The following is a 72,089-nucleotide window of genomic DNA, read 5'->3' on the forward strand; positions in this document are numbered from 1 at the left end:
ACTTGATTGACATTTGACATAGACATTTTGATATTGATATACACATTTCATGGCTACATTTTGACATAAACATTTTGACATGGTTTTCACAAAGACATTTGACAAGTGGTTTAGACATGGGCAATTTACATTGGTGGTTTGTTTGGGTAAGTGATTTAAGTAACGAGGCGTGTGTAATGTGGTACAAGCATGGTGGATACGCCGCTGGTACTTCCTATATACAAGTGCTTGTAATATATTACATGTCGTAGCGTTATTTAATTCATTCAATTTGGACTTATACATTTTATACAAATAACATATTTTTCACAAGGCATTGTTTTACAAAACAGTTTGTTTTATACAAACTCATTTTACTTGGTTATTCATTTAACCTTACATTATTCTTTTAAACATACATATCTATCATCGCTTTTCAAATGATTTATAAAACAAAACATTTTACAAGGATCATGACTGGCTTTTGTTAAAACAACTTTTTCTAAACTTATAAGTCATGAATCCTAAATCAATAAAACCTATGTACTCGCCGGCATTTTTATGCTGACGTACCTATTTTCACATGTGTTTCAGGAGATGATGCATAGGATTGATCAAGATACACATGGGCGAACTTGGGCCTTAGTGATAATAAAATATGCAAGACTAGTTAATTTTGTTATACTTCTTTGTTTGTTAAAACATTGTAACTCTTTTAATTAATAAAACAAAATTTAAAATTTCCGTGCGTTATGAACCGATGATTCTGTTACAACACTCCCCGATGATTCCGCCACGATTTGTTGTTTTACGTGGTCGGGGTGTGACAGAAAAGTTGGTATCAGAGCTCATGGTTATAGGGAATTAGGTTATTAGTAATGCTTTGACCTAGTCTATAACCTTCCTAGGACCCTAACGCGAGTTTACTTGCATTTAGTCATAAAACAATACCGTCACCTATCCTTAGGCGACAACCACAACAAGATCATAAATTTCAAAACCGCTTTGAAAACTAATCGTCTGTTCTATGATGATTGATTACTAGGATTTGAACCCTCTAAGTTTCCGAAATCTCGTCAAAGTTTGGGGTCTTATAATGTGAACATGTGCAAACTGGAAGGGTGAATGCCTGTACTCTGAGTTTTCTGTCTAAGGCTAGAGTGTTCGTACAAATCCGCAGTATCGGACCAGTCACTCTTACCTGGGAACTCTTGGGGTGAGTGTTCACTTATAGGCAAGCATATCTTCAGCGATACATTATTATGACCCGCTTGCTTTGATTTGTCACCGTCTCATTTGTTTGCCTTCGGTAACAAACAAATGATCGCAATTTTTATGCATTGCCTTTCTGTTTTGCTTATCCGATAACATTTCATTTGTTGCTTCCTATGTCTTTCATTTTCTTCTAGAATGTCTCTTTACCTCAGCAACGGTCAAATGTCCGAGCCAGCAGCCAAACTTGCCCAGCAAATAGGCGAAGTAATTCTGAAGTCTGTGGACTTAGGTATTGCCATGTCTCGCCTAAAAAATGGAGCCACTCAAGAGTCACTGAGGAAAGTAGAAGACAAACCTTCGAAAAGGACAAAGAAGCGTAAAGCTTCAAAGAATTCTCCAGTCATTGCACCAAGTCAGACCGGACCTAGCCAGGTGGTAGTACCACCAGCTAAGAAGCAATACAAGGGAACGACACCACTATGCGACAAATGTAACGGGCATCACCAAGCTCACCTGCAGTGTCGTGTGTGTGTATCATGTGGGCGAATTAGTCACCTGGCAAGTACTTGTCGAATCAACCTAAGCCAAGGAGGTCCAAGTCAACCACAAGCCAACCCTATCCGAGCTCGTTTTCCACGTGGATCGTACTACAACTGTGGCGAAACGAGCCATTTCAGGAACAAAAGCCCAAAGATTGTCAATGCAAATCCAACCCTTGGATGAGCATTTGGCCGAGCAAAGGATGTTGCTGTCTTATGCCTTGTTTCTTTTGTTTTCTTATATTGTGAAACAATCTGATTTGTTCATAAATAAAAAAATCGTTGTTCGCAATTCTGATATACAAATGTAGTTACATGTGTGTATGGCATTTCCCTATGATACCTACATCAAGGAGCTATGCTCTTTGCAAACTACTCTTGTGATTCTCCCTTTCAAGTGATCGCTCATGATTTCCTTGAAATTTTAAGTACTCGTTTCATTCTAGGAGATAAAGTACAAGAAATAAAGCGAAATTTTGAGTAATCGTGCTTTTTGCGCATATGTGGCTTTGAATCCTTGGTTAGATAACTAAGGGTATTTTCAAATCTCATACCCATTACGTTCTGATTTTTCAACATGCATAGCATAAGTTTTCAAAACAACCCTCATGATTTCAAAAACATTTTATATAGTTCAAATGCATGATTTCAAAAACATTGTCTATATTTTCAAAAACAACCTCCATGATTTCAAAAACATTGTCTATGCTTTCAAAAACAACCTTCATGATTTCAAAATGTTATTAATACAGTATAATTACTTATATCAGGTGCATGACTTCAAAAGCATCATACATGTTTTCAAAAACCTTATACCTAATTTCAAAACTCATCTCGCATGATTTTAAAACATTTTTATACCTACCTAATACACCTACTTTATGATTTCAAAAGTATTATATAAGGTTTCCAAAAACATTTAACACATTTTAGAACCCCATGCATAGTTTCCAAAATATTTTCTTCATACATTGACTTAACCTTCAAAATCCGCTTCATATGTCGCCTTGGCATATCTAGCATCTCAACTTCATAAGCATTTTTTTACTTCATATGTTAACTTAAGCACATCCAGTGCAAGGTTTCAAAACATCTTCAACTTCTAAAATCCATGTGGGATCTTTTTATCTTCACAAAAAGACCCTTGTGGATGATTATCGTTCAAATCAGAGTCCTTAATTGGATTCCTTGTGTACCTTAATTCGAACATTTCGGCTCCTTATAATCGAAATCGAATTTTCTCTTTAAGATCTTTCTATCTTCATAAGTTAGATTCTTGATAATGTTTAAAGTGCCAAATGAAATCCACGGAATGGATTCCTAGTGTGCTTTAAATACATGTGCTCAATTCACAACAAATTAACAAAATGATAACAAATTTAAAATCAAGTTAAACAATTATGTGATTATGTGTTTATGCATTTTGTGTTTTCTTTTATGCATTTTGTGTTTTTGAATACTCTGGATATCCATTATCCAAATCCTCGTAGAACCTTTCATATCTTCATATGAGGGATTCGTAGTAGGATATTCAAAAGGTACTACCTTAAATCCTTAATTGGGCTACTACGTGATAGTTAAGACCCATGGATTTTATAGTGTCATTCCATCATTCAAAGAGACCCCTTTTAGTGGTCTAGGTCAAAAGATTGATTCAAAATCTGGTTATGAATGACATGTGATAAGCTAAAAAGACTCCTTGGTTGTCTATTTAAATCATCTATTGATTTAATTAAAAGGACCCTATGGTGGTCTAAGCACAATCATCACCGACTCGTTCTTTAATTCCTTCCCCTACACATTATAAGATGCACTACGTGACTATGCAAGGAATTACGTAATTATGGATGCATACATAATTACGAAGTTCAGTGCACAGAAACCATGGTAAGATTTATTATGTGTAAGAACCAATAGTGGCAACCGTAACAAAATGTGAACAATGTAATAGAGGTACGGTGGACGCACCAATAACACATTATATACTTATATATAAGTGTCCCTCTCACATTTCAAGCATGATGTTATTTAAAGTTACTAGAAGTTCAGAACTCTAACCAGTATTGTTTGATCTTTTCAACTTCATATTTCAAGCTCTCACAAGTTTCCTCTAAGATAAATTTCGGGACGAAATTTCCTGAAGTAGGGGAGACTGTGACATCTGTGTCACTTCAACCATCAAACAAATACCAAACCAATGAAATATTGTGTTTCATCCTTGGGATTTGTATAAACATGTGTATCAATTGCACATATCAACTCTTGTTCAATTTCGGGCTTCAAATCGCTTTCTGGAAGGTTATACGCGCACTAATGCGTAAATATAACCAGTTTAATGCAACAAACACTCCGGAGAAGTTACATAGGCTTAACATACCTTAAATAACCTTTACATAACTTAGAAATAAGTTTTGGAAGGTTTGGTGTGCCGAAATCAAGTTTATTCGCTTACAGGGACTAAATTCGACAAGCTGCGAAAGTATGTCAATTTATACTGTAACGGACATTATGGAACTTGACCATAAGTTAAACATACCCTAAATATCCTTTACATAGCTTAGAAATAGGCTTTGAGGTGTTCGGTGTGCTAAAATAAACTTTCTGGTCATTCAGGTACTAAAAGCGTCAAAAAGTGCATAAGTTTGCATTTTCGCGCATAACTTACGTTCTGAATACTTCCGGACATCAAAAAATTTATGTAAGCATTAAAATATTTTATTTAAATGTTTGGCATGAGAAAAATCCATTCGTCACGCAATTTGGATCGTTTTTCGTGCTTATGCGCATTCCGTCGTAATTAAGCAAACATCGCGATCATACGACCAAACGAACCGACATCCGGCATATTTTTGAGCATGTTTCATGTCCACAACATTTAAGCATCATTTTAGGGCCTTAAAGTTGGCTTGACGGGCCTTAAACATGTCAAAATGAGCTTTAAAACACAACAGGGACTGAAACTTTCAATTCTGAAACATATTGCTGGTCTGGGACACTCAGGCGGGGCGCGTATGGTTCCATGTGTGTCTTACGCGGGCCGCGAGGCCCTCCCAGATGTGCAAAAATCAGTTTTTCCAGCTGTTAACAGCTGTTATACTCTTGTAACCCACTTGCAAATGGTTTTGGGGCATTTCTATGGGCTCTAATGGTTTAGTAAAACTATGGGCACAAGTGTCAGGTTGCGATCAAAGCTCGGATATCGACAAACGATCTTAACGGCTCTTCGAAAACTATAAATACCCCATCCCATTCACTTGCAAAACCCACTTGATTTTTGAGATTTCTCTAAGTTGGGGTGTTTCATCACCTCATGCCAGAGAATACTTGGAAAATCAATCTTGCGGGGATCCTTCGTAAGTACTCCTTCGTTCTTTTTATGCGTTTTAGCGTTAAAGTCAAACTGCGTTTGACTTTCAGCGTTGACCAGTTTATGGTCAACGCGAAGTTCGTTTGAACTTCATAACGTGAGCGTAATCACGATGGTTATAGTCCCTAGTAACTATACCTACTGATTACCACGTTATCTAGGCTCAGTGACGAGTCGTAGTTTCGGCCAAAATGCGTTTTCTCGCGTATTTTGTATCCAAACTACTCTAGAGTATCAAAACCGTTTGTTTTGATACCAAAACTGTTTTCTAACTTTACTAAACATGTTCTAGCATGTTTAGCTCGTCGCTTTTAGATTTGTGTTTGTTTAGGGTCGTAAAGGTAAGCGATCTAATCAATCGCTTATGCTTTCAAACCCGACCCATTTGGTCGATCATTAGGATCTAACTAAACCCATTAGGTGACCATAGTTGTATAGGGAATAACCTTCCGAGGTTATACCTTATAGTCACGTCGTTTAAATAGTTGTATGATAAGTAATTCTTATGCCTTAGGAAAATTTACCAAAATGCCCTTTTACGCATAAATTCATTTTAAGCATATGTAACTTAATCTTTGACATCTAAACCAATTTAGCAACAATATTAGACATGTTAAGGCATATAATACTTGTCATAAGACTAGTTAAGTGGACGGAACGCGTTTTACGCGAACGACGCTTTAAAGTAGCATAAGCTACCTAAACGGGTCGTAATGGGTCGTAAGCACTTAGATTAGGTTTCATTTTAGTATGTAGGCTTTGTTAAACCATATTACATAAGTTCCCACACTTATTTGGTTTACGAACCCTCGTACTACCCGATCCTCCGATAGGTCCGTTTATTTATGTAGTTATCTATATAGGGTGCTTGGTTGGTTGTTGTTCAAGACTTCTAAGCACCCTTAAGTGAGTACATAGACCCGTGATCCCTCTAGCTTTGCTTGGTTGTTGTTCAAGACTTCTAAGCACCCTTAAGTGAGTACATAGACCCCTCTTTTACTGTTTTTCAAACATTTTGGTGTGAAACACATGTGCCTACTTGTTAATTTCATGCTTTTCATCTTTTCGCATCATATACTTGCTATGTTCATTAGTACACTATTAGTACATGATTTCATTATGTTTTTGCTATGTATGTCCATTGTGTGCATACTTATTACATCATTTTACATGTCATTTTATACTATGTATGTTCATTTAGAGCATACTTAGTACAATGTTTTACATTACCTTTTCATGCTATGTATATTCATCATGCTTAGTACATTTTTCATTTCATCACATGCTTACATTTTGGGTATGACATTTGGTTTGTTTAAGTGGGACAATATTGTTAGTGCACAGAATGTCTGTTGACTTCGTCTACATCAAGTCTTAGGTCAATATAGGTCAACATAGGGTTTAGAATGTCAAAATTAGGTTTTATGTTGTTAGGTTCGCTTTTGTGAACATGTTAGATGTAGGTCCGCTCATAGGGTTTTAACAGGTTCGCTTATATGGTAATCAGGTAGGTCCGCTTAAGTGTCAAAGTGATAGGTTCGCTTATACGTCATGTCCCTTAGAGCGAACCTACTCACACTATAAATACCTGATGTTTGTGATTCATATGTAACGTTGGAGCGGACCTAGACTATTGCTTGTGGAACGAAACTCTGTCAAATTGTAATCAGAAAGCAATAAGAAAGAAGAAATTAGAAAGGACAAGCTGTTGTAACTTCATTTACGTTGATTCCGGCTTCGTACGTGAAGATGAACTGCCTTGACTGACTTTTCAGGGTCAAAACAACGGTCCAGGCTGACTTTTCGGGTAAAAAAAAAACGGTCCAACAAGTGGTATTAGAGCTCAGGACGAGGAGTTCATACTACTACAGCTTGATTCTACCAAATTCTCTGATTTCTACTCTCTTTCTTTCATCTTTTTCGATTTGAAGTGGTTCCTACGGTTGAAATTGTCTGATTTTTGAGTATTACGTGCGGAACATAAAATTAACAAACCCTAGAAAGTTTTAGGTTAAAACTCGGCTTAAAAATGGTTAAAATTGGGTAAATTGTGAGATCCGCTTTTACAGACATCGACAGGTTCGCTCGAAAATCATAGGTTCGCTCATCAGGTCCGCTCGAACGGATATTACCTGATTCGCTCTTTTGATCACCAGATCCGCTTATATTGACATTTGTGAGGTTCGCTCGAACGTACATACTCCGGTTCGCTCGAACGAACAAAGTAGGTTCGCTCGAACAAACCTTGTAGATTCGCTCATCCGAACATAATTCAGTTCGCTTATTTGAACAAGTGTAGGTTCGCTCGAACTGATACTTACCAGGTCCGCCTATTTGGACATAACCTGGTCCGCTTATTTGTCACAATTGCTGATAGTTTTGTTTTCGCTCGAGTGTTCATTGTGATTGTTATTTTGAGTGATCTTGTTTGATTATTCAAAACTTGGCAAAAATGTTTGATGAACAAGAAAACAAGAATCTTGAAAATTTGAATAACTGGACTAAGGAAGCTTGGTATGAGATGAAATAGGGTAAGGATGTTTATGTAAAAAGATACGAAAATTTCTTGTGTATGAAGAATGAATCGATGGAGATGTTGAAAGAAAGGTTTTATGAGTTAATCATCAAATTAGAAAAACATAAGGTTTGGCATTCAAATGATGAAAGAATTTTAAAATTTGTTGATACTTTACCTTTGTAGTGGGATAAATTCGTGAATGGACTGAAACGGGATTCTAGTTTATCACGCTATGATTGAAGAAGTTTCATCAATACAATAACAAATCATAGGCTTCATGAAAATTCAAATAAAAGGAAATTATTGTATGAAATAAAAGAAGAATCAGGAAAGATAGATTTGAATGTAATCATTGAAATGAGAAAACGAATCGATGTGTGTCTTGCAACAAAAAATAATATGAGATACGAGATTAAGAAGGGTTGTTATATTGATGAAAGTTCGAATCCTCTTGATTTTGTTAAAATTTTTTGTGCAGGTACATACAAAATGGAAACAAAGAAAGAAGCTGAAGGTGAAAAGATGAAAGGAAAATGCTCGGAATGCGAAAAATCTGAAGAAGCTAGTGTGAAACTCTTGAAGGAGGTGGAGAGTTTGACATTGGAAAACGATACTCTGAAGATCGAGAAGAAAACTGATGATGAACAGATTTTGAGTTTGTGCCTGAACTGCGAAAAATTGAGATCTGATAATGACAAACTTTTAAATATTGTTGAAAGTTTATCATCAGAAAACAAAATTTTGAAAGAAAATGAAAAAGATTTTGAAAGTAAAAGAAAATCTTCAGAAGATGAAGATTTCTGGATTAAACTGGAAAACAAAAATCTAAAAGAGAATGAAACAAGATTTCAAGAACAGTTAAAAGTCTTGGAAAATAAAAAATCTGTTCTTGAAAATCTTAAAATTGAAAATGAAAGATCAATCAAGTCTCATCTTGAAAGAATATCTCAGCTTGAAAATGAAGCTGAGAATTCAAGAATCAAGATTGATGAACTTGAAAAGAAGTTGAAAGGTTTTGTGACTTCATCAGATAGTTTGAATTTTCCCTGTCCAAAACCGATCAATTCTGTTCCAATAAGTGACAAGGTCACAAATTTTGACAAGGTCAAAATTGAAGATTGTGATGACAAATCTGATGATGAAAAAGAAAAAGAAGAAAAAAGAAAAACATTTTTGAAATTAAATGAAATGTTTAAAAATACTGTTTTACATTCTACTGAGAAAGGTGAACGCTCAACGCAAAAACCTGTAAAGAAGAATGTGGAACAGAAACAAAAAGATAATAAAAGCTCATCAGATTGGTCATCCAATCAAAATCAAAAATCACAAAAATTTAAAAATAAAAACTTACAAAATGTTGGTAATAAGTGGTGCAGGTTTGACCACAGTGCTTCAAAGCCAAATCCAATTTTTCGAAGGAGTGATGACTACCACAAAGCCAGACAATGCTATGATCTGAGCGTTTGGTGTGAAGGTGGTACATGGTATGATAACAGGGTGTGTTACAACTGTGGTTATCAAGGACACATCGCTGTTAACTGCCAAAGATGGAATTATGAGATGAGAAGATGCTTTAACTGTCAAATCAGAGGCCACATTACCAGAGATTACCCAAGGAGATCGATGGGAAGATCGAGGGTTGAATCTCAAAGAACGGCAAAGAAACCAGTCAACGTTGTTGGTGCAGTCATCTGTCGTCTTCGTCTTAATATCAAGTCTTGGGTTCGTTGCGGTTTGGAACAAAGATTGTGTCATCATCTTTGATGATGACATCATCCTTGTGACATCATCCATTGCATCATCATCATATGAATCAATATGTTCACGTGAAAGTCAAGATTCACATGAAGACAAAAGAAGGAGGGTCCAATTATAAGCCACCATTTGATGATCCAATCATTTTTAAGACAACCGTTTGAAACATGTAAATTGATATTGACCGTTTGAGTTCTTGGCCGTTTGAGGCATTCCGTTTGAAATCAGTTAACCGTTTGAACATGTTCAAACGGATAGGTCGTGTACTATAAATAGATCTCAAACGGATTCATTTGTAACGATAGGGTTAGTTGATACCAAAGTGCTGCCGATATTTCCTCTCGCTGTAAACATTGTCAATTGAATATAAAAGAGGATTAAAGTGATTTTCTAGCTGTTTTCAAGTGCGTTTCTTAGTTTCCGCCTCTGAAACGTACGAGAGCTCTTCCGAACGACTCATTCAGGTCGAAACCGATCCTACAAGTGGTATCAGAGCTCAGGACGAGGAGTTCTTGCCATATTCAGCTTGAAAATCTGATTTTCTACACCTTCTTTCTTAAAATTGATAGTTTTCACGGTTAAAATTGGCTCAAATTTTTACACAGTGTTCGGATTTGACATTTGACAAACCCTTGGAAGTTTCAGCTTAAAACTCAACGTAAAACTGGTCAAAATGGTCTGAAAATTGATGTCCGTTTGAACGAGCACAGTGACTGACCATTTGAATTTGATGTTTATCGTTTGAAAATGTGTCCTATCGTTTGAAAATGTGACATCCGTTTGAAACATCGTTTGAAATTTGATCCTGACTGCTTGAAAAGTTCACCGTTTGAAATCTGATCCTGACCGCTTGAAAAGTTCACCGCTTGAAATCTGATCCGTTTAAAACATCGTTTGAAAAGTTCACCGCTTGAAAATTACATCGAATTGTGTGATACTTTAATAGAAGTGTATCAGTTGCTTTTGTTATTTGAAGTGTGTGAACCGTTTTGAAAAGTTGGTCATAGTGTGTCATGTGATCACGTGAATCGTTTTTTGTCAACATACAAAGTAATTGATTGTTTTGCATTGTTCAAGATTACATGTGATTGCATGTGACTGTTGATTTTTCTTGAAAAGTTTTATGCCATCAATTTTGAGGTCAAATGAGAATTAAGAGGTGTCAAAGTTGTCGGCCACTAGGATTTAAAGGGAAATCATGTGTATTCGGTTGATAAAAAAATCAGTGGAATTTTTAATTGTTGTCGATTGCATGTTTCATGTGTATTGATCAGTTTTTGCGGCCCAATCATCAACTAGAGTTTCACGGCCAAATGAGTTAAAATTGTCGGCAGTCCACCACATATTTTTGCGGCCCAATCATTTGTCAGTTCGTTGGATTAAACGGCCCTATCAAAGTATTTATAAAGGGATAATCTTGTCGGCCACATTGGTTTGAAAGATAATCAAAAGTGATTGGTAAATTGTTGTGGCCCAATCAACATTCAGGTGTATATGTGAGTTGTGTCAGCAACATTTAACCCAATCATTAAATGAATAAATGCGGCCCAAGAGTGATATTGATACCGAGGTCTATTAAGTTGTCGGTTGTACTTAGTCAAGCCCACGTCATATTCAATTGATTGTTGATCATAAGTTGGCATGTGATAGAGATTTGTAGTGTGTGTTAAAGTTGATACATCAGTTTGTCAAAGGTCCAGATCACACTGTTTGGAATTCAAAATTTTCAAAGGTCTATCACGTTGTCCGAAAGTCCATCAGTTCGCACGTACTGAGTCTGATTGTTTGAATTTGATCCGGGTCATTGCATTTCGTACAGTTTGACAACTTAAATCTTAGTTTGCATCAAGTTCAGTTCTCACAGTCTGCCAATTTCAATCTTCAGTTCGCACGGAATAGTCATCAGTTCGAGTGATTCAGTTCGCATAGAGTATCAGTTTGATTCAGTTGCTTTGATAAGTGTTTTAAACTGATTGTGTTTTGTTTGTTTGTTTCAGGTGTATTCGTTTGAAAGAAAGGTTACTATTCCGCTTGAATTACAAGAATCATGGATACGAATTTCTTTAATATGACTAAAGAAACATTTGATAGAATAAAAGTATTAAAGAAAGAATTTGATTCGTTTTCAGGTTATCCAGGAGAAAACACAAAGAGTATCATTGAGAGGTATAGCCATCTTGTTCGCTCAATGTCTGAGAAGGATATTCAGAAAAGTCCAAATGAATGGGTTGAAAGATTAGCCAATTCCATACCTCAACAGGAATGGGGTACATATCTTTTGGACTTAAAAAGGACTGGAGAATATTCTAGGTTGACAATTTGTCAATTCATTAAGAAACTTGAAGAACAGATGGAGAGAAATGCTACGAAGAAGGAAAGTCAAAATGATGTCCAAAGAGCCAAGGAAGAAAAAGCTTCAAAAGTTGGAGAATCTGTGAAGAATGCATCAGTGTGTTTCAAATGTGACAACTTTAAGACTGATAATGACAAACTCGTAAAAGATGCAGAAAGTTTGGCATTGGAGATCAAGAAGTTGAAAGACGAGAAGCAGAATGATGATAAGCAGATTCTTATATTAAAGGAAACGTGTGAGAAGATGAAAATTGAAAATGACAAACTGTTGAATGGTTTGAACAGTTTGAAATCTGAAAACAAAAGTGTGAAAGAAAAGGCAAAAGTTTTTGAAGAAAAGATTAAAAGTTTTGAAATTGAAAAATCAAGAATTGTAAAAGATTTTCAAAATCAAATGAAAATTCTTGAAGATGGGAGAGATGTGTTTAGCAAAAACAACATTGAAAAACAAAAAATGATAAATTCCCATCTTCAGAAAATTATAAAATTGGAAAATGAAGGTGAATGTGCTCGAAAGAAAATCAAAGAGTTAGAAAAAGAGTTTGAAAGCAAAAAGAAATCTTCAGAAGATGAGGATTTCTGGATTAAGCTGGAAAACAAGAATCTGAAAGCAAATGAAATGAAATTTCAAGAACAGATAAAAGTTTTGAAAAATGAAAAGCCTGTTCTTGAAAACATGAAGAATGAAAATGAAAAATCAATCAAGTCTCATCTTATAAGAATATCTCAGCTTGAAAATGAAGCTGAGAATTCAAGAAACAAGATTGATGAACTTGAGAAGAAATTGAAAGGTTTTGTGACTTCCTCAAACAGTTTGAATTTTCCTGTCCAAAACCAATCAATTCAGTTCCAATAAGTGACGATGTCACAAACTTTGACAATGTCAAAGTTGAAGATTGTGATGAGAAATCTGATGATGAAAATGAAAAAGTTGAAAAACAAAAATTGTTTTTGAAATTAAAAGAAAAATTTCAGAAAACTGTTCTACAATCAACTGAAAAAGGTGAATGCTCTAAGCAAAAACCTTTGAAGAAGAAAGTGGAACAGAAACAAAAAGATAAAAATTTGAAAAATGTACAAAAAGAAAATAAAAGCTCATCAGATCGATCATCCAATCGCATTCAAAAAGCACAAAAATTGAAAAATGAAAATTCAAAAATTGTTGGTAATAAGTGGTGCAGGTCGGACCACAATGCTCAAAAGCCAAATCCAGCAAATAGGAGAAAGGAATATCACCAAGCTAAACAATGCTTTGATCTGAGCATTTGGACTGAAAATGGTGATTGGTACGATAACAGAGTGTGTTACAGATGCGGCTATCAAGGACACATTGCTGTTAACTGCCAGAATTGGAGCTATGAGACCAGGAGATGCTTTAACTGCAACATCAAAGGTCATATTGTCAAAGATTGCCCAAGGAGATCAAATGAAAGATCGAGGGTTGTATCTCAGATAGTGGCAAGAATTCCAGTCAAGGTCAAGCCCAAAGAACTGAAAGTTCAAGAACCAAAGGTTCAAAAACCAAAAGTTCAAGAACAGAAAGTTCAAGAGATGAAAGTGAAGCTTTCTCAAGGGCAAAAAGACAGACTGAGGAAGAAAAGGAAGAAAGCTCGAGAGTATTTGGAGAAGATTTTGTCCTCGGGTTCATCTGTTGGTAAAAATAAGAGTTCTGATGAATCGACTCCCTCGAATGCTAAGTCAAGCCAGGAGAATTCATCGGATACAAATCTGAGGACGAAAGAAGAAAAGAAGAAGAAGAAAATGGTTGGCGATGAATCTGACAGGTCAAAGTCAGACAAACCACCTTCTAGCGATGAATCTGACAGGTCAAAGTCAGACAAGCCATGTGCAGACAATGATTCTGGTTCGTCAAAGCCAGAGGAGCCATTGGTTGAGGTAAAAAAGGAGAATTCTGGTTTAACAATGGATGATGCAAATTTTCCACCATTGTTGAATAAGAATTCGAAATCACCCAAGGACCGTCAGGCTTGGGTGAATCTGTTTAAATAGAAAAACCTGACTCGCCGGAGATCCCAAGTTTATATCATGGATCAGGAATCGGCATCATTCTTGTGTTTGAAAAGTTTGTTTAAAAGATTTTGAATAGTGTTTGAATTTTACAGGTTGAAGGACAACGCCGGAGCTTCCAGGTTGGTAATTGAGAAGCAGGAATCGGCATCTTTCTGACTAATTTTACAAGTGGTGAAGAGGTTTCTGTAGATGTTTCATTCCTATAGTAAAACCTACAAGTGGTGTTATTTGGTTTACTTACAAGTGGTAGTTGTTAGTTATACTTTGAAGAGATTATGTTTACAAGTGATGCAGAGATTTCGGAACTGCAAATGGTAAATCAGGGACATTAAGTTGTACTTGATTTACTATTCATATGAGATTGATAAACAAGATGATGAACCATATCCCCATGCTTCATAAGTGGTAAACTTAAAAATGGTAAACACAAACTCATTTTCCGGAAAAATCATTTTGATTAAAACAAACTTAAGTGTTTTAAAATCTAAATGAGAAAATGGTTTGTTGAAAGGGGGAGTTCAGATTGTTTATGCCTAGTGAATGGAAATTTGATGTGATTCGATATCAGTTGTCAAGTTTCTGTACAGTTTGTGTTGATTTCTATGTTTTCAAGTGGGTCAATAGCTAGTAGTTTTCAAATTTCCTTTGAAATGTGTTTGCATTTTGGGGGGAGTAGAAAATTTCAGAAAATCCAAAAACATTAGAAAAATTTGAAAAAGACAAAAACATGATAAAATTTAAAAAATGAGTTTCGTTGTGAAAAGAGGAAATGATAGTACATCAGTGGACTGTCACAACATGCTAAAGATTTGAAACGTTAATAGGTGATAAACAGTCTTACTGTAGATATGTCAGTAGGTTTTTACACATTTAGTAAACTGTGACGAGATACAAACTAAATTTCAAACTTGCTTATTCTGTGGGTTAACACAAACTTTGATATATAGGTAACCCCTGAAATCTTGTTTGAAAGGTCCCTTATTCTGAGATACTAGGTCTTTATACTCAGTGATATCTGGGGTATTATCCCGGGACTTCTGTTGTATGGAAGTACTGACCTAGTCCCCGGATAATGCTTTCCGCAAAAAGCTTGAAACATAGCTTCACCCTCAGCATGCTGATGAAACAATAAAATTGATAGTCGCTGCTGTTGAAATTAAAAGATCCTCTAAAGGGGACACACCAAAAGTCGAAGCCGTCATCTCTCTGCGTATACGGAAGTATCGACCTGAGCTCTCACGGCCCTCGCATATAACCCCTATACAGATATCAGCTGTGGTATACTCACCTGTAAGACTGAATATTGGGATCTGGATACGGGAGTATATTCAAGTAGTGGGACACACAGATAAGTTTAAGTTCTTAAAACATTAATATCGTATCTCGCATCAGTTGAACTTTGTGTGAAAATTTCAGTGGACCGATATACTGACAATCTAGGTAAATTGTTTAGAACTAAAAATGAAATCAACTTAACGGTGTTAGTGACATGTCTCATAAACTGATAAGATCCTCTTATACGAACTCACAAAAATCTGTTTGTAAATATTTCATTGTCTGCATTTCATTTCTTTACATTGAAAAATCCAAAAAGATTTTGTGTGTGTTTTAGCATAAATTTTGAAAAATTCAAAAAGATTTTCTACAAACTGATGTTGGAAAGCTGATTATCAAAATTCCGAGTGCTAAACATGATGACATTGTTGTGAGGGGGAGTGCTTCTAATTGTCAAGATATAGTTTTTTAAATCAACAAGTGGTTCATCATATGTGAATGATCTGAAAGAGAGTTAGTGTTGGTGCATGCAAATTGTTAAATTTAGAAAATTTACTTCTGGGTTAAGAATGTGTAGGTGTAACCAAGTTTTGAATTCAGTGGACATAGCTAAAGCCAGGCATCAGGTTTGAACATGTGAAGGCCAGACAACGATCCTGAAGATGTTGCTGAAGAACAAAGAAATACCAGCAAATCGAGAGGGGGAGTCTGAAGACAGAGAGAGAGAGAAGCTCAGAGGATTGATAAAGACTGAAGTCGTTGAAGACTCGACACTTAAGACTCGTCAACATCTGAGGGGGAGTCTGTCACGACCCCCGACCCCATCCTGGCCGAAATCGGTGCCGTGAGCAGTCCAGTGGTACCGGTGATTATTTTGAAAAACATTGCAGCGGAAATTTCATCAGGACCGTGAGTTAGGAAAAATATCAGAGTTTAGAAACACCGGATTTTATTTAAAAAGATAGAATAAATTCCATGTTTTACAAAGGTAGCTTTTAATAAAAATAATATTTCTTAATTTGAAAATAAGCCACTTCTTGAAGTCCTTTCAGTGTCGGATCCAATCCTTACTCCAATCTATTGTAATTACCTGAAACGCGTTTTAAAAAGGTTTTGTCAGCGGGAAATACTGAGTGAATTATTCATTTTACTGAAAACGACACATTTGTTATAATTCACAGTATTAAGAGTTTTTACATATGTTTATTATCAACCAACATTCAAGAATAGGTATTTGTCACATACCAGCTCTGTGACTGTGGTCATATCACCATTGGCTGTCCCAATGAGTGACGTATGTCACAATTAGGCTCGCACACCTAATGTGAAGGAAACAATAATAACAATACTGTGCACAATACCCCACATACCGGCTGTAATTTGGTGATTACATAAACTTAATCACTGTAATTATAACTTTGAAAAATGGTTTGGAGTATTGTAAAACATTTAACAGCTCACAAACGGTGAGAAAAGAGTTTATAAAAGAAGAATAACTCACTAATCATCATGCAGGATTGAGTTAACAAACTTCTTGATTCTACTTTTCCCGATAATTAAGCATGTACTTTATTATTCTGGATCTTCTGATGATTTAATAGTTTGTAAGGGTGTAGTTGGGAGTGTTTTTGGTGGTTTAACAGAAATAGAATACGTATTGGTGCAAAACCCAAATCAAACCTTAACGGTAGTCATGAGATTCGAACCTTAACGAATTTCACAAAAACTGGGTTAATGATCAATACAGCTTTTACGATAACTCACGAGATCAAATTCTCACAATGAACGACAAAGTGCAATACTTCAACTCATTTATCGAATTGACGACAAACGACAAAGTATAATACTTCAACTCATTTATCGAATTATCGACAAACGACAAAGTATAATACTTCAACTCATTTATCGAATTATCGACAAACGACAAAGTATAATACTTCAACTCATTTATCGAATTATCGACAAACGACAAAGTATAACCCAATGTGGGCGGCACTTAGACATTCTTTGGATATATTGATCACTCGGAAAATGAATCGTAATAGCGATTGAGTGATTATTGGTTAGAACACCAATGTATAGAGAGAAGAAGAAGAGAAATGAGCAAAGAAAAATGAATCCTAAGCTTCTTATTTATAGCAAGCAAGCAGGCACCTCAAATCCTTTTCTGCTCATGGGATTCAAGTGACGTGCTTGCTAGCTAGCTTGACGTGCTAGCTAACTAGCTTAGTTATATTAATTCAGCTGCTTAACTCGTTTTTCTTGTATAACTTTTAAAATATGACGTTTTATAAAACGACGAATATGTCAATAGAACGAGCATATTTTTATCTACGTTTTAACCTAAGTTTCATTAAAAACGGAGTAAGGAAAAAAAATAATATATTTTATTATTAATATTAAACGTTCTTATACGACTCCATATATATCTATTTTTAATAGATCTTACTTAGCTTAATTAATCTTGTTAGCTTAATTAATATTGATTAACTGATTAATTAATCATACTAAACTTAATTAGGGTTTCCTTATTACATAATTATCATACTAAATATTAATTTTAGTGAGGGTTGTTACATCCTCCCCACCTTAATAAAAATCTCATCCTCGAGATTTGAACTATGATATTTTCTTGGGGTTATGTTTCTAATTAAGAGGAATAATGTAGCGTGGAATGGAATCAAAAGATATTTTGAGGGGTATGAGCATTTTTAAAAATAAAAATGATTTATAGAAACAATTGGATTTAATATTCAAAATGAACTTACTTTAATCAATTGAGGGAGATTCCGATTCGATAAATATCTATTTGTGAATGGGTGTATGGAAAATGATTTGTTAATGATTATCCGAAAATCAGTATTGTTTACTTAAATGGTAATGGACAACAGGATTTAGTGTATTGTAATCTGAGTACATAATTGTACCAAGAAAATGACGAATCAAACGAATGACTCATGAATAGGGTTTAACACAGTCTACAACTCTATTCGGATGCTACAAAGCGTTTGTAATGATTTGAAAGAATTCAATAATGATGACCGAATAAATTCACCGTTTTCGAAATTGTGAGTTTCAAGGAAGCGAATCTATATATTTCAAAAGATGAAATGTTCAAACGAATGAGATGAAATGGTATAGTTTTTTTCAAGGTGATTGGGTTTAAGCCAAAAGATATATGATTTATAGATTCTTAAAATGAATGTGAAGAACTTTTTGGAATTAGTAAAATTCTTTGTCAGAAGAAAACATACCTTGATTGGTACCTAAGGAAGACTTAAGATTGACCAGTTAAAAATGAAATGAAACCATGAAAATGATTCGGCAAATATGAGAAAATCAATGTGTTGCGATGGGTGATTTGTAAGAATACATGAAAAGACAATAAAGTTAGAGTATTTTTGTCTTAATACAAAATTGTATTCAGATGATTTTAAAAATGTTTGATTTAAAGATAGGTGATATTTTGGTTTACTAAATACCTTTTCCTTTTATGTTATCATAAAGTAGAATAATAAATAAATATAGATAGGTTTAAAATATCAAAACCTGTAATAATAATAATATATGTTTTATAAATAGGTTTACCCAATATCGTAGAACTCATGATTATTATTTTTAAAATCAAGTATGTTTACTATAAGATTAGGGTATCATGAAAGTAGAATAATAAATGTTTATTTTAATATCGAGCATACTTAAATATTGGCTTGCGTAAATGACATTTGATATTTTAATATGTACATATTATAAAGGAATATTTCTATAAGTAATTAATAGTTGTGAAATATTAACCAAAAATTTATTTATAACATGTCTTGTTTATGAATATTTAGGCGATTATTTAGATAATTTTATTCGTCTCTTTATTTGTTTTATGAAAATATGTTTTCTCTTCACAGTACGAAGTATATATATAGATTTCTATAAAAATACTTATATAATTGAAATTTACTAAATAAGTATGATGACTTAATTTATATTAAATAGTTATTATCATTGTTGGATATTGGTTAGTACTGCCTTGTTTAAGCATAGGTGATCAGTCCATGCCTAACTAAGGCTGCGCTATCCAATATCTGTCTTGATAATACCCTTAAAATAATGTTAATACCTACTGTTATTAATATTTAAATATTTACTAAAAATAAATAATTTAAACGAGATCAGCGAAATTTTCAAATGTTGTGAAAAATGTCACCACAAGGTGATTGTAATCAAATAAATGTTTTGATGAAATTCGAAGACTAAACAAGCATGCTATGGTTCAAGAGAATTGAAGTGCTTGTCGGGACTATTTTGAATATGATGGCTTCAATCCATCATATGGGACTTTGAATTGAATACATGATGCGAGCAAGTTCAAACAATTGAACTTGGTGTAAACAAAACGAGTTCATGTATTAATAAGAAATTTTGGGATATGTTTACAACAAAAACCATGTATGCTAAAGGAAATTGAGTTTTTCAAGAAACTTATTGATTCAATATCAAAGAGTCAACGTTTTGCAATAAACGTGGTTTATAAATGCAAAGATCAAGCATAGTGATATGATATTTGAACTTTTGATAAAAATAATAAATTGGAATGAAGCCCTCCAGTGGTCTTTATAAATCAAACGAACCACATGCGCAACAAACAGTGCATGTGTAAAGTGTGGATTTACCAAGAAATGAAATAGATCAATATTTGCTACTATGAAAGAAATCCTCATGGTATGATGACTATTAGAGGAAGTAAAAACACGAAAGTCAATTCTTTATAGGCAGAAGTCAGAATTGCAACGAAAGAAATATAAGAGCTTTATCTGGAATTTCGTGTGATAACTTATTTGTTTAATGACATTATCAGAGAATGTCGAATGAAGTGAAATGAAATAGGGAATGTGCAAAACTATATGACTTCTTTTGTAGTACTAATAATTATGACTCAGGTTAAACTATGTACCGATGTTTGTGAAATGTTGTTCCAACGTACCTCAGCGAGATTTTGATTGTTTTGTAAGATCATGTGGCAAAATACCGCTTTTTGATTAGTAGTACTTTTACCGACGGAATTAATATTGGTGTCATCGTGCCTAATTTATATTTTTCAAAGGTCTTGCCTTGGAAGTTGTGTGTGATAAACTTTGACGTCTGTGGACGTATAATTTTAAGTTTCATGTGTTTTCTTGTGCATTAGCACAACTTGACATGCTTCTTACTTGCGTTCATAATTTATGGCGTTAATAATTTATGGTAACGTATTGGTAATTCTTATATTTTTGATGGTGTCCCAACTTAATGGGTTTCCATTTATTATTGTTGCTCGAGTTACGAGGTAGATGATCAAACAAAATAATGTTTGATAGGTAAGAGATTTTTGATAAAGGAATCTAGATTTATTATTGACACATATACTTGTGCTTTATCCTTAATTATCAATTGTTATGGCTTTTGAAATTTCTTATAGATATACATATCTATATAATCATATATTTCACATGCTGTAATATACATACCCTTTATAAGGTTAATGTATTTAACAGATTCTTATTTCCAAAAACAAGTCTGATATCAGGCCATGATACTTATTTAGGGAAATCTTGTCACTTGTTTGACATTTTATATACCCCATCTTACCCGGTTCGTGCCGGAGAGGTAACCTCAGTATATCCGGACAAGCTGGAGAGTCTGCTACTCTATACCCAGTTTTGCCGGAATTTTTTTTTTATTTCCCATAAATAGTATCTTTTCAAGATTTTAAAAGTGTCTCTTTTATTAGGACTTTTATCCAGAATCAAGGAAATTTGTATTCCCATAACATATCTTATTCTAGACCAAATAATATCAATAAGCAAGAATAAATAGCAATTAAGTGCTATTGCCTACTAACCGTCATTCTTATGACATACCAGTATCCATTACATTATACTTATATAAGTAATTTTACCTTAAAGTTTATTTTAAGGCAAAATTCTTAAGTTCAAGTCTAAATATCATTCAGAATGTTATCAGATAATATTGAGTTTTTTAACTTTCTGTTTAAGCTTAGGTATTATTATTATAACACCTACTTGCTCTAAACAAGTGGCTTAGTTTACACTAAGGCATCTTTTCTTATGTTTAAGTCTAAATTCTATCAGATGTGCTACCAGTTAATAACAATCTCCTAACTCTTTTATTTAAGTATTGTTATCACAACACTTATAGGCTTAAAGCAGTGGCTTAGCTCTGATACCACCTTCTGTCACGACCCCCGACCCCATCCTGGCCGGAATCGGTGCCGTGAGCAGTCCAGTGGTACCGGTGATTATTTTGAAAAACATTGCAGCGGAAATTTCATCAGGACCGTGAGTTAGGAAAAATATCAGAGTTTAGAAACACCGGATTTTATTTAAAAAGATGGAATAAATTCCATGTTTTACAAAGGTAGCTTTTAATAAAAATAATATTTCTTAATTTGAAAATAAGCCACTTCTTGAAGTCCTTTCAGTGTCGGATCCAATCCTTACTCCAATCTATTGTAATTACCTGAAACGCGTTTTAAAAAGGTTTTGTCAGCGGGAAATACTGAGTGAATTATTCATTTTACTGAAAACGACACATTTGTTATAATTCACAGTATTAAGAGTTTTTACATATGTTTATTATCAACCAACATTCAAGAATAGGTATTTGTCACAGACCAGCTCTGTGACTGTGGTCATATCACCATTGGCTGTCCCAATGAGTGACGTATGTCACACCCCGAAATTATCAGAGCATGGCGTGACTGGACCGGTATCTTCATTGCACAGCGGAAGCAATTAGCTAAGACTTCTAGAAAATGAACGCCGCTAAGTACTTGAATTCCCATGGGTTCTCCTATTCCAACCGTTCCATAGTTTTGAAAATGCAACCTGAGAAAGAACATGCGAAAAAGTCAACATAAAGTTGAGCGAGTTCATAGTTTGTTTTGAAAAGATTTAAAATAAATCTTTTTGATAACCGGTTTTAAAGTTGCTGAGAAAATATAGTAAAATCATTTTCTTGGCATGATATATGAAAACTGTGAGTCTAGCCCACGAGAGTCTTTGTGCATTGCACGAGAGAGAATGGGCCGAGCCCAAACGAACCTTTGTAAGCAGGATCAGCGTGTCCTCTTACTTAGGTATAGTTTGAAAAACGTTACCAAAGTTTGTAAATCCATGTATTTGTGAGTTTACTTCAAATGAATCTTAAAAACATTTGAAAATTTGAGTATCAAAAGCTGGTATGTAAGCGTCTATGAACAGATCATTAATGTTTTGCAAGGACATTAATATGTGTGGCGACATAGGAAGCACTCAACCCTAGCGGATTTCCCCCGGTCCACCCGGTTAGAACAACAAAAGCACTACATGGGCCACACAAGGACCCAAGAGTGGGGCTCGCTACACCCGATAGATCTACCACTTTTGCCCTCGGTCTTATACAAGATTAATGGCACTTAAGAGAGATTACTATTCGCTCACCTGATCTAACAGTTCATTCCCTAGCTTAACCATACCCTAGTTAACGTATAATGTGTGAGTTATTCATGTCCTTGGGCCTCTGTCCATGTCCTTGGGCCTTTGCCCACGTCATTTGTGTTATTAAAACTCATGCATGTTTCGAAAAACACTTATGTTTTCATAAAACTGGTATGTTTAGTATAATCTTTTCGTTAACCATTTGAGTTCGTTGAAATTCTGTCGCAAAATGGTTTATAAATATGTGATATTGATTTATCGAAACCTTGTGTGATTTTGCAAAACTTGCATGTCTTTCCACCCCCGAAAACATTTTATAAAAAAAATGTAAAACAGTGAAAAGTGGGGGTTATGAACTCACCTTGACATTCCTTTGCAATGCTAGCTTAGCGTGATTCCGTAGTGTTGTTCCAAGAACGTGAATTAGCTAGTGTGCATCTATAGTATTCCTAACAAGGAATAACGTATCAGTTTTCTAATTTAAGCGTAGCTAAACTACGTGTCCGAGCTCTACCGAGTCGTAAATAAGACGAGTCTACGAAGGTGTTGTTATTTTGATTTAGAATAACCAATCTATGGTTATGTGATCCCATTTAATCGGGATAGAAACTAAGTCTCAAAATCGACTTAGTTTTTCCAAGTGATTTAAAATATATATATTTATATATAACAGAATATATGTACAAAGTTGTGTTAGTCGCCGCGGTTAGAAGGCGTAGGTGAATAGTGGTACGTATCCGAAATGTCGTACGTGGTGCGGTACTATACCGTTGTAGTTTTCGTAAGATGTAAACAAATACCGTTTGTTATAATCTTACGCTAAAATATTGTATGCCGTTTAGGCGTTCGAAAATAAATATAAATAATTATATTTATTTTATAAAATTATTCAAAATTATCGGTGTTTGAGATAAATGTAAACACTTACATTTATTTTATAAAAGTAATCGAAAGTATTCGAATTATCACGTCTAAAATAAATATAAATAATTATATTTATTTTATAAACTTTCGAGTCGTAAATGTTATCAATAAATGTATTATTTATTTTAAACAATCGTCAAATAGTAATCGTCGTATAATAGATGTTTGGATTAAACATAAGAAATTATATTTATACGAAATAAGTTTCGGTGCTTTGTTATCTTGAAATTACTTTTGTCGAAATGTTATAAACTCGTTTTGTAAAGCGTCGCCAAAATAAATATACTCTTATATTTATTTTATAAAGATACGTCATTTTTGTGTTATGAATACGTTTCGTTATACAAATTTTACGAAAATCGAGCAGAGTTTCCTCTGTTTTTCGAATAACCCGACAATAAAAGTCGTCGTATTTTGTCAAAATTCAACAATACTTCAATCAACTCAAACTATATATATATATATATATATATATACTAAAACTTTATCAAATACGACCAAATAAAACGTAACTAATCGCTAATCGATTCGGGTCGAGCTCGGTCGCGTAAAATAAAAATATAAAGATAACGTAAATTAACTTGCTATGTCTAAACTTTACTGGGTCCTAAGTTGACCGGGCGTTGACCAAAACTGAACTGAGTTGACCGAGTCTTGACTGTGTTGACTGATTTGACCTTGGCTGACCGGGTTTGACCCGAAACCACCCGTTGACTGTTGTTGACTGTTTGACCGTTGTTGACCCGAGTCGTTGACTGAGTTGACTCGGTTTGACCGAGTCAAACCGAGTTGAACCACACCAAAACAAGTCCGAACCCAAAAACCTGAACATAATTCTGACCCATCCCAAAGTCTGAACCGAAACTTCTCTTTGACTGGTTGTTGACCCGAAATGAACCCAGACTCGAAATACCCAAGTCGAGAACCGAACTCGCGAAACTTGAAACACTGAACTTGAACCCGTAACCAGAACTAATAAAAAGAAGTAACCATCACTAATGTTGTCTGCCGTCGCCGACGAGCTCCGGCCGCCGTGTCGTTCATCGATCATCAAGACATCATTATAAATCAACAGGAATCATCATCATCATCGGTCTCAAAACAACAAAAAAAAAATCAAAATGAAAGAAATGGGGAGGGTTTTACCGTGAAACTCGCCGGAGAACACCACCTCCGCCGCCGCCGTCGGGCGGTCTCCACCGCCATCATCGGTAACACCATCTTCACTGCTGTCTTTCTTCGTACCGTCGTCGGCTCCTCCCACAGCGATGCCGTCGTCACCAGTCACCGGAGACCAAAGCTCGAGGGAGAGAGAGAACCGAGTGGGAGGTTGGGTGTGCGACTCGAAAATCGGGGTGGTGAAGGTGGGTGTGTCGGCTGTGGGTGTGGTTGTCGGCAAAGATGGCACCGGAGCTCGGCCGTCAACTCCGGCTCCGGTCACCGGACAAGGAAACGAGAGAGGGAGTGATGAAGGGGTCTGGTGTTATATAGAATTGAGGATAGGGTTTTTTTTTTTTTTCTAGTTGTCAAGGTTTGGATATATGCAGAGAGAAGATGAATACTGTAGTTGTGTGCGTTGCAACATTTGAAAGGAAATGAGAGTTCTAGGGTTACTCACTTATTTATACATAGGGTGTTTAAAATGGGTTGGGCCCAAGGCCTGTTAGCGTGTTTTGAGTGGCCCACTAAAAATTTCGAAGCCCGTTTCTCGAACCCGAACTTGGAAACGTCGTTAAATAAAAGTTTAGTGTCAAAACGCTCCAAATTGTGTCGTATATCGTTAACGCACGCGTATTTTTGTCGGTTGCGTTAAAAACGAGTAAAATGACTCGGTTACCGTTTTTAATTCGTTTTTCGATCCGATTTCATCTACGGGTAATAAAATTTAAAAACGAAGGAGAATATATCGCAATATATTAATATCGAGGTGAAATTCGACTCTGGTGCTTCCGTTTCGTCGTTGATTGCCGGTGCGTTACTGTAAAGTCATATAAGCGTTCCTAGGCATTCCAATAGCCTAATTGAGTTAATTCGTGTCTTAAACACTACTTATTATCGCCTAAACGTTTGTTAATCACGAAATTAGGAGGCGTTAATTACCGGTTGTCACATTCTCCCCCTGTTGCAGAAATTTCGTCCTCGAAATTTAGTCTATGTTATCTCCTCAGAGTTGTGTTGTTCCCAGGTAAGTCCGAATAATACCAAAGTGAATGACCGTGTAATCAAGTCAAGACTTATCCAGATTACGTGAGTGAAAGGACATTTTGCATTAATAAGAACCCAACGGTTCAATTGAATTTGTTCAAGAAATCAATGTCAAGTGAATGAGTCGTAGTGATACTATCACCAATGTGAGTAAATTTATAGGGTTCAACAAAAGAGGAATTTCGACCAATAGAATTCCAAATGAACGTTCACAATATGCAAATCTATTTTTGAAACAATAGAATTCACTACTAACGGAAACTTGCGTTGGTTGTTGTATGATTGAAACTTGAATCAACAAGCTCAAATAGATAGAATCAGGAAATGATTTGTCAACTATCAAACCAATAAATGAATAAGACAAAATCAATGTGTTAACATTGTTGAATTGCAAGGATACACCGAAATGAAATACAACCGAACCTGGTGTATCATCGTCTTAATACATAGTTGCATTAAAACTATTTAAATGATGTGTCAAACGAAAAGCATATATAATTTCGCATGAGACGGCTGATTGTGAATAGCACAAGCTACAAGTTTAGATCGACGCCACAAGGTGTCGTAGTGAATGAGACAATTCAATAATAGCGGTGATCGAACAAGTATCACCTATGTTTTGCATGAAACGCTCGATCATGATTAGCCCAAGCTACAAGTTTATACCGACACCACAAGGTGTCGTAGTGAATGAAACAATTCAATAATAGTGGTGACCGAACAAGTATCACCGTGTTTGAAATCAGATGAAGGTTCAACGAAGTAAAAACAAATCTCATAAGATTTTCAATTGATATTGAAACAACAACCCAATAATGTTCTCGATCGAAGATGAAAAGCAATGAATATCACAAAATATTCGATCGATGTTGAAAGAACCGTCAAGAGGTACACCGAATTATGACATGAATTTGTGTACCATTATCTTAACACACGATTGTATTAAGACTGCTTTAATATGATAATTAACAAAGAAGATTTAATATCGATAAACAAATAAATAAATAATTAAATCTGTACAGGAGATGAGCAAGGAGATTAGCGCAAGCTTCAAACTTGTGAAAAAACGCCACCACAAGGTGATCGTGATTAAAGAAACGATTCGATGAAGTCAAAGACCAAACAAGCCTATTATGGTTCAAAACAAATGAAGTGCTTGTTGGGATTATTTCGAATATGATGGCCTCAATCCATCATATGGAATCTTGAATCGAATATATATTACGAGCAAGTTCAAACAATTGAACTTGGTTGAAACATAATCCAACAATGAATTCATGTATCAATAAGAAAGTTTTGACATGGCCACAACGAAAAACCATGTAACTCAAAAGATTATGAGTTTTCCAAGAAATCCATTGACTCGATGCCAAGGAGTCAACATTTTGCAATAATATGGGTCGACTAGAATATAATGCAAAGATTTAGTATAGCGAAATAATATACGAGATGTTGACAAAACGGCCATTCGAAGTGAAACCACATGCGTAACAAACAATGCATGCGTACATATGAATTTATCAAAAATAAAACAATTGAGTGTTTGCTATTATGGAAGAAAATCTTCATGGTGCAACGACCACTAGGGGGAGTAGAAATGCAAAAATCTACTCACTATATGGAAGAAGTCGAAATTTCAACAAAAGAAATTTAAGGACTTTACCTGGAATTTCGTGTGAGGACTGGTTGTTAGGTGACATTACCATGGAATGCCGAACATAGCGTATTTGCCATAAATGAAATAGGGGGAATGCGAAGACGTGTGACTTCTTTTGCAGCGCCAGTAGTTGTGAGTCTCATTATACTAAGCATCGATTGTTATGAAATCTTGTTTAAGCGTACCTCAGTGTGATTCGTGTCGTTTGCATGATCACGTGGCAAAGTGCTGCATTTCGATCAGTAATTCTCTCGCTGACAGAATTAACATCATTGTTGTCGTGCCCAAGTGTGTTTTCCCCAAGGCCTTGCCTCGAAAATCGTGTGTGATGTACTTTGACATCCGCTGATGTATAGTTTATGTTTCACGTATAGTTGCGCAATAGCATTTCGTTCTACCTGGATTACCTGCTCGGGTAATTAAAATAGCATAGAAAATATAGGTAATGGTGTTTGCCCGAGTTGTTAGTCACGGTTTCTAAGTGAGGACCTTTAATGAGTTTCGACATAAGTTTTCCGAAGGTCCTAAATGCATGTTATATAAACCCACAAGGTTTTGCTTACCATATGTAATCGTTTCGTGTATCGTGTATCAAACACAACTCTTGTGCATGTTTAAAATCAAAATGTTGACTCATTGTTTTCGGCAACGGTTGGAAACCTATATTCAGTCCTAGGCATTCTGTATGTGTCCAAGTCTTAATAATCTAAGTTCCCATAGGAAAGTAAGGTTAAAGCCTAGGTATCTCTACAGAAACCTAATTCGCTGAAACCTATAACTTTGATACCAATCTGTCACACCCCGAAATTATCAGAGCATGGCGTGACTGGACCGGTATCTTCATTGCACAGCGGAAGCAATTAGCTAAGACTTCTAGAAAATGAACGCCGCTAAGTACTTGAATTCCCATGGGTTCTCCTATTCCAACCGTTCCATAGTTTTGAAAATGCAACCTGAGAAAGAACATGCGAAAAAGTCAACATAAAGTTGAGCGAGTTCATAGTTTGTTTTGAAAATATTTAAAATAAATCTTTTTGATAACCGGTTTTAAAGTTGCTGAGAAAATATAGTAAAATCATTTTCTTGGCATGATATATGAAAACTGTGAGTCTAGCCCACGAGAGTCTTTGTGCATTGCACGAGAGAGAATGGGCCGAACCCAAACGAACCTTTGTAAGCAGGATCAGCGTGTCCTCTTACTTAGGTATAGTTTGAAAAACGTTACCAAAGTTTGTAAATCCATGTATTTGTGAGTTTACTTCAAATGAATCTTAAAAACATTTGAAAATTTGAGTATCAAAAGCTGGTATGTAAGCGTCTATGAACAGATCATTAATGTTTTGCAAGGACATTAATATGTGTGGCGACATAGGAAGCACTCAACCCTAGCGGATTTCCCCCGGTCCACCCGGTTAGAACAACAAAAGCACTACATGGGCCACACAAGGACCCAAGAGTGGGGCTCGCTACACCCGATAGATCTACCACTTTTGCCCTCGGTCTTATACAAGATTAATGGCACTTAAGAGAGATTACTATTCGCTCACCTGATCTAACAGTTCATTCCCTAGCTTAACCATACCCTAGTTAACGTATAATGTGTGAGTTATTCATGTCCTTGGGCCTCTGTCCATGTCCTTGGGCCTTTGCCCACGTCATCTGTGTTATTAAAACTCATGCATGTTTCGAAAAACACTTATGTTTTCATAAAATTGGTATGTTTAGTATAATCTTTTCGTAAACCATTTGAGTTCGTTGAAATTCTGTCGCAAAATGGTTTATAAATATGTGATATTGATTTATCGAAACCTTCTGTGATTTTGCAAAACTTGCATGTCTTTCCACCCCCGAAAACATTTTATAAAAAAAAATGTAAAACAGTGAAAAGTGGGGGTTATGAACTCACCTTGACATTCCTTTGCAATGCTAGCTTAGCGTGATTCCGTAGTGTTGTTCCAAGAACGTGAATTAGCTAGTGTGCATCTATAGTATTCCTAACAAGGAATAACGTATCAGTTTTCTAATTTAAGCGTAGCTAAACTACGTGTCCGAGCTCTACCGAGTCGTAAATAAGACGACTCTACGAAGGTGTTGTTATTTTGATTTAGAATAACGAATCTATGGTTATGTGATCCCATTTAATCGGGATAGAAACTAAGTCTCAAAATCGACTTAGTTTTTCCAAGTGATTTAAAATATATATATTTATATATAACAGAATATATGTACAAAGTTGTGTTAGTCGCCGCGGTTAGAAGGCGTAGGTGAATATTGGTACGTTTCCGAAATGTCGTACGTGGTGCGGTACTATACCGTTGTAGTTTTCGTAAGATGTAAACAAATACCGTTTGTTATAATCTTACGCTAAAATATTGTAAGCCGTTTAGGCGTTCGAAAATAAATATAAATAATTATATTTATTTTATAAAATTATTCAAAATTATCGGTGTTTGAGATAAATGTAAACACTTACATTTATTTTATAAAAGTAATCGAAAGTATTCGAATTATCACGTCTAAAATAAATATAAATAATTATATTTATTTTATAAACTTTCGAGTCGTAAACGTTATCAATAAATGTATTATTTATTTTAAACAATCGTCAAATAGTAATCGTCGTATAATAGATGTTTGGATTAAACATAAGAAATTATATTTATACGAAATAAGTTTCGGTGCTTTGTTATCTTGAAATTACTTTTGTCGAAATGTTATAAACTCGTTTTGTAAAGCGTCGCCAAAATAAATATACTCTTATATTTATTTTATAAAGATACGTCAAAATCTCGTTAGATGTCGTTTTTGTGTTATGAATACGTTTCGTTATACAAATTTTACGAAAATCGAGCAGAGTTTCCTCTGTTTTTCGAATAACCCGACAATAAAAGTCGTCATATTTTGTCAAAATTCAACAATACTTCAATCAACTCAAATTATATATATATATATATATATATATATACTAAAACTTTATCAAATACTACCAAATAAAACGTAACTAATCACCAATCGATTCGGGTCGAGCTCGGTCGCGTAAAATAAAAATATAAAGATAACGTAAATTAACTTGCTACGTCTAAACTTTACCGGGTCCTAAGTTGACCGGGCGTTGACCAAAACTGAACTGAGTTGACCGAGTCTTGACTGTGTTGACTGATTTGACCTTGGCTGACCGGGTTTGACCCGAAACCACCCGTTGACAGTTGTTGACTGTTTGACCGTTGTTGACCCGAGTCGTTGACTGAGTTGACTCGGTTTGACCGAGTCAAACCGAGTTGAACCACACCAAAACAAGTCCGAACCCAAAAACCTGAACATAATTCTGACCCATCCCAAAGTCTGAACCGAAACTTCTCTTTGACTGGTTGTTGACCCGAAACGAACCCAGACTCGAAATACCCAAGTCGAGAACCGAACTCGCGAAACTTGAAACACTGAACTTGAACCCGTAACCAGAACTAATAAAAAGAAGTAACCATCACTAATGTTGTCCGCCGTCGCCGACGAGCTCCGGCCGCCGTGTCGTTCATCGATCATCAAGACATCATTATAAATCAACAGGAATCATCATCATCATCGGTCTCAAAACAACAAAAAAATCAAAATGAAAGAAATGGGGAGGGTTTTACCGTGAAACTCGCCGGAGAACACCACCTCCGCCGCCGCCGTCGGGCGGTCTCCACCGCCATCATCGGTAACACCATCTTCACTGCTGTCTTTCTTCGTACCGTCGTCGGCTCCTCCCACAGCGATGCCGTCGTCACCAGTCACCGGAGACCAAAGCTCGAGGGAGAGAGAGAACCGAGTGGGAGGTTGGGTGTGCGACTCGAAAATCGGGGTGGTGAAGGTGGGTGTGTCGGCTGTGGGTGTGGTTGTCGGCAAAGATGGCACCGGAGCTCGGCCGTCAACTCCGGCTCCGGTCACCGGACCAGGAAACGAGAGAGGGAGTGATGAAGGGGTCTGGTGTTATATAGAATTGAGGATAGGGTTTTTTTTTTTTTCTAGTTGTCAAGGTTTGGATAAATGCAGAGAGAAGATGAATACTGTAGTTGTGTGCGTTGCAATATTTGAAAGGAAATGAGAGTTCTAGGGTTACTCACTTATTTATACATAGGGTGTTTGAAATGAGTTGGGCCCAAGGCCTGTTAGCGTGTTTTGAGTGGCCCACTAAAAATTTCGAAGCCCGTTTCTCGAACCCGAACTTGGAAACGTCGTTAAATAAAAGTTTAGTGTCAAAACGCTCCAAATTGTGTCGTATATCGTTAACGCACGCGTATTTTTGTCGGTTGCGTTAAAAACGAGTAAAATGACTCGGTTACCGTTTTTAATTCGTTTTTCGATCCGATTTCATCTACGGGTAATAAAATTTAAAAACGAAGGAGAATATATCGCAATATTATAATATCGAGGTGAAATTCGACTCTGGTGCTTCCGTTTCGTCGTTGATTGCCGGTGCGTTACTGTAAAGTCATATAAGCGTTCCTAGGCATTCCAATAGCCTAATTGAGTTAATTCGTGTCTTAAACACTACTTATTATCGCCTAAACGTTTGTTAATCACGAAATTAGGAGGCGTTAATTACCGGTTGTCACAACGTATGTCACAATTAGGCTCGCCCACCTAATGTGAAGGAAACAATAATAACAATACTGTGCACAATACCCCACATACCGGCTGTAATTTGGTGATTACATAAACTTAATCACTGTAATTATAACTTTGAAAAATGGTTTGGAGTATTGTAAAACATTTAACAGCTCACAAACGGTGAGAAAAGAGTTTATAAAAGAAGAATAACTCACTAATCATCATGCAGGATTGAGTTAACAAACTTCTTGATTCTACTTTTCCCGATAATTAAGCATGTACTTTATTATTCTGGATCTTCTGATGATTTAATAGTTTGTAAGGGTGTAGTTGGGAGTGTTTTTGGTGGTTTAACAGAAATAGAATACGTATTGGTGCAAAACCCAAATCAAACCTTAACGGTAGTCATGAGATTCGAACCTTAACGAATTTCACAAAAACCGGGTTAATGATCAATACAGCTTTTACGATAACTCACGAGATCAAATTCTCACAATGAACGACAAAGTGCAATACTTCAACTCATTTATCGAATTGACGACAAACGACAAAGTATAATACTTCAACTCATTTATCGAATTATCGACAAACGACAAAGTATAATACTTCAACTCATTTATCGAATTATCGACAAACGACAAAGTATAACCCAATGTGGGCGGCACTTAGACATTCTTTGGATATATTGATCACTCGGAAAATGAATCGTAATAGCGATTGAGTGATTATTGGTTAGAACACCAATGTATAGAGAGAAGAAGAAGAGAAATGAGCAAAGAAAAATGAATCCTAAGCTTCTTATTTATAGCAAGCAAGCAGGCACCTCAAATCCTTTTCTGCTCGATGTGGGATTCAAGTGACGTGCTTGCTAGCTAGCTTGACGTGCTAGCTAACTAGCTTAGTTATATTAATTCAGCTGCTTAACTCGTTTTTCTTATATAACTTTTAAAATATGACGTTTTATAAAACGACGAATATGTCAATAGAACGAGCATATTTTTATCTACGTTTTAACCTAAGTTTCATTAAAAACGGAGTAAGGAAAAAAAATAATATATTTTATTATTAATATTAAACGTTCTTATACGACTCCATATATATCTATTTTTAATAGATCTTACTTAGCTTAATTAATCTTGTTAGCTTAATTAATATTGATTAACTGATTAATTAATCATACTAAACTTAATTAGGGTTTCCTTATTACATAATTATCATACTAAATATTAATTTTAGTGAGGGTTGTTACAGAGTCTGTTGGTGCAGTCATCTGTCGTCTTCGTCTTAATATCAAGTCTTGGGTTCGTTGCGGTTTGGAACAAAGATTATGTCATCATCTTTGATGATGACATCATCCTTGTGACATCATCCATTGCATCATCATCATATGAATCAATATGTTCACGTGAAAGTCAAGATTCACATGAAGACAAAAGAAGGAGGGTCCAATTATAAGCCACCATTTGATGATCCAATCATTTTTAAGACAACCGTTTGAAACATGTAAATTGATATTGACCGTTTGAGTTCTTGGCCGTTTGAGGCATTCCGTTTGAAATCAGTTAACCGTTTGAACATGTTCAAACGGATAGGTCGTGTACTATAAATAGATCTCAAACGGATTCATTTGTAACGATAGGGTTAGTTGATACCGAAGTGCTGCCCGTATTTCCTCTCGCTGTAAACATTGTCAATTGAATATAAAAGAGGATTAAAGTGATTTTCTAGCTGTTTTCAAGTGCGTTTCTTAGTTTCCGCCTCTGAAACATACGAGAGCTCTTCCGAACGACTCATTCAGGTTGAAACCGATCCTACAAACGTCAAGCCCAAAGAACGGAAGGTTCAAGAACCTAAAGTTCAGGGGCAAAAAGACAGACTGCGAAAGAAAAGGAAGAAGGCCAGAGAATATCTGGAAAGGATTTTGTCCTCGGGTTCACCAGTTGGTTCAAATAAAAGTTCTGATGAAACGATTCACTCGATTGCAAAGTCAAGCAAGAAGGTTTCATCAAATAGAAATTTGAGGACAAAAGAGAAAAAGGAGAAAAAGAAAAGTGTCGGCGATGAATCTGACAGATCAAAGTCAGACAAGCCACATTCAAGCAATGATTCTGGTTCGTCAAAACCAGAAGAGCCAAGTTTTGAGGTAAAATTGTCAAAAACACCCAAGGCTGGTCAGGCTTGGGTGAATTTGTTTAAATGAAAAACCTAACTTGCCGGAGTTCCCAGGTTGGTAAGCGTGGAACATGAATCGTCATCTTTCTTGAGAAATTCACAGGTTGGTAACTGTGATATTTCGAATTACAGAAGACTAATCAAGGACAATAAATTGTACTTAATTTCTCTTTCCGTCAAGTAATTAAAGGAAAACAATGTGATGAAAGAACCCCGAATTTGTGAAATGACATACAAAACTAATTTTCCGGAAAAAGCATTTTGATTAAAACAAACTTAAGTGTTTTGAAATCTAAATGGGAAAATAGTTTGTTGTCAGGGGGAGTTCTGATTGTTTATGCCAAATGAATGGCGAATTGAAGTGATTCGATATCAGTTTGTCATTTTATTTGTACAGTTTTCAAATTTTCCTTGAAAATCAAAATTGAAACATATTTTGATTTTAGGGGAGAAAAATTTTAACAAAAAATTAGAAAATTTGAAAATGTAAAAAACATTGAAAAATTAAAAATGAGATTTGGTGCAAATAGGGGAAATGATAGTACATCAGCTAGACTGGCATAGTACGCTAAAGATTTGTAATGTATAAATGCAATTAAACAGTCTCGCTAAAGATGTGTCGATAGGTTTTCACAGAATTAGTAGATCAGTTTGGGATATAAACATAAATTTCACTTGCGTCTACGTGGGGAACACCTCCAGGATATATAGGTAACCCCTGAAATCCTGTTTGAAGGGTCCCGTATTCTGAGATACTAGGTCTTTATGCTCAGTGATATCTGGGGTATTATTCCGGGACTTCTGCTGTATGGAAGTACTGACCTAGTCCCCGAATAATACTTTCTGCAAATGCTTGAAACATAGCATCGCCCTCAGCAATTTGATTAAACAATAAAATTGATAATCTTTGCTGTTATAACAAAAGATCCTCTAAAGGGGACCCACTTAAAGTCGAAGCCGTCATCTCTCTGCGTATACGGAAGTATCGACCTGAGCTCTCACGGCCCTCGCACATAACCCCTTAACAGATATCAGTCGTGATATACTCACCTGTAAGACTGAATACTGGGGTCTGGATACGGGAGTATATACTGAGGTGGGACACATGTAGATGTTTAAGTTCTAAAACACTAAATCTGTATCCCGAACAGGTTGAACATTTTGTGAGAATTTAAGTGGATCAATATATCGACAATCAACGCGAACTGTTTAAAAGCTTAAAATGAAATAACAGCTTAACGGTGCTAGTGTCTAGTCGATAGCTGATATGATCCTCTTGCACGAACTCACAAAAATATTATCTGTATATATTTGTTTACTGCATTTCATTCATAAACAAAAATCCAAAAAGATTTTCGACAACTGATGTTGAAGAGCTGATATTCAAAAATTCGAGTGCTAAACATGATGAACAGGATTGGGAAATTGTGTTGAAAATTCCTTTAATGTCATATATAAATTTGATTGAAAGATTGTGTGTGTTTAGTTAATCAAGGTCATTCATTTGAACTTGATGTAACTAATGTGTTTGTTGAAAATGATGTCTACCAGTAAGTATACTAAATTCAATTGTCATAAATTTGTAAAACTTATGTTACGGTAGAGAATGTGCAGGTTAAAAAGTTTGAACTTCATCAGTCCCAATGGAAGCTAACTGTCAAAGCTTGAACCAAATATCTCAGATTCTAGCATATTGAGAGGGGGAGTCAATGAAAGAGGGAGTCTGGATCAACAGTCAAAAGGGAAGATGGAAGTAAGAGTTAGGTTGTGATCCTAAAACCTATGAAGTTAAAGTGCTTATGATGTAAAGACAGAGAGTTGGATAAAAGACCAAGACCGAAGACTCAGGAGCTAAAGACTGCTGAAGACTACGTCAACATCCAAGGGGGAGTCTGTTAGTGCACGGAATGTCTGTTGACTTTGTCTACATCAAGTCTTAGGTCAATATAGGTCAACATAGGGTTTAGAATGTCAAAATTAGGTTTTATGTTGTTAGGTTCGCTTTTGTGAACATGTTAGATGTAGGTCCGCTCATAGGGTCTTAACAGGTTCGCTTATATGGTAATCAGGTAGGTCCGCTTAAGTGTCAAAGTGATAGGTTCGCTTATACGTCATGTCCCTTAGAGCGAACCTACTCACACCATAAATACCTGATGTTTGTGATTCATTTGTAACGTTGGAGCGGACCTAGACCATTGCTTGTGGAACGGAACTCTGTCAAATTGTAATCAGAAAGCAATAAGAAAGAAGAAATTAGAAAGGACAAGCTGTTGTAACTTCATATATACTGATTCCGCCTTTATACATGAAGATGAACTGTCTCGGCTGACTTTTCGGGTAAAAAAAAACGGTCCAACAGGTGGTATCAGAGCAGATGCAGAAACAAAGCCAGGAATTGATCCTGAACTTGTGAAACGGTGAAAGCCAGACTACGATCCCGACAGCTGAGTCTAAGGGGGAGTCTGAAGACGAGCTCAACGCAAGAGGAAGTGTGGATTCAAAAAGCCAGATAAATATTTTGGAGGAGCTTGTATACGGAAATCCAGGTGTCGATCCCAAAAGCATGGAAGCTTGATGAAAGGGGGAGCCTGAAGACAGATCCACGGGGATTCTGTTCGAGATAGAGAAAGACAAGATGCTACGAGATTGACTACGGCAATATCCAAGGGGGAGTCTGTTAGTGCATTATCTGTCTATCGCCTCCGTCAATCTATTCCGTAGCAGAAACCGAAGAATTCTAAGCTTTTAGTGTTACAACTAGTTAGAAAGGCAAGGTGGCGATTTTGTAAAATAATGAGATTTCTCATTATATCCCTTGTGCCTATAAATAGATCATTTAGTTGTATAGTTTAAGACTTTTGGAAGACTTTTGGCTTATTTGGAGGTTTAGAGCTTAGATCCTAGAGAGAGAAAGTCTAGAGAGAGAAAGTCTCTCTACGTGATTCACGGCTTTGTACACGACATCATTTCAATAGAATCACGTTATTAGTACGTTATTGTGTGTTCGGTCACGCACGTTCACGGATTCCGCACGTCGAACGTTCGTTACGCAATCGAACGGTGTCAAAACCGATCCTACAAATATACATTCATGAACTTTGATCACGCCGCTCGTTAGTAGGTAATGGTACCATAGGAATTGACAACTCCCGTTCCTGATATCCTAGGTATGTTTGGATGGAAGGAATGACCGAATTCGATATACATTTACTCAGATAAACCTTTAATTCGTTAGGGGTTTATCGCCACAGTCGCAAGGCTTGAATGTATGCATTTTCACAATACCGCATAAATGTTTGTATCTGTATAGCATGCATTTCCACAAAACATAACATTGATTTAAACCACGTTTTACTTCAATACATTGTTTTGTGCATTTTTACCTATGGTTTAGTTGATACATATTTCACTTGCCATACATGACATTTTGTTTACACATTACTTGATTGACATTTGACATAGACATTTTGATATTGATATACACATTTCATGGACTACATTTTGACATAAACATTTTGACATGGTTTTCACAAAGACATTTGACAAGTGGTTTAGACATGGGCAATTTACATTGGTGGTTTGTTTGGGTAAGTAATTTAAGTAACGAGGCGTGTGTAATGTGGTACAAGCATGGTGGATACGCCGCTGGTACTTCCTATATACAAGTGCTTGTAATATATTACATGTCGTAGCGTTATTTAATTCATTCAATTTGGACTTATACATTTTATACAAATAACATATTTTTCACAAGACATTGTTTTACAAAACACTTTGTTTTATACAAACTCATTTTACTTGGTTATTCATTTAACCTTATATTATTCTTTTAAACATACATATCTATCATCGCTTTTCAAATGATTTATAAAACAAAACATCTTACAAGGATCATGACTGGCTTTTGTTAAAACAACTTTTTCTAAAGTTATAAGTCAAGAATCCTAAATCAATAAAACCTATGTACTCGCCGGCATTTTTATGCTGACGTACCTATTTTCACATGTGTTTCAGGATATGATGCATAGGATTGATCAAGATACACATAGGCGAACTTGGGACTTAGTGACAATAAAAGAGGCAAGACTAGTTAATTTTGTTATACTTCTTTGTTTGTTAAGACATTGTAACTCTTTTAATTAATAAAACAAAATTTCAAATTTCCGTGTGTTATGAAACGATGATTCTGTTACAACACTCCCCGACGATTCCGCCACGATTTGTTGTTTTACGTGGTCGGGGTGTGACACAAAGTATTGTCAGGAACTGAAGGATTGCCGAAAAGTTGGGAAAAGTTGATGGCATCTGCCAAATATACGCTCAAACAGAGTGCAATTTAAGTTCCAACAGACCACTACTGCCCTAAAACCGCCCTCAAGACATGAGCGGAAACAGTGGCAAGAAATTGAAGAAAAAATGGAAGGACTCAACTTTAGGCGCACACTCTTCAGATGACACCTGCGTGACAATCAACAAGATCACAGTGCAAAAAGAAGCCAAACAAGAAAACCGTGAAAGGCAGTGGACACCTCTCACCAAGACACCGGCAGAAGTGCTAAGCACTGAAGATTACCAATTCAAAACACCACCACCAATGAAAAACAAAAGAGGACAAGATTCGAACCTCTACTACGAGTACCACAAAGACAATGGCCACACAACGAACAACTGCATCAGTCTCCGCACGAAAATAGAAAAGCACTCAAGAGTGGAGAGCTTACCCATCTAGTTCAGAACGTGCGCAAAAAATCAAGCAGATCACGTGTGGAGACGAGGGCCCAAGTAACAAAAAAGCTAATCAAACCTAAGGGTCCACGGCAATTCAGCGCGCATAGCTCCTTCATATTTGCCAGGTTCCTTAACTTGTCAACTTATGGCACAGGGACTATTTACACGCGCAGTAATTTAAGTTTCATTATTTATCCTAACAACAGCTTTGTAATACATAGCCTCTGCGCCCTATCTGAATCAATACAAAGTTCGTTACATTACCTTTATGTTTTATTACAAATGCATGCAATTTCTTTTGGTAAGCGCAAAAACAATATGGTAACCTAACACAAGTCTCATGAACGGTTCGCAGTCACAGGTACCGCGCAAGGTCCAGCCCTATGTTCACACATGAGCTTTATACCATCTTTATTCGCCTTACCTAAACAAAGTAATTGTACTCATGCAAAACACTGTAATTAAAACATACCATACATTTAAAAAGATACGTGCGCAGCAGCGCATTAACAAAAATTTACATGCACAGTAGTGCATCAACAAAGTTACTTGCGCAACAGCGCAATAACACCATTATAAACGGGATCTACATCCCAAACCTATTCAACTACGTGTTCAACAACTACAAAAAGTACAAAGAAAACCTATTCTAGGTCTTCATCATCATCTGCTTCATCTGGAAACACCTCCTTCAGTTGCGCTACGAAATCATCAGACTCGAGTGCAGCAACCACCAGATCCATCACTGGAAGGCACAAGTTGTTATACTCAGTCTTAGCAATAGCATGGGCGGCTCCAGTATCAGCTCCATGCGTGGCGGATCTCCTGTCATCCCAATCAACCTTCAGCGCGTCATTAACATGCTGGGTACATTCTGTATACCCCTGGGTGTATCCGTCATTACACGCAGTAACCATTAGATTGGCAATAGTTTGATCCAAGTTGATGGAATTGAGGACATAATTTGCAACCTGCGCAATGCAACAAATCAGAAGATGTACAAACACATCAAAATATTACAAAGGAGTTGACATACTTACATTTATAATCCCATGATGCTTCATCTAGAGCATATCATCCTACAAAGGTTCAACCAGACTCTCCGCCGAATATCCACTTAAATTGTCAGTATACTGATCCACTTAAATTTTCACACAAAGTTCAACTGTTTCGAGATACGAGATTAGTGTTTTAAGAACTTAAACTTATTCGCGTGTCCCACCTCAGAATATACTCCCGTATCCAGACTTCTATATTCAGTCTTACAGGTGAATGTACACTAATGATATCTGTAAACGGGTAAATGCTAAACCGTGAGAGCTCAGGTTAGAACTTCCATTCAGCAAAGAGATGACGGCTCGACTTTCAGGTGTGTCCCGTTTGGGGATCTTTTCTTCAACTGCTATTGATACATATCTTTCGATATTTCTTAATTTTTTAACAGAGGGCTGGCTTTAAGATTAAAGCTTATGCAAAGTATTATACGAGGAATAGGTTATTGCTCCCGCAAAATCAGAAGTTCTGGTATAATACCCCAGATATCATCACGCACAAAGACCTAGTATGTCAGAAACAGAAAATCTTTCAACCAAGATTTCGGGGGTCACCCATATATCCAAGAAATGTTCCCACGAGATAAGTAAGCATTTGAATTAATGTTTATATCTCGAAAACAATCTACTAAATGAGTAAAAACCTACTGACATATCCTCAGTGAGATCATTTATCACTATTTGACTTTCCAAGTCTTTAGCATGTTGTGATAGACCACTGATGTACTATCATTTCCTCTTTTCACAACAGAACTCATTTTTGTTTTATCAGGTTTTTTGGCTTTTTCAAATTTTCTAATGTTTTTGGATTTTCTGAAATTTCCTGAAAACTTTAAAGAAAAACTTGAAAACAAACTGTACAAGAAAATGACAAACTAATGTATCAAGCTTCAAATCTCCATCCATTTGGCATAAACAATCAGAACTCCCCCTGACAACAAACTATTTTCCCATTATGATTTCAAAACACTTAAGTTTGTTTTAATCAAAATGGTTTTTCCGGAAAATAAGTTTTGTTGACTTTACCATTTGTAGGAAACATGGATTATTTCATCACTTTGTTTTCAACCATTTGTAGGTTCACAAACCAAACATACCATTTGTAGAAAATCAAGTACAACTTAATGTCCCTGATTTACCACTTGTAGAACAAACCAATCAAACCTGATACAAAGAATGATGCCGATTCCTTCTTCACTCTTACCAACCCGGGAGATCCGGCAAGTCAGGATTTTACTTGTGAAAACCTGCCATCTAAGCCTGACCAAACTTGGATGTTTCCTCCTCAACTTCACTTGGGTAATAAGTTGCTTTCTTTGTCTCATAAAAGTCCTTTACCCCTTTAGCCTTTCCCTCAACCATTTTCCCAAAAATCTTTTTAACATTTCCATTAAACACTTTCTCAACGTCAAATTCATTCTTCTCAGAAAAGAATTGATTTGAAATTTCAACCTTACCAACCTTTTGTTTAAAATTTTCAACCTTCAATGGTGGAAAATTAACATCATCCATTGGAGGTACTGAGTTTTCTTCTTTATCCTCAACTTGTGGCTTGTCTGACTTTGTGGAATCAGATTCATCGCCAGTTTTCACATCAAACTTTTAAACATCTTCATGAAACTTCTTAACAACCCACATTTGGTTGTCATGCTTAGCTCTCTTTTTATAAAAATTTGTCTTTGAACACTCACCAACTTCATATGTTGAATTTTCAAAAATTTTAAATTTTTCAGTTGGTGGGTCATTTTTCTTAACAAATTTTTCTTTCAGTTTGCAAGAAACTCCCTGTTTTGTCTGTGTTGCTTTTGGACAGTTCCATGCAATGTGACCAACTTCTTGACACCGATAACAAGTTCTTGTTTCTTTCTTCTAATTAGCTCCATTCTTCATAACCTCTTGCTTCTTGGCAAGGAAATCTTTATTCGATTGCTTCCAGAATGGGCTTTTGCTTCTTCTTCCGAGCTTGTTCGTGCAACAAATTTTGTATTTGTTTTAGAAATTTTCTCATTTTTAGGATTTTCTGGTGGAATAAAACCAAGACCTTTCTTTTTGAAGTTACCATTATGGTTTGGTTTCTTTTGAAAACCAGAACCAGAACCATAACCCTTTTTTTTAGCCGTTGTTGAACTCTTGAAGTGTATTTTTTAGGTTTATCATTAAGATTTACCTCTTTTATTTCAGAAATATTGATTTCTGTTAATTTGAAAACCTTTTTGATCTTTTCAACTTGAACACTTCTTATTGGGAATTCTTTATCAGAATATAATTTGTCAGAATCATTCAAAGTGTATGCAACTTCGAACATTTCATCCTTCAAATTAGTTTTTGATAAAATAAATTCTTTATTGTAAACCCGTTTAACCGTCGACTTTGAACAGTTGACCGACGAACTCGACCCTTCCAGACTCAGACTTTGACTCTGACTCCTCATCTGTATCCAACACCTGATCGACCACCTTTTTTATTAACTCAGACTCATGATCAGTGTCAGACGAAGTGAATGTGACGTCAATGTTTTCTGGTAAATCATCAGTTGTTTTGGATTTTAACTTTATATTGACAGCCTTGTTGACTTGCTCCTCATTTGGTTTTCTAGGAGAATACCCTTCCCAGATCGGAGGCGGACACTTTTTATAACTAACACTCTGTTTCTTACTAGTATCCTTCTTCTTTGGCTTTTCATCTTGAAATGCTTCAAGACCTGCAACAGTTGGATAAATTCGGTCAATAAGATAATCAGAACTAGAATAACTTTGTAAAAGTCTTCTAATTCTTTCATTCTCAATATTTTCTATCTCCAACTCTTGCTTCCACTTTGCACTTTCTTCAATGTAGAAATTAATGGCTTTCTGCTTCGACATCAACAAAGCATTCAACATTGTCAGTGCATCTTCTCTTTCAGAATTAGTCTTTTGTAGACCATTTACTGTTCTGTTCAATACATCGTATGATTCCTTCACGTAATTGAGATCAAACAATAACTTTTCTTTCATCTTTTCTTGTTCAATCAACTTCACATCTTTTTCTTCACATTTCTTACAAGATTCCAAGCATTTTTTACACGGCTTGATAATCTCAACAATCTTTTCAAGTTCGATTATTTTTTCCACTTCAACAACTTTCTCAATCTCAATCACCTTCTCAGCTTCACTATTCCTCTCAGCAACATTAACTTCCTTCATCTTTTTCAACTCTTTTGCTGCTTGTTTCTTCTTCAACTTCTCCAAGCGATCTTCCAAATAAAATTGAAAACTTCCAGGAGATAGTTGAGTTTTTGCAACATTAATATGCATTTCCTCCTCATCATCACTACTGTTATCAGTTGGTGTTTGATCAAAATCTATTGTCTTTTCAGAACTATCATCTGAAGAACCATAATCAGATGGTGTTTGATCAAAAACCGTTGTTCTTTTTGAACTTTCATCTGATGAAACAAACTCTTCTTCTTGATTCTTCATATTAACACCAATCGCTTTCATCCATTCTGTAAACAAATCAGGCTTTTGAACTATCTTTGCAATGAGTGCTACTGTTTTTGAATCAGGTGGAATATATTTATCCCAGCTGAATCCTTCTGCCACTTTTTCATCATCTTGATCAATAATACCATAATAAGCTCTTTTCTTTGCATCTTCGATCATTCTAGCATGAGCAGTTTGAGGTTCCTTTTGTTGATGTGGTTGATGAGCAACCTTTTGATATATGGCTTTTCGATAGTAATCATCTTTTCCAAAAGGATTCTTTGCTCCACTCGCTTCCTGATTTTGCATTCTCTTTTGAAATGACCTTTCTCCCTGCATCGAAAACAAGTAACTTTAGATTTTGATGTGCGTGAAGTGTGTTATATTTTTGATGTATATTTAAGCCCCTTTTACACTTTTAGCCAAGTTTTAAATTTAAAAAACACGATATTTACTAACACTAAACACACATATGGGCAAGTGCACCCATCGTGGACGTAGTATAGTGTTGGTAAGATACCGAGGTCATCCAAGGACACAAGAGCTTTTAATACCGGTTTATCCTCAACGTCTAATCAAATCAAAAAGTGAGAAAAATGTTTGTAACTAAGAAAATAAAAACTAACTAAACGCTGAAAAATAAAATAAAACAAAAACAGATAGACAAGATGAATCACTTGGATCCGACACGTGTATTAGTATAACCTTTGATTATTTTCGCACTTTTGCACTTGTATAAGAGATCATCTTAGTTATTGTAGTAGGCCCCTCTTTTGAAGGCGACGTTACCCTCAACCCAGTAGTTTGAGTCAGCAAGGATACAATCCTAAAGGGTCGGATTATTGAAAGATAATGAATTAAGTTATTAATGCAAATTGTGGTAGGCCCCGCTTTCGGCGGTGACGTTACCCTCGGCTAAGTAGTCTGAGTCAGCAGGGATACAGTCCTAAATAGTCGGGTTATAGTATTAATAGTAGTTAACTTATGAGGGGGTCAAAGAGTTTGGATCCCCGCCATCCAATACCTATGGGCATTGAAGGAGATCCTACTAAATTTGACCCAGGTCCCAAGCAGGACCTCTAAACGCTGAACAAGGGCAAGACCCTTACCAAACCGTTCCCTTAACCCCCGACCAGGTAGCCAACATACCTCCATATAGACCGTGGAGATATGAATGGTGAAAATCTTTTATTTAATATAGACAGTAAAATAATGCCAAGACACCACGGACAAACGATAAGGAAAGATCACCTTCAACATAAGCAACTAGTTATTAAAGTCATTAATACAAAACCAAATAAAAAGTGCAAAATATTAAAAATAAAAAGTATTATACTAAACACTTGTCTTCACCAAGTGATGTAAGAAACTTAGGCAAACATGGCCTTGATTGTCAAGAACTCTTACGATCAATCTTGGATCCCGAGACGACTCACACACTCTACGATGGACAATGGATGATGGTGGTGGATGATGGTGTTATGGTGGTGGTGGGTGGTGGATGGAGTGTGAGAGAGGTGGTGTGCCAAGGGATGAGTTGAAATGAAGCCAAGCACTCCTATTTATAGGCTGAACAGAAGGCTGGGCACGGCCCCGTGTCCGCTGGACACGCCCCCGTGCCCGTCTGACACTCTCTCTCCTCATTAATTGTAATTCGCAATTACAATTAATGCGCCTGCTGTACTTTCACCACGCCCATGTGCCCGCTGGACACGGCCCCGTGGTGGGCAATGGAAGCTTCTATAAGTTTGTCTTTTATGCTGCTTCTTGGGCACGGCCCCGTGCTGGCTGAGCACGGGGCGTGTTCAGACTTCTGCTTTCTCTTCTTTGCCTTGGAGGATGCCGTTGAGGGTCCGGGCAGTCTACTTTTATTCCTTTTCTTGTATTTATGCTAGAATTAGTTGTCTTTTTGCTTCTTTTGTGAATTTGAGCTCATTTCATCCTGAAAATACAAAAGAAAGACAAAAACACTCTTTTTCCAACATTAGTACTTAAAAAGGGTTAGTTTTATGCCTTAATTGATGTGATTTATATGTTGTATTTTACACACATCAAATACCCCCACACTTGAACTTTTGCTTGTCCTCAAGCAAAACTCTTTAAATGTGGCTTACACTCCCAAATGGAATAGGTAGAAGAGAAAGTTTTTGGCTTGTCATAGAGTGTCGGGAATCCAAGATCTTTGTAAGTTTTATTTTTATTTATTTACAATCCTATTCGTTATGATTTATTTAGAACGTTTCACAAGATAAATTACTTATTCGGGCATAGCATGCCTTATTAAAATTCTATTTATATACAAGTTCACATACCTCATGGGAGATCACTCAACACTCGGCCGAAGGTGTAATTTTTTTAGTGAATCACTCGAGAGCGGCATGGAACTTACGCCTTCCATAGGCTTGCCAAGCAATCAATCCTCCTCCTTTTTAACTTTTTACCTTTGTAAATATCAAGAGAAGGGTTAGGCTTGGGTTAAAGGTGGGTGGTTGGGTTAGTTAGTAAAAGGGCGAAAATTGTAAAAAGCGTCGGTTTTCGTGACACACCTTGTTTTTAGTGACTTTTTATTTTGAAGTATTTCTCCAAACAAGCTTTTATATAGCTTTTGTTTGTTTTTGACTTCATCATTTTTTTTAAGGATAAGTCACATAAAATAGCGAGCTTACGAAAAACCGAGCTTGTTACTAAAATAAAGGGTGAAAAATAAAAAAGGGTTTTTGGTGGGTAAAAAAGGTTTTAGGGTAATGAAATGAAAGGTTTAGGCTCAAAGGGGCTAACTAGGGGGATTTTGGGTAGCTGGTAAAAAAAATGAAAAATAATGGTGTAGAATGAAAAATATGGTTAGTCCTAATGCCTCCATCACTTACTTACTTGGGTTTAAGTTGGTAAGGACCGGGAATGTATCGTCGTGGCAAGTTCTAGAGTTGTAAGAACCAAGCGGCTATTCACACAAGAAACGAAAAATGAGCATTTAGTTTAAAGATGTATATTTGTATGCTCAATAAAGGCTCAAAACTCAGTTTTGTGGGAATGGGTTTTTATGTGATCAAGTATATATAATCAAATTTTAACTAAGCTTGTCATGCCTTTTCATAATTTTCTTATGTTGGTTCTTTTTATCACGACGTTATCGGTTGTAAATTTGTAAAAATATAACCTTTTTAGAATTTTGAAATTCCCAAATTTAACCAAGACAAGTAAAAAAATGAAAAGTTTTTGAAAAAATTTGGGGTGTTTAGCGGTTCCAATAGAGTTTCGTGTAAGGCTTGTAATTAGGACTTGCAAAATTTCAAGATTTTAGCATCTCCCCCACACTTAATTTACACATTGTCCTCAATGTGTCCCAAAAATAAATTTTTAGGTTGATTACAATGTGTAAAAGTGGGTTAAAAACAAGATTTTATGGTACTGGGTAGCTGAACACGGGGTGGTGTTGGCTGAGCACGGCCCCATGTCTAGACTGCCAGTACCAAAAGTAAACAGAAGGCTGGGCACGGGGGCGTGTTCAGTGAGCATGGCCCCGTGTCCAGATACCTGAACTGGGCATTTCTGCAGAGTTTTGGGCACGGGGGCGTGTTGGGTTGAGCACGACCCCGTGCTGAACTTGCTGTAATGAAGAAAAATTGTCGAGAGGCTCTGTTTTTGTGCATGGGGTGTTGGTTCAAGCTTCCCTTAGCATCCTTCACCATCCCGAGTGTGTTTTATTCCTGAAAATTAAAACTAAACTAGAAAGCATAAAAGTTAAACTAATCTAAAACTAAGGATAGTTCCCCGGAATGCCTTCGTGGTGCGCCACGTTTATAAGGGTCCTTGGCTAGACCCTCCTTATCGGGTGGTTCTGGCTCCTCTTCAATTAGGGGGTCATTATTGCCAAAAGGATATTTCATTGAGCGCTCAAGATCTATGCTCCTTTTGAATACCCCTAATTGAAGAGGTAGATTGTTGTACTTCCGGTTTTTCAAAGCTTCATGAGTTTTTACAAAAGGTCGTCCCAACACTAGAGGAGCTTCATCAAGGATGACAAAGTCGGTTGAGATTACCATTTGATTTGTTTGAACCAAGATATCCTCAACTACACCGATTGATTTTATGATTTTTCGATCGGATAGAAAAATAGGAATTTGAAGTGGAGTAAAATCACTAATACTTAATTTTTCAAAAATGTAGTTAGGCATTATGTTAACACAAAGATCTTTATCAATAGTGATATTACTAATAAATGAATTTTGAAAGAAACATGGAACCGGTGTAATGTTAATTTCAAAAGGGTCTTCTTTTATTAGCGAAGTTTGATCATTAGTTAACTTAACACTCACTAGTTCTTTGATTTTAGTACTAGTGTTTAACTCTTTTAAAAACTTGGCATGAGGGGTTATTAAACAATGATTTTCGAAAGTAGGTGACAAGAGATTAATTTCTTCAAAATTAGACTCTTCATGAATTTTAACATTATCGGACTCACCTTTTTCATTGTTTAACTCATGTGTCGGTTTTTCACTTTCTTGTTCTTCCATTTTTACATTTTCAACTATCTCTACGTTATTATTACTATTCAATTCTTCTCTTGCGCGGGATTCCTCTTCCCTTGCGCGAGATTCTTTCATGTAACGTTCGATAGTTTTAATGTGTTCTAATATCCTATTGGTCACTTCGGGGAGAGAAAAAGAATTTGGATCCTCAAAGCTTGAATCCGGTTGTTCGATCCTTGGCTCCTCATAATACTCATATGAAGTAGATGGTTCACACCATTGTTCTTCATTGTAAGTATATGATGGATAAGGGTCGAAACTTTGTTCTTCATAGTACTCATATGAGGTGGGTTGTTCACGCCATGGTTCCTCATAATAAGAGTATGAAGGTGGTGGCTCATATCTTGAGTCATCAAAGTATGAGTATGAAGGCTCATACCTTGGTTCATCAAAATATGAGTATGAGGGAGGAGGTTCATACCTTTGGTCTTCATAAGATGTGTATGAAGTTGATGGCTCGTACCTGGGCTCCTCATAATGGTTTTATGAATTGGATGGTTGATATGAGTTATTATATTGTACCGAGCGTGTGTTACCACAATTAGTGCAATAATTACCCCTATAATCATCCTTATCATAGGTGTAGTTGTAGCCTCTTGAGTATTGATCCATAAGAATCACTCAACAGACCACAACTGAGTCTCGGGACCAGAAAACAAAAATAAAGACGGAAACAGAAGCTGGACACGGCCCCGTGTTCAGTGGACACGGCCCCGTGTTCAGGGTCTGTATCTGGGCGTTTTAATTAAAGTTACTGGTCACGTTGAGCACGGGGGCGTGTTCAGTGAGCACGACCCCGTGTTCAGGCTCTGTATCTGGGTATATAACTAAAAATATGCAGCACGGGGGCGTGTTCAGCGAGCACGGCCCCGTGTTCAGGCTACTGTAAATGCAAACTAAACTAAAATGCAGAAAAATTTGCGCGCGTTTTAAAAAGGTTTTGAAAAACTGATTAGGCCGTTGATTTTAAGCTTTCTTAAAATCCTTGTGTCCCCGGCAGCGGCGCCAAAAACTTGATGTGCGTGAAGTGTGTTATATTTTTTATGTATATTTAAGCCCCTTTTACACTTTTAGCCAAGTTTTAAATTTATAAAACACGATATTTACTAACACTAAACACACATATGGGCAAGTGCACCCATCGTGGACGTAGTATAGTGTTGGTAAGATACCGAGGTCGTCCAAGGACACAAGAGCTTTTAATACCGGTTTATCCTCAACGTCTAATCAAATCAAAAAGTGAGAAAAATGTTGTTAACTAAGAAAATAAAAACTAACTAAATGCTGAAAAATAAAATAAAATAAAAACAGATAGACAAGATGAATCACTTGGATCCGACACGTGTATTAGTATAACCTTTGATTATTTTCGCACTTTTGCACTTGTTTAAGAGATTATCTTAGTTATTGTAGTAGGCCCCCCTTTTGAAGGCGATGTTACCCTCAACCCAGTAGTTTGAGTCAGCAAGGATACAATCCTAAAGGGTCGGATTATTGAAAGATAATGAATTAAGTTATTAATGCAAATTGTGGTAGGCCCCGCTTTCGGCGGTGACGTTACCCTCGGCTAAGTAGTCTGAGTCAGCAGGGATACAGTCCTAAATAGTCGGGTTATAGTATTAATAGTAGTTAACTTATGAGGGGGTCAAAGAGTTTGGATCCCCGCCATCCAATACCTATGGGCATTGAAGGAGATCCTACTAAATTTGACCCAGGTCCCAAGCAGGACCTCTAAACGCTGAACAAGGGCAAGACCCTTACCAAACCGTTCCCTTAACCCCCGACCAGGTAGCCAACATACCTCCATATAGACCGTGGAGATATGAATGGTGAAAATCTTTTATTTTATATAGACAGTAAAATAATGCCAAGACACCACGGACAAACGATAAGGAAATATCACCTTCAACATAAGCAACTAGTTATTAAAGTCATTAATACAAAACCAAATAAAAAGTGCAAAAGATTAAAAATAAAAAGTATTATACTAAACACTTGTCTTCACCAAGTGATGTAAGAGACTTAGGCAAACATGGCCTTGATTGTCAAGAACTCTTACGATCAATCTTGGATCCCGAGACGACTCACACACTCTACGATGGACAATGGATGATGGTGGTGGATGATGGTGTTATGGTGGTGGTGGGTGGTGGATGGAGTGTGAGAGAGGTGGTGTGCCAAGGGATGAGTTGAAATGAAGCCAAGCACTCCTATTTATAGGCTGAACAGAAGGCTGGGCACGGCCCCGTGTCCGCTGGACAAGCCCCCGTGCCCGTCTGACACTCTCTCTCCACATTAATTGTAATTCGCAATTACAATTAATGCGCCTGCTGTACTTTCACCACGCCCACGTGCCCGCTAGACACGGCCCCGTGGTGGGCAATGGAAGTTTCTATAAGTTTGTCTTTTTTGCTGCTTCTTGGGCACGGCCCCGTGCTGGCTGAGCACGGGGCGTGTTCAGACTTCTGCTTTCTCTTCTTTGCCTTGGAGGATGCCGTTGAGGGTCCGGGCAGTCTACTTTTATTCTTTTTCTTGTATTTATGCTAGAATTAGTTGTCTTTTTGCTTCTTTTGTGAATTTGAGCTCATTTCATCCTGAAAATACAAAAGAAAGACAAAAACACTCTTTTTCCAACATTAGTACTTAAAAAGGGTTAGTTTTATGCCTTAATTGATGTGATTTATATGTTGTATTTTACACACACCAGATTTATCAAAACCCAAAGTTGAAACATGTGCATCCAAGAAATCATTTCTTCCTGTAATCATTTTAAACTTTTCTGCTCTCCTCAAGACACTAGCTAAGCACCATTTGATGTCCATGAGCTCCATCTCTTCAGCGTCTATCTGGTCGTAATCCTCTTTCGTCAGCATAGGATTTCCGATCCTTCCTGCAACCAATCCCTCATAGGATTCCAGTACGGTAGCAAGTAACGCCATATGATCATTAGCGACTTCTTCAGAAAAACTTTGAACTCTGACAATGAAAACTTGAAGTTGAACTCTTTGGATCAAAATTCGGATATGAAGAAGTTCCACTGCTGCTGTTTGAATTTTGATCAACATTTCCAGATGAGTTCCCAGCACTAAAAGCAGTTTGTATTTTCGGAGTCATTTCAACTTCTTGAACATTGCCCTTGTAATACATTTTCACATCTTGTTGATTACTCGGATTGTTCATCCTCGCAATCTTTTGTTGTTCAAGATCTTGACCTTCAATATTTTCGATGAACTGAGAAATCGTTAGGCCATCATATTCTCCAGTGTTCTTTAAGATCATAAAAAATGTACCCCACTCTTTCTGAGGTAAAAGCATCAGCTAATTTGTCGACCCATTCATCTTGAGGTTTTTCAATTCTTAGCAACGACATAGATCGCACTAAGTGACAGTATCTTTCAATCAACTTCTTTGACGATTCTCCTGCCAAGCTTGAAAACAGATCAAACTCTTTCTTAAGTAATGCTTTCTTGCTTCTGATCATTTTCTCACTACCTTCAAACAGAACCTTAAGTGCATCCCAAATCGATCGTGATGTACCATCATGTTGAAGCAAAATGAAGATGTCTTCTTTTATTGCTTGCTGAAGTAGAGTAATCATCATCTTTTCAGCTTTGTACATATCTCTCTCTTTGTCATTCAATTCAGATATCGTTTTGATGACTTGTAAATCTGTATGCGGTTTAACGTATTTCTTCTCTATACATTCCCAAGATCTCAAATGATTTCCCTGAACCCAGTTTTCAAAACGGTCTTTCCACCCATAATATTCCTTTATTCCCATGAGTTTTGGGGGTTTTTGTAAAGTTCCGGTTTCGTTTTCCATGTTCATGTTCTGAGCAATGGAAGCTGGACTAGTTGGAGATGTAGCAAACGCGTTATACAATTCTTCTTCCATGATTCGGTAACACGGTTATCAAGATAAACACTTTTCAAGCGAAATCAGGTTCTACAAACGAAATTAACATGCACACAAACTCTCAAACGAAATTATACTTTCAAACGAAATTAAGTAATTCCGTGTGAACCAGCCAAACGAAATATAATTTCGTGCGGAATTATGAATCAGTTCAAACGAAATTAACCCTTTGGAGCGAAATTATAATTTCAAACGAAATCACTCAAACGAGATTACAATTTCACGCGGAATTAGGTGCAATTTCAAGCGAAATGAACTCTAAACCGTAATTCCCTGCGAAATTAGAGAACAATTTCAAACGAAATTATGCTGATGTCATCTTGTTCGAACTAATTTTCAAACGAAATTACAATTTTTATCAGATTTTAGTTGAATTAAGGTCCAATTTTCTCAAGGGTTTGTTAACACACTATTTCGCTTATGATATGAGAAATTCAGATCATTTTGACCGTTAAAACATGTTCAATTGAGAAAAGAAGGTGTAGAAGCTAGAAAACACAATAAAATCAAGCTGAAATCTGCATAACTCCTCCTCCTGAGCTCTGATACCACATGTAGGATCATGTGCAGACCCGAAATGAGTCGATCAGAGGCGTTCTACACAATATGAAAGGCGGAAACAGACATATTGTGTGTGATTCAGCAAGATATTCACTTAAACTATCTTGTTTATTGATCTGGTAACAATTTACAGCATGTAGACACTTCGACAGAGCTTCGCCGTCGGAACACCTCTTCCTAATTCCGTTTCAAATGAAACGAGATCACACCTACTTATAGACAAGTAATTCCTCTCCAAACATGCACAACCGGAAATACATTACAAACGAAAATACACACTAAAGCGGAATTACCAGATAACCCTTTCAAGCGGAATTGGCTCATACAAGCGGAATTAACCTTACAAACGAAATTACACTCTAATTCCGTGCGGAATTATACCAAGACTATTTCAAGCGGAATTAGCTCTTTGTCTTGTTTTCTCGATCTTCGTGTCATGAACAATGCAAGACTCGATACAAGACGAAGTCGACAGACGTATGCACCAACATCAGTTGAACGCGACAAACACTCCGGAACAGCAACATAAGCTTAACATACCTTAAATAACCTTTACATAACTTAGGAATAAGTTTTAGAGGGTTTGGTATGGCAAAAACAAGTTTATTCGCTCGCAGGGACTATTTGCGTCAAACTACAAAAGTCTGCCGTTTCGTAACGCAACGCACAGTCCGGAACTTGATCATAAGCTAAACATATTGTTGGTGCACAGAATGTCTATTGACTACGTTTGTATCAAGTCTTAGGTCAATATAGGTTAGATTGGAGCTTGAAAGTCAAAATAGGGTTTAACTTGTTAATTTCGCTTATGTGTACATTGTTAGGTTAGGGATTTCGCTCATAGGGCCATGGGGGTTTAGCTTATTTGTCATATGGGGGCTTAGCTTATGTGTCACATGGTGATTTCGCTTATATGGTGACCATATGAGCGAAATCAGATGCTGTATATATACCCCATGTGTGATTTTCATTGGTTACTTGGAACGAAATCTTGTCATGCTTTTGGTAACGAAACTCTGTCAAAATTCATTCAGAAAGCATCAATAGAGAATGAATTAAAGAGGAAAAGCTGTTGTTACTTTGTGTACATTGATTCCGCCTTTGTACGCAAAGATGAACTGCCTTAACTGACTTTTTCGGGTCATAGAACTGTCCAACAAGTGGTATCAGAGCTCAGGACGAGGAGTTCATACTACTATAGCTTGATTCTACCAGATTCTCTTACTTCTACTCACTTTCTCTCATACTTTTTTGATTTAAACTGTTTCCTACGGTTGAAATGGCCTGAATTTTGAGTATTACGTGTAAAACATAGTAATAACAAACCTAGAAAGAATCAGGTTAAAATACGGCTTAAAATGGTAAAAATAAGCTAAAAACCTAATTTCGCTTTTACGGACATCGAAGGATTTCGTTTATAAGTGCCTGATTTCGCTTATAGATACCTTCTGATTTCACTCTTAAGAACATAAAGTTTCTGGATTTCACTTAAATGTCACCATAATTTCGCTCATAAGGACATTCATTGTCTGATTTCGCTCTTAAGGACATAACCTGCTGATTTTGCTTTTGTGACATAGTTCTGATTTCGCTTATCTATCAAAGTCTGATTTCACTTATCAGTCATTACAACTGATTTCGCTTTTGTGTCATAGTGCTAATTTCACTTATCAGTCATTTACTGATTTCACTTATCAGTCATATACTGATTTCACTCGAGTGTACATTTTTCAAAACTTCGAAAATTTTTCTAAGTGTTTGCTGATTTTGCAGGTACATTCAAGATGGATGATATTTTCTTGAACCCGTTTAGCGACATGTACGCATTCTCTGGAAATTCTGGAAACGAGGATACTTCGTCTAGCAATGCGAATGAGAACCCGCCAAATGCGAAGAAAAAGTTAACGGAAGCTTGGGAATCTGAAAGTGCCTTTGGAACCTTCAATAAACCTCCAAAGCTAATGGCTATCGAGGAATATAGTCGGTGGTCAAGAAAGTTTGAAGATTGGTTGATGGCATTTGCATTTCCCAGCTGGAAGAGTCTAAAAAACGGTTATCACAATGGAAACAAAAATGGTGAAACTTTAACATCAGCTAAGGAGATTGAATCATTTGTGGCTGAGCAAAAATGTGTGGCATTGTTATTTCAGTCCGTCCGGGAAGACATAATCTCATTGATCGATTATTCAAATGCAAAAGATCTCTGGAAAAATTTAGAAAAGAAATGTATAGGTAGTGAAGAAATCAAGCAAAACAAAATGAAACTACTTAGGAACGAGTTTGATACGTTTGGGTGTTTAAAGAATGAATCAGTTTCAAAAATGATCGAGAGGTTTGGACACCTGAAGCTGGAACTAGCTAGACATGGTATTAAGTATCCTGAAGATGAGCTAGTAGACAAATTGTTTAATTCATTGCCAGACGAAATGGATTGGCGATATTATACGCTGATGCTGAAAAATACTATCAAAGAGCCAGAAGTGTTGACTGTAGATTTGCTGATTGAGAAACTCGAAAGTCACGAGTTGGAACTGAAGAAGACATTCAAAGTCAATCACTCATCCTACCAGCAGAATTTGGATTTGTATTATCCAAAGAGCATGATGCCAAAAGCAAGTTCTCCCAAAACTGCTTTTTCTACTGAGAATGTGTCCACAGCAAGCAAAGAAAGTCAAAGTGGTCAAAGCAGTGGAAATCACAGTGGTTATCACAGTGGATCTTCATCATCTGCAAGTCATTCTGATGCAAAGAATCGTTTTCAATGCAACATCGCAATAGACTTAAAGAATGCTCAGAATTTTGATGAGGAGTCTGCTAAACAACAGATGATTTTCCTAGCATCTGTGTTAGAGTCGTATGAAGGGTTAGTAGCAGGGAATATTGGCAACACCAACCTGATGAAAGAGGACTATGATCAAATAGATCCTGAAGAAATGGAATTGATCGATATACGGTGGTGCATGGCCAGTGCTGTTCGTCGAGTACAGCGTTTCATGGAAATTACCGGCAGAAAGTCAATTGGTGGACCATCTACCAAGTTGGGTTTCGATAAGTCCAAGATGACGTGCTTCAAGTGTAAGCAGAAAGGTCACTTCAAGCGAGAATGCAGAAACGTATATGCTGATGACTCCGAGAACCCATTCACAGAGGATTACTACAAGAAGGCAATTTATCACCAGAATAAATCTGAGCCGCCTAGATTGAAGCAGGTTGAAGACAACAGAGAGAAATCTAGAGCTCTTGCAGTAATTTACGATGACGAAGGGTATGATTGGAGTGAAGAGGTTCTACCGGAGGAAGATGCGGTTGGTTACGCTTTCATGGCAAAGAATGAACCTGTTCCGTGGAAAGACAACAGAACTGAAGAGCAGAAGTACAAATACAGAAAAATGTTGGCTGAAAACAGAATAATTAGAATATCTGGTATCTATTTAGAAGCGAAGAGAGCAAGAAGATGGGATCCAGACAGGGAGTGTTATCTTGATCAAGATGGAAATATTGCGGTCGATGACAAAACTCTTGATCTGGAAGCTATAATCAAGGAGTTCAAAGATGAGGATGATTATTGGCAGAATAAATGGTGGGGAACTGGAGACGAGAAAGAGAAAGAAGAGAAAGAGAAGAAGGAGAAAGAAGAGAAAGAGAAGTCAAAGAAAATTGATACTGGGGTTATTGACACAACGCAGGAGTTAACTGCTGAAAACCTCGGAAAAATGGCTGACAAAGTGCTGGCTGCTAAGGCACTTGAGGTAGACTCTAACTCCGTGTCTGAGTCAAAAAGCCAGATCAGTTCAAACTTGTCAACAAATGTGTCAGGTAAGCAAATTGTTGGAAATGTTGATTGCAAAATTGCATCAAAGAGTGCAAATTTTGTAATACAGTCACGTATCTCAACGGAAAGAAAGTTGATGATCTGACTGCAAAAGTCAGAAACGTTGAGAATCAAATTCTTGATCGTGACAAAAGGGTTAAAGCTTCAACTGAACGGATAAAAGAATTAACTAACCAAATTGAAAATGATAAAATTGATCATGAAAGAATTAAACAAGAAAATGAAAAGTTAATTCTTGAAAACCGTCAGATTTCTGAGAAGTTTGAAAAACTCAAAAGCACAATGAAAGATAATTATGATCGAAATGGTAAAACTTATAAAGAAAACATTCAACTAAAAGCAGTGCTTAGAGTAAAAGAAGAATCAATCAACCAACAACTGGATGAAATCGCTAAACTGAAACTTAAATTTCAAGAGGTTGTAATCGAAAACGAGCGAATCCAGTTGAAGCTTAATAGTTGCAGCTCCGCAAGCTTTGTTTTGCAACACATTATTCCCAAACCCATCGGGAAAAACAAAGCTGGCGAAGATGTTTATTCTGATGGAACTGGGGTGGGTTTTCATCAAGTTCCACCACCTATTCTTGATAACTATTCGAAAAAGTAATCGGGGTTGGTTGAAATTGGAGAAGAAAGTGAAGTGAAACTTCCTGATTTAATTGATGTCACGTTCACATCTTCCAATGACGATAGTGTTCAACATGAGGTTGTAAAAAGTTTTGTTGAAAATGTGCTAAAAACGGACAGTGACACTACTGAGGAAGATGGATGTTTCTTGGACAAATACATTCCGAAACAAAAGTCCAAGAACAACTTAAATGAAGAATCAAATCTTGTCATGTACAAGATGTTGGATTCAGATAAGTTGTTTTCGGATTCAAAGTTTCCGATTGAGAATGTAAACATGAACAAATTGACAAACGTTTTCAAATTGGTTGAAGTTGAATTGTCAGAAGTGAACAATCTGAGTCAAACAAAGAGACAAATGAATTTTGAAAAAGATAAATCATACTACAAGAAACCTGTTGTTCCACCGCGTTTTTATAATAACAAAAATCAAAACAATTGGTCGGGTGGTTATCAGGGTGGTAAGAATTATCAGAAAGGAAATGTTCAAAACAAAAGGTTTGTTGAAAAGAAAAAGTTTGTGAACAGCTCGAGTTCACTTGCTGATGAAGAGAAAGAGATTTTTTCAAAATCGAATGAAGAGTTCTTTGAGAAGAGAGCTTCACAAGTTCAGTCTGAAGGCACAAGTCGAGTGGTTGATACTCGAACATGCTTCAGATGTAATCAAGTTGGTCATATTGCACGAAAATGTACCAACGTGAAGCCTAAGACTGAGACTGTGAAGATTCAACAGAAGAAAGTCGAGGTGAAGGGTAAAGCACCAATGGTTGTTGAGAAAAAGAGTGTGAAAAATGACAACACCAAAGTGAAAAATGAACCCGTAAAGAAAGTGGTAACTAAAAATGACAAATTTTACAACCGGGTTGCATTATCTCAACAAGTTTGGAGACCTAAAACTGAGAAAAAGATTTCACCTTCTGAGGGTTCAATTAAAATTGATTATGATGCAACTTTTCCACCTCTGAAGGCTGAAAACTATAAAATTCAAATTGCGAGAGTTAAAAGTGTCAAGGTTACACCCAAGACTGATGAGGCTTGGGTGGACACAATGTTCGACTAAACAGTTTGAATTGCCAGAGCTTCCTTGACCGCGAAGCATGAATCGGCATCTTTATTGAAGTGTTTAAATCATGTTGTTATATTAGCAGGATCTTCCGAGATTAGTTTCACGTTGGATTATGGACAGCGGAGCATCTCGACATATGACAGGGAAGACTGCATTGTTATATGATGTGAAGAATATCAATGGAGGATATGTTGGTTTTGCGGGTAATCAAGGAGGAAGGATTATTGGTGATGGAACGTTATCTAACGGGATTGTGACGTTTGAAAGAGTTAACTACATTGCTGAGCTGGAGAACAATCTGCTGAGTATCTCGCAGATCTGTGACAGGATGTATACCACTCACTTCACTGATAAAGAATGTTTGATCTTGAAACCAGGATTTGTTATCCCTGAGGAATGGATTATCATGAGGACACCGAGAGTTAATGATTTGTACGTGTTGGATATGAGCGTAGCTACTACAACCACGGGTCAAGCTCATTGTTTCGTGTCCAGAGCAACTGAAAAAGAATCGAGATTGTGGCACCAGAAGATGGGACATATACATCTTAGAAAAATGAATCACTTGGTGCACAATGATTTGATTACAGGAGTTCATGTCAAAGGTTTTCATCTGGAAGGAGAGTGCATTAGTTGTGTTAAAGGCAAGCAGAAGAAGAAGTTACACCCTACAAAGCAAGTCAATTCAGTCTCAAGACCTCTGGAGAGACTTCACATTGATTTGTTTGGTCCGGTGAATGTCAAGAGTATTACGGGAGATAAATATTGTCTTGTGGTTACTAATGATTATTCCAGATTTTTGTGGGTTTCTTTCTTGAAGACGAAAGACGAAACGTTTGACAGTTTGATGGCGTAGTTCAAGAAGATTGAGAATCTGTATCAACGACGTATAAAAAGAATTCGAAGTGATAATGGTACTGAATTCAAGAACAGCAAGATGGAAAAATTTTGTGATGAAAGAGGTATTTTGCATGAGTTTAGTGCTCCGTACACTCCGCAGCAGAATGGAGTCGTAGAACGCAAAAACCGGACACTAATCGAGACGGCTAGAACAATGCTTGCAAATTCAAAGTTACCAATTAATTTTTGGGCTGAAGCTGTTTCTGCCGCATGCTATACGCTCAACAGAGTTCTCACTGTCAAGAAGTTCAACAAAACATGCTTTGAGCTGATCAATAATCGCAAACCGAATTTGAAGTATCTAGAACCGTTCGGGTCACCCTGTACAGTTATAGAGCCTTATGGAAAGTTTGGTCCGAAGTGCATTGAGGGTATATTTGTTGGATATTCAAGTCCTACGCGACGTGTCTTCGTTCCAAGTGAGAAGCGGATTATTGAAGCTGCAAATGTTGAATGTCAAGGTTATACTATGCCGCCACAAAGTCCAGGAGATTCATGGCGATATCATTATGATAAGTTGTGGGAATCATTTGACATGATAGAAGAAGAAGAAGATTTCTTTGATGAGTTGGATATTTTGCGCGAATATGAGTCACAGCAAAGGTTCCCAGCTGAGTATTCGAGGCGACCACGGGAAACTGTAAATGACGATGAAGCAGGTCCGAGTAATGTTGGTGAACACGATGATGTCCAACAGAATGAAGTTGCTCAAGATAATCAAATGGTTGAGAATGATACTCAAGAATCTGAGAACATGCCGATCTTTGATCGAGGAGATTCAGATTCTGAGGGGAGCAGATTCAGGATTTAAGTCAAACAAGCCAAATTGGTGAACAAAGTGCAAGTCACAATGTTACTAATCTGGAAGGTGATGTGGATGTTCCAAGCAAAGCAATGCCGCGAACTCTTTCATATCATCCAGAGGAGTTGATCATAGGAGAATTGCATTCAGGCGTTCGCACGAGACGTCAAATCGACCAAGGCTTAACATGTTTTTACTCTACAGTAGCACCTTTACAAACTGAATTTTCATTAAGTTGTTTTATCTCTCAGATCAAACCGAGAACGTATAAAGAGTTGCTTAGTGAAGACTCTTGGGTCATTGCGATGCAAAAAGAGTTAAGTCCGTTTGAAAAGTTGGGAGTGTGGAAGTTAGTGGATTTACCGGATGGTCAAAGGAAAATCAATAGGAAATGAGTATTCAAGTGTAAGAGAGACGACAGAGGAGTTGTTTTAAGGAACAAAGCTCGACTCGTTTTTCAGGGCTTTAGTCAACAGGAGGGGATTGATTTTACTGAAGTCTATGCTCCTGTGGCACGACTAGAGGCAATCAGAATTTTCCTTGCATTTGCGTCTTGGAAGAACTTCAAAGTATGTCAGCTAGATGTAAAATTGGCGTTTCTTTATGGGAAGGTTAACGAGGAGGTTTATGTCGGTCAGCCGCCGGATTTCACCGATCCAATCCACAAGAACAAGGTCTACTTATTGGACAAAGCGCTGTATGGTTTACACCAGGCCCCGAGAGCCTGGTACGAGACTTTGTCTCAACACCTACTAGCCAACAGTTTCATACGTGGAAAAGTGGATGCCACTCTCTTCACTAAAGAGGTCGACGGACATCTTCTGATAGTTCAGATTTATGTGGACGATATAATTTTTGGGTCGACAAATGAGAATCTGTGCAAAGATTTTGAACAAGTGATGAAGCAAAAATTCGAAATGTCATCAATGGCGGAAATGAAATTCTTTCTGGGTCTACAAGTTGAACAACTACCTGAGGGACTTTTCATTCACCAGATGAAGTACTTGCATGATATTCGAGAGAAATTTGGAATGTCAAGTTCTACTCCAGCTGCTACCCCACTTGCAACAAATCATGGGATTCACCCAGATCTCACCGGAGACAGGGTTGATGAAACGTTCTACCGTTCCATGATAGGTTCTTTGATGTACCTAACTGCTTCACGTCCTGATATCATGTACCCAACGTGCCTCGCAGCAAGATATCAATCTAACCCGAGTGCTTCGCACATGATTATTGTGAAGAGGATATTACGCTACCTGAAAGGAACTGCTACATTGGGGTTGTGGTATCCTAGAAAAGGCTACTTTACGCTCGAAGGGTATCCCGATTCGGATTTCGGATGCTGCAAAGTCAATACAAAATCAACGACTGCAGGATGCCAGTTCTTTGGACCTAGATTGGTTACCTGGTAGTGTAAGAAACAAACGTCTATGGCGCTATCTACATGTGAAGCGGAGTACGTTTCTGCTAGCAGTTGCTACTCTCAGATCCTGTGGATACAGCAACAGATGCGCGACTACGGTTTGCAGTTTCTTAACACACCTCTTTTTGTTGATAATGAGGCCGCTATAAATATAACAAAGAATCCAGTACATCACGCTAAAACTAAACATATAGAAATTCGTCATCACTTTATTCGCGATTGCTTCGAGAAAAAGTTGATACGAATTGAGAAAATCCACACTGACGAACAGAAAGCTGATTTACATACCAAAGATTTTGATAAAAATCGGTTTAAATATTTGTTAAAACTGAACGGTATGAAGCTTCTTTCGGTGTCGGATGGCATAATTGGCGTTGATGAGAGTACTGTTGCGGATGAAGATGAGAAACAATCTGCAATGGTTTGTCGATTTTTTACTTGTTTGGGTATTTAGGGGGAGTAGATGTATATAGTATATTTTCAGAAAATACAAAAACAGTAAAAAATGCAAAAATACAAAAACATGATAAAATTTCAAAATCCAAAAACAATATGAAACTGAAAAAGAGCTTGTGTAAAAAGGGAAAATGATAGTACATCGGCTAGACAATTACAGTATGCTAAAGATTTGTAAAGTTTAAATGAGTTAAACAATCTCACTAATGATGTGTTGATAGGTTTTCGCACATTTAGTAGATTTATTCGGGATAGAAACCTAAAATTTCAAACTTGTGAAATTCGTGGGGAATACTACTTGGATATATAGGTAACCCCTGAAATCTCGTTTGAAAGGTCCCATATTCTGAGATACTAGGTCTTTATACTCAGTGATATCTGGGGTATTATTCCGGGACTTCTGCTAAATGGAAGTTCTGACCTAGTCCCCGAATAATACTTTCTCGCATTGCTTGAAATATAGCAACCACCCTCAGCATAAAAAACGATGAAACATTGCAAAATGCTAATCGTGTGCTGTTGTAACAAAAAGATCCTCTAAAGGGGCACACCAGAAAGTCGAAGCCGTCATCTCTCTGCGTTTACGGAAGTATCGACCTGAGCTCTCACGGCCCTCGCATTTAACCCCTGACAGATATCATCTGTGGTATACTCATCTGTAAGACTGAATATATGGGATTCTGGATACGAGAGTATATTCAAGAGGTGGGACACATGAATGAGCCAAGTTCATAAGACATCTAAATCGTATCCTGAATAGATTGAAATTTGTGTGAGAATTTAAGATGGATCAGTATATCGACAATCAAGGTGAATTGTTTAAGTCTGAGTATGTAATGAAGCTTAACGGTACTTGTAATTTGTCTGAAAAGCTGATATGATTCCCTGACACGCTAGCCAAAAATAAGTTTGTAAATAGTTTAATTTCTTTAATTTCTGCAATTTAAGTTTCTGTATTTCATTTCTTAGTTTAGAACACTTTATTAAAATCCAAAAAGATTTTATTTCTGCTTTATTTTTGACAAACCAATGTGGAGAGTTAATCGTTGGATTCTTGAAGATTGAAGCAGATGCATGAAAAGTTCTGAGCTGAAGAATGAGGAGAGCTTACTTTGTCAGAGTTTGAGTGTTTTACAAGTTAAAACAAGTTCATTAATTTGATGCTTGTTATTTTCAGAATAATGTTTGAAAAAGTTTTACAAAGTCAGTCTGTATTGTCAAAAGATCAACCAAGGTCATTATATTGGACTTGGTAGATTAATTGAGTAATTAGGGTCCTTAACTTGGACTTGAATACTTGAGTGGATTTCTAGTACTGATTGATTGTGTGATTTTGTGAAGAGATAAGTTTGTAATGTTTGAGACACAGGTTTTGGACTTCATCATTCCCACGGAAGCTAATTGTCAAAGTTTGAACCAGATCAAGACCTCAGATTCTAGCATGTTGAGAGGGGGAGTCTGTGAAAAGGGGAGTCTGGATCAACAAGTCAAAGGGGAGTCTGAAGATGAAGCCAGGACAAGATCCTGAACATGTGAAGATAGAGTTTTTATGATGAGAACACAGAGTTGGAGAAAAGACCAAGACTGAAGACTCGGAGCCGAAGACTTCGTCAACATCCAAGGGGGAGTCTGTTGGTGCACAGAATGTCTGTTGACTACGTTTGTATCAAGTCTTAGGTCAATATAGGTTAGATTGGAGCTTGAAAGTCAAAATATGGTTTAACTTGTTAATTTCGCTTATGTGTACATTGTTAGGTTAGGGATTTCGCTCATAGGGTCATGGGGGTTTAGCTTATTTGTCATATGGGGGTTTAGCTTATGTGTCACATGGTGATTTCGCTTATATGGTCACCATATGAGCGAAATCAGATGCTGTATATATTCCCCATGTGTGATTTTCATTGGTTACTTGGAGCGAAATCTTGTCATGCTTTTGGTAACGAAACTCTGTCAAAATTCATCCAGAAAGCATCAATAGAGTATTAATTAAAGAGGAAAAGCTGTTGTTACTTTGTGTACATTGATTCCGCCTTTATACGCAAAGATGAACTGCCTTAACTGACTTTTTCGTGTCATAGAACGGTCCAACACATATCATAAATAACCTAAACATAGCTTAGAAATAAGCTTTGATAGGTTTGGTGTGTGCCAACATGCTTATTTGATCTTACAGGGGCTAAAAGTGTCAAAAACGACGTAAGTTTGCATTTACGCGCATATCTTACGTTCTGACCACATCTGGACATCCAAAATTTTATACACACTAAAATATTTTTATTTTAGTGATCGGTATGCAAAAGTACCGTTCGTCGCTTAATTTGATTCGTTTTCACGTCCGTTCGAGTTTCGTCGTAAATAGCCAAACAACGTGACCGTACGACCAAACGAACCGACATCCGTGATATTTCCGAGCATATTTCAGGTCCCCTACACTTTGACAACCTTGTAGAGCCTTGAAAATGGCTTAACGAAGGTTAAAAACGTCGAAAACAAGTTTGAACACGTGCAGGGACCATTTCTGCCAAACTTTGAAACTTCCAGCCTACACCCTCGCGTCGCGTGACGGCCATATGGCCTTATGGTCGCGCCACGCCACCTCACATCTGGGCAGAAACATTATTTTTAGCAGCAGATTGATAATTCAGGGGCCATTATTGCAATTTCTTTGTGTGGTAGCCAAGTTAACACCTCTCCAAGCAAAGGATAGCTCTCATTTACACATGTATGGCTAGGATTTCTTGCTTGGAGGCTACACAAACCACTTGGAATGATCCTAGAGCCTCACCACAACTACAAATACACTCCCACTTCTTCCTCATTCCTTGCTCATTTCAATTTTGGAACTCTAAGTGGAGGAACACCTGCAAAGGGATCACCTACCTGAGTTCTAAGATCATCCTTCTAGCCCTTGAACACCAAGTATGTGTTCTTTCATGGCTTTAGTATTGATTTTCAACTTTTTATTGCTGAAAGTCAAACTGTTTGACCAACAGTTTGACTTTCGGTTTTGACCATCAATTGGTCAAGTCAAAGTTCAATTGAACTTTGCAACGTGATTATAATGACGATGGTTATAATCCTTTAGCGCGCATTTTGCAACGGAACTACTTTAACGTATCAATACACTTTGTTTTGATACCAAATCAGTTTTCTAAGTAGGTTAAACATGTTTTGACATGTTTAACTCGTCACTATTAGTTTAGTGCTTGTTTAGGGTCGTAAGATAAGCGGTCTAAACAACCGCTTAGACTTTCGAACCCGACCCGTTTGGTCGATCATTAGGATCCGACCAAGCTTGCTTAGTGATCATAGTTGCATAGGGAATAACCTCTGAGGTTATACCTTATGATCACATAGGATTGGTTAGTTATTTGTTAAATAGCTTGTTTGCCCATAGGAAATGACCAAAATGCCCTTTTGAAGCATAAATCCGTATTTTGCATATGTGAACATGTTTTTGACATATAATCTGATTTAGTGACATGTTTAGGGATAGTTCGGCATGTAAGACTTGACATAGCACATAGTTAACCATCCGACTTTAGTTTTACGCAATCGACGCGTTATAGTAGCTTATACTACCATAATGGGTCGAAACGGGTCAAAAGCACTTAGGTAGACTTTCAAATCAGAATGTTAGCTCTATTAAATCATGACATATGAGTTCAAATACTCATTTGATTTATAGAACATCATTCTATTCAACAGAAGAAAGTCGAGGTGAAGGGTAAAGCACCAATGGTTGTTGAGAAAAAGAGTGTGAAAAATGACAACACCAAAGTGAAAAATGAACCCGTAAAGAAAGTGGTAACTAAAATGACAAATTTTACAACCAGGTTGCATTATCTCAACAAGTTTGGAGACCTAAAACTGAGAAAAAGATTTCACCTTCTGAGGGTTCAATTAAAATTGATTATGATGCAACTTTTCCACCTCTGAAGGCTGAAAACTTTAAAATTCAAATTGCGAGAGTTAAAAGTGTCAAGGTTACACCCAAGACTGATGAGGCTTGGGTGGACACAATGTTCGACTAAACAGTTTGAATTGTCGGAGCTTCCTTGATCGCGAAGCATGAATCGGCATCTTTATTGAAGTGTTTAAATCATGGTGTTATATGTGCAGGATCTTCCGAGATTAGTTTCATGTTGGATTATGGACAGCGGAGCATCTCGACATATGACAGGGAAGACTGCATTGTTATATGATGTGAAGAATATCAATGGAGGATATGTCGGTTTTGTGGGTAATCAAGGAGGAAGGATTATTGGTGAAGGAACGTTATCCAACGGGATTGTGACGTTTGAAGGAGTTAACTACATTGCTGAGCTGGAGAACAATGTGCTGAGTATCTCGATGATCTGTGACAGGATGTATACCACTCACTTCACTGATAAAGAATGTTTGATATTGAAACCAGGATTTGTTATCCCTGAGGAATGGATTATCATGAGGACACCGAGAGTTAATGATTTGTACGTGTTGGATATGAGCGTAGCTACTACAACCACGGGTCAAGCTCATTGTTTCGTGTCCAGAGCAACTGAAAAAGAATCGAGATTGTGGCACCGGAAGATGGGACATATACATCTTAGAAAAATGAATCACTTGGTGCACAATGATTTGGTTACAGGAGTTCATGTCAAAGGTTTTCATCTGGAAGGGGAGTGCGTTAGTTGTGTTAAAGGCAAGCAGAAGAAGAAGTCACACCCTACAAAGCAAGTCAATTCAGTCTCAAGACCTCTGGAGAGACTTCACATTGATTTGTTTGGTCCGGTGAATGTCAAGAGTATTACGAGAGATAAATATTGTCTTGTGGTTACTGATGATTATTCCAGATTTTCGTGGGTTTCTTTCTTGAAGACAAAAGACGAAACGTTTGACAGTTTGATGGCGTTGTTCAAGAAGATTGAGAATCTGTATCAAAGGCGTATAAAAAGAATTCGAAGTGATAATGGTACTGAATTCAAGAACAGCAAGATGGAAGAATTTTGTGATGAAAGAGGTATTTTGCATGAGTTTAGTGCTCCGTACACTCCGCAGCAGAATGGAGTCGCAGAACGCAAAAACCAGACACTAATCGAGACGGCTATAACGATGCTTGCAGATTCAAAGTTACCAATTAATTTTTGGGCTGAAGCTGTTTCTGCCGCATGCTATACGCTCAACAGAGTTCTCACTGTCAAGAAGTTCAACAAAACATGCTTTAAGCTGATCAATAATCGCAAACCGAATTTGAAGTATCTAGAACCGTTCGGGTCACCCTGTACAGTTATAGAGCCTTATGGAAAGTTTGGTCCGAAGTGCATTGAGGGTATATTTGTTGGATATTCAAGTCCTACGCGACGTGTCTTCGTTCCAAGTGAGAAGCGGATTATTGAAGCTGCAAATGTTGAATGTCAAGGTTATACTACGCCGCCACAAAGTCCAGGAGATTCATGGCGATATCATTATGATAAGTTGTGGGAATCATTTGACATGATAGAAGAAGAAGACGAAGAAGAAGAAGATTTCTTTGATGAGTTGGATATTTTGTGCGAATATGAGTCACAACAAGGTTCCCAGCTGAGTATTCGAGGCGACCACGGGAAACTTCAAATGACGATGAAGCAGGTCCGAGTAATGCTGGTCAACACGATGATGTCCAACAGAATGAAGTTGCTCAAGCTAATCAAATGGTTGAGAATGATACTCAAGAATCTGAGAACATGCCGATCTTTGATCGAGGAGATTCAGATTCTGAGGGGAGCAGATTCAGGATTTAAGTCAAACAAGTCAAATTGGTGGACAAAGTGCAAGTCAAAATGTTACTAATCTGGAAGGTGATGTGGATGTTCCAAGCAAAGCAATGCCGCGAACTCTTTCATATCATCCAGAGGAGTTGATCATAGGAGAATTGCATTCAGGCGTTCGCACGAGACGTCAAATCGACCAGGGTTTAACATGTTTTTACTCTACAGTAGCACCTTTACAAACTGAATTTTCATTAAGTTGTTTTATCTCGCAGATCGAACCAAGAACGTATAAAGAGGCGCTTAGTGAAGACTCTTGGGTCATTGCGATGCAAAAAGAGTTAAGTCAGTTTGAAAAGTTGGGAGTGTGGAAGTTAGTGGATTTACCGGATGGTCAAAGGAAAATCAATACGAAATGGGTATTCAAGTGTAAGAGAGACGACAGAAGAGTTGTTGTAAGGAACAAAGCTCGACTCGTTGTTCAGGGCTTTAGTCAACAAGAGGGGATTGATTTTACTGAAGTCTATGCTCCTGTGGCACGACTAGAGGCAATCAGAATTTTCCTTGCATTTGCGTCTTGGAAGAACTTCAAAGTATATCAGCTAGATGTAAAATCGGCGTTTCTTTATGGGAAGGTTAACAAGGAGGTTTATGTCGGTCAGCCGCCGGGTTTCACCGATCCAATCCACAAGAACAAGGTCTACTTATTGGACAAAGCGCTGTATGGTTTACACCAGGCCCCGAGAGCCTGGTACGAGACTTTGTCTCAACACCTACTAGCCAACAGTTTCATACGTGGAAAAGTGGATGCCACTCTCTTCACTAAAGAGGTCGACGGACATCTTCTGATAGTTTAGAGGTGGACGATATAATTTTTGGGTCGACAAATGAGAATCTGTGCAAAGATTTTGAACAGGTGATGAAGCAAAAATTCGAAATGTCATCAATGGGGGAAATGAAATTCTTTCTGGGTCTACAAGTTGAACAACTACCTGAGGGACTTTGCATTCACCAGACGAAGTACGTGCATGATATTCGAGAGAAATTTGGAATGTCAAGTTCTACTCCAGCTGCTACCCCACTTGCAACAAATCATGGGATTCACCCAGATCTCACCGGAGACAGGGCTGATGAAACGTTCTACCGTTCCATGATAGGTTCTTTGATGTACCTAACTGCTTCACGTCCTGATATCATGTACCCAACGTGCCTCACAGCAAAATATCAATCTAACCCGAGAGCTTCGCACATGATTATTGTGAAGAGGATATTACGCTACCTGAAAGGAACTGCTACATTGGGGTTGTGGTATCCTAGAAAAGGCGACTTTACGCTCGAAGGGTATCCCGATTCGAATTTCGGATGCTGCAAAGTCAATACAAAATCAACGACTGCAGGATGCCAGTTCTTTGGACCTAGATTGGTTACCTGGCAGTGTAAGAAACAAACGTCTATGGCGCTATCTACATGTGAAGCGGAGTACGTTTCTGCTAGCAGTTGCTACTCTCAGATCCTGTGGATACAGCAACAGATGCGCGACTACGGTTTGCAGTTTCTTAACACACCTATTTTTGTTGATAATGAGGCCGCTATAAATATAACAAAGAATCCAGTACATCACGCTAAAACTAAACATATAGAAATTCGTCATCACTTTATTCGCGATTGCTTCGAGAAAAAGTTGATACGAATTGAGAAAATCCACACTGACGAACAGAAAGCTGATTTACATACCAAAGATTTTGATAAAAATCGGTTTAAATATTTGTTAAAACTGAACGGTATGAAGCTTCTTTCGGTGTCGGATGGCATAATTGGCGTTGATGAGAGTACTGTTGCGGATGAAGATGAGAAACAATCTGCAATGGTTTGTCGATTTTTTACTTGTTTTGGTATTTAGGGGGAGTAGATGTATATAGTATATTTTCAGAAAATACAAAAACAATAAAAAATGCAAAAATACAAAAACATGATAAAATTTCAAAATCCAAAAACAATATGAAACTGAAAAAGAGCTTGTGTAAAAAGGGAAAATGATAGTACATCGGCTAGACAATTACAGTATGCTAAAGATTTGTAAAGTTTAAATGAGTTAAACAGTCTCACTAATGATGTGTCGATAGGTTTTCGCACATTTAGTAGATTTATTCGGGATATAAACCTAAAATTTCAAACTTGTGAAATTCGTGAGGAACACTACTTGCATATATAGGTAACCCCTGAAATCTCGTTTGAAAGGTCCCATATTCTGAGATACTAGGTCTTTATACTCAGTGATATCTGGGGTATTATTCCGGGACTTCTGCTAAATGGAAGTTCTGACCTAGACCCCGAATAATACTTTCTCGCATTACTTGAAATATAGTAACCACCCTCAGCATAAAAAACAATGAAACATTGCAAAATGCTAATCGTGTGCTGTTGTAACTAAAAGATCCTCTAAAGGGGACACACCAGAAAGTCGAAGCCGTCATCTCTCTGCGTATACGGAAGTATCGACCTGAGCTCTCACGGCCCTCGCATTTAACCCCTGACAGATATCATCTGTGGTATACTCATCTGTAAGACTGAATATCTGGGATTCTGGATACGAGAGTATATTCAAGAGGTGGGACACATGAATGAGCTAAGTTCATAAGACATCTAAATCGTATCCTGAATAGATTGAAATTTGTGTGAGAATTTAAGATGGATCAGTATATCGACAATCAAGGTGACTTGTTTAAGTCTGAGTATGTAATGAAGCTTAACGGTACTTGTAATTTGTCTGAAAAGCTGATATGATTCCCTGACACGCTAGCCAAAAATAAGTTTGTAAATAGTTTAATTTCTTTAATTTCTGCAATTTAAGTTTCTGTATTTCATTTCTTAGTTTAGAACACTTTATTAAAATCCAAAAAGATTTTATTTCTGCTTTATTTTTGACAAACCAATGTGGAGAGTTAATCGTTGGATTCTTGAAGATTGAAGCAGATGCATGAAAAGTTATGAGCTGAAGAATGAGGAGATCTTACTTTGTCAGAGTTTGAGTGATTTACAAGTTGAAACAAGTTCATTAATTTGATGCTTGTTATTTTCAGAATAATGTTTGAAAAAGTTTTACAAAGTCAGTATGTATTGTCAAAAGATCAACCAAGGTCATTATATTAGACTTGGTAGATTAATTGAGTAATTAGGGTCATTAACTTGTACTTGAATACTTGAGTGGATTTCTAGTACTGATTGATTGTGTGATTTTGTGAAGAGATAAGTTTGTAATGTTTGAGACACAGGTTTTGGACTTCATCATTCCCACGGAAGCTAATTGTCAAAGTTTGAACCAGATCAAGACCTCAGATTCTAGCATATTGAGAGGGGGAGTCTGTGAAAAGGGGAGTCTGGATCAACAAGTCAAAGGGAATCTGAAGATGAAGCCATGACAAGATCCTGAACCTGTGAAGATAGAGTTTTTATGATGAGAAGACAGAGTTGGAGAAAAGACCAAGACTGAAGACTCGGAGCCGAAGACTTTGTCAACATCCAAGGGGGAGTCTGTTGGTGCACAGAATGTCTGTTGACTACGTTTGTATCAAGTCTTAGGTCAATATAGGTTAGATTGGAGCTTGAAAGTCAAAATAGGGTTTAACTTGTTAATTTCGCTTATGTGTACATTGTTAGGTTAGGGATTTCGCTCATTGGGTCATGGGGGTTTAGCTTATTTGTCATATGGGGGTTTAGCTTATGTGTCACATGGTGATTTCGCTTATATGGTCACCATATGAGTGAAATCAAATGCTGTATATATACCCCATGTGTGATTTTCATTGGTAACTTGGAGCGAAATCTTGTCATGCTTTTGGTAACAAAACTCTGTCAAAATTCATTCAGAAAGCATCAATAGAGAATTAATTAAAGAGGAAAAGCTGTTGTTACTTTGTGTACATTGATTCCGCCTTTATACGCAAAGATGAACTGCCTTAACTGACTTTTCCGTGTCATAGAACGGTCCAACACATATCATAAATAACCTAAACATAGTTTAGAAATAAGCTTTGATAGGTTTGGTGTGTGAAAACATGCTTATTTGATCTTACAGGGGCTAAAAGTGTCAAAAACGACGTAAGTTTGCATTTACGCGCATATCTTACGTTCTAACCACATCTGGACATCCAAAATTTTGTACACACTAAAATATTTTTATTTTAGTGATCGGTATGCAAAAATACCGCTCGTCGCTTAATTTGATTCGTTTTCGCGTCCGTTCGAGTTTCGTCGTAAATAGCCGAACAACGTGACCGTACGACCAAACGAACCGATATCCGTGATATTTCCGAGCATATTTCAGGTCCCCTACACTTTGACAACCTTGTAGAGCCTTGAAAATGGCTTAACGAAGGTTAAAAACGTCGAAAACAAGTTTAAACATGTGCAGGGACCATTTCTGCCAAACTTTGAAACTTCCAGCCTACACCCTCGCGTTGCGCGACGGCCATATGGCCTTATGGTCGTGCCACGCCACCTCACATCTGGGCAGAAACATTATTTTTAGCAGCAGATTGATAATCCAGGGGCCATTCTTGCAATTTCTTTGTGTGGTAGCCAAGTTAACACCTCTCCAAGCAAAGGATAGCTCTCATTTACACATGTATGGCTAGGATTTCTTGCTTGGAGGCTACACAAACCACTTGGAATGATCCTAGAGCCTCACCACAACTATAAATACACTCCCACTTCTTCCTCATTCCTTGCTCATTTCAATTTTGGAACTCTAAGTGGAGGAACACTTGCAAAGGGACCACCTACCTGAGTTCTAAGATCATCCTTCTAGCCCTTGAACACCAAGTATTTGTTCTTTCATGGCTTTAGTATTGATTTTCAGCTTTGTATTGCTGAAAGTCAAACTGTTTGACCAACAGTTTGACTTTCGGTTTTGACCATCAATTGGTCAAGTCAAAGTTCAATTTAACTTTGCAAC

This window comes from Helianthus annuus, chromosome 8 (genome assembly GCF_002127325.2).
Source record: "Helianthus annuus cultivar XRQ/B chromosome 8, HanXRQr2.0-SUNRISE, whole genome shotgun sequence".
Classification (NCBI taxonomy): domain Eukaryota; kingdom Viridiplantae; phylum Streptophyta; class Magnoliopsida; order Asterales; family Asteraceae; genus Helianthus; species Helianthus annuus.